This window comes from Solanum stenotomum, chromosome 1 (assembly GCF_019186545.1).
Source record: "Solanum stenotomum isolate F172 chromosome 1, ASM1918654v1, whole genome shotgun sequence".
NCBI lineage: Eukaryota > Viridiplantae > Streptophyta > Magnoliopsida > Solanales > Solanaceae > Solanum > Solanum stenotomum.
Window position 1 is genome coordinate 55,486,572 of NC_064282.1, and position 72,089 is coordinate 55,558,660.

The 72,089-nt window shown below is 37.4% G+C and overlaps 3 protein-coding genes and 1 pseudogene across 3 annotated transcripts; 3 read left to right on the forward strand and 1 right to left on the reverse strand.

Moving 5' to 3' along the window:
* The first annotated feature begins 23,924 nt into the window (after nucleotides 1–23,924).
* On the forward strand, nucleotides 23,925–25,704 carry LOC125853792 (pectinesterase-like). Its single transcript, XM_049533544.1, has one exon. The coding sequence runs from the start codon at nucleotides 24,052–24,054 to the stop codon at nucleotides 25,702–25,704; it is 1,653 nt and encodes a 550-aa protein (XP_049389501.1). The 5' UTR covers nucleotides 23,925–24,051.
* Nucleotides 25,705–26,849: 1,145 nt separating this feature from the next.
* LOC125853790 (pectinesterase-like) lies at nucleotides 26,850–28,574 on the forward strand. The gene has a single exon (XM_049533542.1). The coding sequence runs from the start codon at nucleotides 26,867–26,869 to the stop codon at nucleotides 28,523–28,525; it is 1,659 nt and encodes a 552-aa protein (XP_049389499.1). The 5' UTR covers nucleotides 26,850–26,866; the 3' UTR covers nucleotides 28,526–28,574.
* Nucleotides 28,575–37,758: 9,184 nt separating this feature from the next.
* Nucleotides 37,759–46,102, forward strand: LOC125854485 (uncharacterized; annotated as a pseudogene).
* Nucleotides 46,103–48,254: 2,152 nt separating this feature from the next.
* On the reverse strand, nucleotides 48,255–50,377 carry LOC125853791 (pectinesterase-like). Its single transcript, XM_049533543.1, has 2 exons — nucleotides 49,158–50,377; nucleotides 48,255–49,063 (listed from the first exon to the last, which is right to left on the reverse strand). Exons 1-2 carry the CDS (start codon nucleotides 50,134–50,136, stop codon nucleotides 48,384–48,386), a joined length of 1,659 nt encoding a protein of 552 aa, XP_049389500.1. The 5' UTR covers nucleotides 50,137–50,377; the 3' UTR covers nucleotides 48,255–48,383.
* Nucleotides 50,378–72,089: the final 21,712 nt, after the last annotated feature.

The window sequence follows — 72,089 nt, forward strand, 5'->3', positions numbered from 1 at the left end:
TGTAAGTATAAAGAAAATGTACACATATTTGTAAGGAAAATAAAGGACATGTAGTAACAACGTAAATATTATTTATAAAGTATAAATACAATAAATAATATATGCACAAGTGTAAAGATAATATATAAAAAAGTAGAAACAATATATAAAAATGTAAAAAACTTTTTGGTCAATAAAGTGTATCCCTCTTTAATGAAAAGTTCCCCCTCTTACGTATACAAATGTGTATACGAAATATGTAAAAAATATAATAATATAATATAAATATTTAAGTGGCGTAAAATAAAACATGTGTGTTAAAGTGTTAGGAAGAGATAGGGGTGTACATAGATCGGTTTGGTTTGAGTTTTTATTAAAAAAAACCTAAATCAATTATGTCAGTTTATTAAATCTAAAAACCAAATCAAACCACATAAAGTCGGGTTTTTCCATTTCGGCTTTAGTCAGTTTTTTTCGGTTTTCGGTTTTTTCGGTTTTTCACAACTATACGGTGTTTGAAAACGAGATCAAATATATTTTCACTTACCTGTGTGATAAGCTAAACTTAAAAAATGTTAAACGAATAGAAATCTTCAAAAAGACGATAAAATTCACATGAGTACAAAATATATTTTTTTAAAATATCAACGTTCAATATGTTAAATTAATAAGATCAAAGGCTACAATCAAACTGAATACAAAAAGAAATATTTACAAAGTAAATTGTTAACTACGAATTTGAAAAACTATAATAATATTATTGTAATTTCTGATCTTAGTACAAAATAAAATATTTACCAAGTTTTACAAGCCCAAATTTGAAATAATATATATATCAACATTGAAAACTATAAACTAACTAAAAATATATTAACAGAGTAGATTATAAATAATATATTTTACCTATAAAAATAAAATTATTTATTTATATTATGTTGGTTTGGTTTGGGTTCGATTTGACTTTTTTTCTTTGAATACCAAACCAACCAAATCAAAAGTGGTCGGTTTTTTTTTCCAATGCCAAACCAACCAAACCAAACCACAAATCATTTTTTTCCGGTTTGATTCGGTTCGTCGGTTCGATTTGGCTTGTACACTCTTAGGAAGATGTACGTAAAATGTACAGAAAATATGTGAAGAATGTATACAAAAATGTGAAAAAAATAGACAATATATGAAAAAATGTAGAGAAAAAAATAATATATATATATAAATGTAAAAAGTAAATAAATAAATATAAGGACAATATATATTAATAAATATAAAACCAATGTATGAATGAATGTAAAAAAAACAAGACATAAATAAATATAAACACGATGTATATAAATAAAAGTAAAGGCAATGTATATAAAAACAAATGCATGAGAAATGTAAAGTCATTGTATGAATAAATAAAGGCAAATGTATGAATAATGTAAATAAAAATGTATAAATAAATATGCATAGAGGAAAATGAGGCTAGTCTTGCTAGTCTTTCTATGAAAAGAAAACATATGAGAGTATAGAGAGAAGAAAAGAAATGTATGTGAGGCAGTGTGTAAGTGTCTGCTAAAAATGAAAGACCCCTTTGAATGACTTCTTTGTTGAGCAATAAATGATTAATTACTGTCGAAACTGCAAAATTGAATAACTATATTTAGTTAGATAGGTAAAATGTATAAAATGAGTTACATTTTAATGTTATTAGCTGCAAATATTTTGTCTATAAGGAAGTATTAGTATTAAATATTTGCACATAATAACATTAAGTATTAAGTTTCGTGATATAATATTAGGATAATAAATTGTGATACTCATACCAAATAGTAAAACACTAATGTGAAATATTTAAACAAAAAACTTGATATGATATTTAAAATATTTAAAACTTCTTGTTAAAATTTACATAATGCAAATAATATATGATTATTAAGAATATTATAATCTTAACAATTGTGCATGGAAACAAAAGCCCCCAAACAAAAGAAATTCCAATACATGTGAAATCAAAGTATTGTAATTCTAAATAACCAAATATGCCATGCATACACAAAAAGAATTAATGAGTTCTTTTCAAGTAATATTCGAGTTAAAGTTGAATATTGCAATGATCATAAAAGGTTATAGCCAGTAATGATCAACAGGAAGAGGAGCATCAATCAACACGTTCAAGAGTACTAAAAATTGAATATGACAGCTAAAGAGGAGATGGGAAATTAGTAAACTCCTTTAACCTTTATATAATGTTTTTTCCCAGCCCTTTGAAATTTCCTTTCATTTATTTACTAATGAATTAATTTACTAAGTAATATTCAATTCAACTTTTCAACTTCTTTGTACTTACGGTAGCAATGAAAGGTTGGCCATTGGTTAATGTAACAATTAAATAATTGAACCACCAACGTTTCATATAAAGCTATGGTTATTATAATTATTAAATGCAAACATTTTCTTTTTATTGTATGAAATGTGTGTATTTATATTTTTATGTTATAAACTTTTTGAAATAATAGTTGCTTGAAGTTTAAAATGATGTTTAACGTTTAATAGGTGGATTTGGTAATTCAATTTTTCATTTGGAAGGTTTCTACTTGATATAATATGATAATGATCAACATTTTTGTCACGATCCAGACCGTCGTTATTGACACCACACTAACTCTCCGATGTGAGAACCACTACTACAATCCAAACCAAGCAACTAAACCAAAACCAAGGCATTTAAGTCAAACACTAAGGAAATAAATGGGGAGTTCCCATAAACTCCAATAACCGTCTAAAAATAATAGCTAATAATGCGGAAGAATAACCTAGAACTTGAAAGTCAATGTACCAAAACATTCTAACAATGAGCCACGTCTAAACAAGAAGGGATACAACCCCAACTAATGAACTAATCAACTAGCTAAAACAAATGTCTAAGTCCGAAAATGGTGGACATAGACGAAACAGAATCCCATGGTAGCCCGGAAGCTATTGGCTCACCCTTGAATTCGAATCGACGATCACTGATTTTCAAAGCGAGCTCTATCAATAGCCGATTGAAGATGCTCTGTACTAAAAAAAAATAAGAGCAAGTGCAAAATCAGTACACAACCACAGTGTACTGGTAGGATCATGCAACTATCCCACTAGTGCAACATAAACAAATCAAACAACATTATAATCACATGTGTATCCACATATATAGCATTATCAACATTTACGAAAAATGAACAACTTCACATTTTATGTCAAATCATTGGTCCTCTCATGGAACCCAAACCCAAACAGTTACCATGCCAGAACGTGGCAACTGATCCAAGTTAGTTATGTCGGAACATGGCAACCGATCCCATTCACAGACCACAATCACAATCACAAGTATATCATCAAGATCATACATTTAAGTCATGATTTCATGACATTTCATCAATTATCTATCTCATTTACAACAAGTGTGATCAACATTGTAACATTCATACATATACAAGTATCATAATGAAGCAAGAACAAACATACATCACACAATCATAGAATCACAACAATCACCTACCTCGAAACAAGCTTGAAACCCTAAGAAATTTGATCATTCCCTTTTTGGATTCGTTTCGGTTGTTCTTGGTTTACAAACAATCATAATAGCACGAGAATCAATAAACAATCACTAATTACCCGAATTACTAACAATTCTATGAACTGATCCCAATTATCCAATCTTGGGTTGTTTCCACCATAGAATCTATAACAAAACCTTCCCCCAACAATATTCACCCATTCTATTACGTTCTACGGATCGAAAAATAGATTCGGGGAGTAAAAAACTTACCTTTAGCCTCAAGAATGGTGAAAAATGAGTAGGAGTCGCCTGAGGTTCATTCCTTAGCTCTAAAAGTCGAAAAGTGCATAATGAGGTCGTTTAGGGGTTTATTAATGACTTTAATTCGCATCGAGCCCGCCACAGCGGCCACCACCCCGCCATAGCGGCAAAACCCAACGCCAAAACGGCATTCTCGAGACAGAGAGCTAAGTCAAGATTTCTCATTTCACAACACACCTCTAACCAACGACGCTAAAAAATTACTCTTTACGCCAAGATCAATTTCGGAAGTTCTACTCGCCCGAATTCAATTTCGTAAAGTCGTACGGATTCCTTAACGAGTTATCTATCCCCTCATGAAATCAAAAATATAACTACTTCACCCGATTGCCACCAGATTTCCCTACACCTCAAAGACTCCGATTTTGTTTAAATCTGGACTAGGTTGGGAAATTTCAAGATACTACGAAAAGGTTTTCCGGACCCAAATTTTCCCTCGTTGGATTTTCTATAACAACGGGAACATGTCGTTACAATAGATACCAATTTACCCATCAGTTGTCCCCGAGTGACAAACTTAGGAAAATAAGCTAAGGAAGGAATAAAGTAGTACCTGAATCGACGAACAATTGAGGATACTTGTCTTGCATGTCTCTCTCGGTTTCCCAAGTAGCTTCCTCAATTGGACGATGCTTTCATTGAACTTTCACGGACTTAGTCTCCTTGGTCCTCAACTTACGCACATCACGATCAAGAATTGCAATCGGTTCCTTTTCATATTGGAGGTCCTTGTCTAACACAATTGAGTCCCACTTTATGATATAATCCCTGTCACTATGATATCTCTTCAACATGGACACATGAAATACCGGATGAACTCCTAATAAATTAGAAGGTAAAGCCAATCTATACGCTACCAGCCCTACACATTCAAGAATCTCAAATGGACCAATGTGTCTAGGACTTATCTTACCTTTCTTATCAAATCTCATCACCCCTTTCATGGGTGATACCTTAAGAAGAACGTTCTCACCGGTTTGAAACACCATGTCTCTTACCTCATGATCCGCATACTTTTTTGTCTACTCTGGGCTGCTAGAAGCTTAGCTTGAATACTCCTAACCTTATCTTGGGCATCCTTCACTAAATCAACCCCCAATGGTTTCACATCTCCTGCCTCAAACCATCCTATGAGTGATCTATATCCCTTCCCATATAATGCCTCAAATGGTGCCATATCAATACTGGAGTGATAACTATTATTATAGGAGAACTCACACAAATGTATAAATTTATCCCAATGCCCTCCAAAATCAAGCACGCATGCCCTCAACATGTCTTCTAACACTTGAATAGTCCTTTCTGACTGCCCGTTTGTCTGCGGATGGAAGGCTGTACTAAAAGTGAGTTGTGTGCCCAATTCATCATGCAATTTCCTCCAAAACTTGAATGTGAATTGGGTACCATGCTCTGAAATGATAGAAAACGGCACCCCGTGCAACCTCACTATCTCTTTCACATAAACTTTTGCCAATTGTTCAGCATTATAATCTATTTTTACCGGAATAAAGTGGGCTGACTTAGTCAATCTATCAACCACTACCCAAATAGAATCAAACTTCCCCAAAGTCTTGGGAAGACCAACCACAAAATCCATGGCTATCCTTTCCCACTTCCATTTCGGAATTGGCATTCTTTGAAGCAAGCCCGTAGGCCTTTGATGTTCATATTTCAGTTGTTGACAATTTTGACACTTAGCCACAAACTCTGCTATGTCTTTCTTCATGCCAGACCACCAATAAATTCGCTTCAAATCTCGATACATGTTGGTCACACCCGGATGAATAAAATATCGTGAACCATGAGACTCCGCCAACAATTTCTCAATCAAGTCATTTACTCTAAGGACACATATTCTCCCTTTAAAATTGAGCACACCATCCGTATCAAGAGTGGTCTCTTGCGCCTTACCAATCGCAGTCTTCTTTTTAAGCTCCTCCAAATTCTCATCCTCAAATTGTTTGGCCTTGATCTCCTCAATGAATATGGCCCTTACCTCAATACTAGCTAGCACCCCACCTCTTTCTGAGATGCCTAATTGCATGGACTTAGACTCTAAGGTCTGAATTTCTTTAGCCTAGGGTCGCTTGGCTACACTTAAGCAAGCTAAACTACTCATACTCACCGCTTTTCGACTCAAAGAGTCTGCCACTACATTAGCCTTGCCCGGATGGTATTGAATGGTCACATCATGATCCTTAAGTAACTCCATTTACCTTCGTTGTCTCAAATTCAGATCCTTTAGAGTGAACACATGCTGCAAATTATGATGATCAGTAAACACTTTACACTTAACACCATAGAGGTAATGCCGCCAAATCTTACCGCTCCCAACTCCAAATCATGTGTTGGATAACTCCTCTCATGCACCTTCAGTTGACGCGAGGCATAAGCTATAATATTCTTATTCTGCATCAACATAACACCCAACCCAGAATGAGAAGCATCACAATAAACAATAAAGTCTTTACCTTCAACCGGTAATGCTAGAATAGGTGTGGTGGTCAAAAGAGTTTTGAGCTTTTGAAAGCTGTCCTCATATTTTTTCGTCCATTCAAATGGTATCTCTTTTTTGGTCAAATTAGTCAAGTGCGTGGCGATAGAAGAAAAGTTCTTCACAATCGACAATAATAGCTATCGAGCCCAACAAAACTCCTAACTTCTGTCACAGAGCTAGGCCTAACCCAATTCTTAACCGCCTTAATCGTTTGAGGATCTACCATTACCCCTTCTTTTGAAACTACATGCCCCAAAAATACAATCGATTTCAACCAAAATTCACACTTGGAAAATTTAGCATATAACTTTTGCTTCCCAAGAACACCTAAACCACTACGAAGGTGGTTGACATGCTCTTTCTCTCTTTTCGAATAAACCAAAATATCATCAATAGAAACTATAACGAGCAAATCAAGAAATGGTTTGAACACCCCATTCATCAAACTCATGAAAGCTGCAAGCGCATTGGTCAACCCAAAAGACATAACCAAAAACTCATAGTGCCCATAGTGAGTTCTAGACGCCGTCTTGGGCACATCCTCAGGCCTAATTTTCAATTGATGGTAACCAGATCTTAGATCAATCTTAGAGAAAACTGATGCACCTTGCAATTGGTTAAAAAAATCATCTATTTGAGGCAAGGGATACTTTTTTCGAATAGTGACTCTATTCAATTGCTGATAATCTATACACATTCTCATACTACCATTCTTTTTCTTAACAAACAAAACTGGAGCACCCTATGGGAAAGCACTAGGACGAATAAATCCCTTATCAAGAAGCTCTTGGATTTGAGCCTTAAGTTCTCTTAATTCTGCTGGAGTCATGCGATATGGAGGGATGGAAATGGGACGAGTACCAGACTCTAAATCAATGCAAACATCTATATCTCTATTCGGAGGTATACCAGGCAAATCATTAGGGAACACTTCACTAAATTCAGACACGACATGAATAGACTCAATGGATGGAGCCTCAATCTCAACATCCCTAATATGAGCCAAATAAGCCAAACAACCCTGCTCTCCCAGTTTACTAGCCCGAATGAAGGATATAATCTTAGCTTGCTTAGGCTTCTACACCCCTTCCCACTCTAATTTTTCCCTTCCCGGAATTTCTATAGTTACAGACTTAGTATTACAATTAAGCACAACATAGTAGGGGGACAACCAAGTCATGCCTAAGATTATGTCAAAGTCAATCATATCCAAAATAACTAAATTAGTCCAAGTCTGAAATCTCATAAACAAAATGGGACAAACACAATAAAAATGGGTAACTATGACTGACTCTCCAACTGGGGTAGAAACACAAATAGGGGCATCAAGAATATCACAAATCATATCAAAATCTGAGGCAAATCTCACGAATACATATGAATAAGTAGGACCCGGATCAAACAATACATTAGCCATCCGGTCACAGACAAGAATAGTACCTATGATCATCACATCAGACGCCTCTGCCTCATTCTTGCTCAAAAAAGCATAACACTGACCCCTTTCATCATAACGAGCCACTTCCCTGCCTGGTTGCGTGTTACCCCTACCTCCGTTATCATTACCATTTCCTCTACCTCCACAGCCTCTCTGATTACCTCCTTGTCCACCTTATGGACGCCCTCGACCATTATTACAATTTCTCGTGGGTACCACTGCTCTAGACTGCTGCTGCACGGAATCTAACACACGCGGGTGGGGACAATCTCTCCTCATATTCCCAGGTTCTCCACAGTTGTAACAAGTACGATCAAAAGATGGTCTGCCACCCGTCGAAGGCGCGACTCCCTGGCTATCCTGAAAATTATGAGATGGAGTTTCCGAGTAACTACCTGTAGAGGCGAGCATAGCAGACTGAATTAGCTTGGCTGCAAGCGTTGGTCTTCCGAACCCCTTGGAATAAGAACCTTGAAAGTTACCTGAGTTCTTGTCCCTTTTTGCCCACGCCTTAGCTTGACCGTCACGCCTCACCCCCTCCACTTTCTTAACATAGTCTGTTACCTCATTAAAGCTCCTCCCTGCAGAAGTCATATGAACAGATAATACTTGCAACTCAAAATTTAATCCCCTAATAAATAACCGGATTCTCTCTTCCTCTATAAACACCAATTGAGTAGCATATCTAGACAAAGCATGGAACTTGACCTCATAAGTAGCCACAGTCATACCACCCTGCTCCAAAGCCATGAAATCATCCTTCTTGCGATCCCTCAAAGTCCTAGGCACATACTTCTCTAGAAACAGAGCATGAAATTGGGTCCAAGTAAGTGGAGGTAAAGTAGAATATATGCATTCCATGTAAGCTATCCACCACCGCCTAGCCTCACCTTAAAGTTGAAAGGACACGAACTTAACCCTATGCTGATGGACAATTCCCAACTTATGAAGCCTTTCATAGCTATCTAGAATGAACTCATAAGCATCCTCATTCTCAGAACCAAGAAACACAGGAGGCTTTAGCTTCAGAAACTTAGTCAATATTTCATGCTCATTACCAGTCATAACAGAACCCAACAAAGGACGGAAGAAAGCATCATTACCTCCAGTCCCACCCACCTTGAGCGCAGTGCTAGCAACATGAGAATTAGTAGGAGCTTGAGTTGGTTGAGCAGAAGGAAGCACTCCAGGACCAACCAATCCCTTTAAGAACGACATGATCTGTTGCGCTAACACTGGATCCAAAGGAGGAACACATGTAGTCTCAGCTTGCACCTCTCCTTTTTGTCCCAAATCCTCAACATCGACATCAACATTCTCTTCTATCTCTTTATGATTCATATGAGGGTTCTCATTCATAGGAGCATTCTCAACAAGAGCTCAATTTCCAGCAGGTTCTACCCTTCCACGACCTCTACCTTTAGCTCTTCCTCTACCTCTGCCTTGACCGTGACCTCTCGCTGTAGATTCCTCAACCGAAGCATTGACGGGAGCTACGGGCCTAATGCCGTTGAATCTAGTATTAACCATCTGCGAACAGAAGGGTGAAGAGGTTAGATACCAATTTGAATTGCCAGATACCAATTGGAATCAAGTTATAGCACTAAAGGAGAAAATAGAAAACAAAGAGATTTTCTAAAGTCCTATAGCCTCTCGAAGAAAATTAAAGGCGTCCCCGTACCATTCCGCAAGACTTTACTAGACTCATTTTGATACATCGAAATCAACGAACCTAGGCTCTAATACCAACTTTGTCACGACCCAGACCGTCATGATTGACACCCACACTAACTCTCCGATGGGAGAACCACTACTACAACCCAAACAAAACAACTAAACCAAAACTAAGACATTTAAGTCAAACACTAAGGAAATAAATAGGGAGTTCCCATAAACTCTAACAACCGTCTACCAATAATAACTAACAATGCGGAAGAATAACCTAGAACCTGAAAGTAAATCTACCAAAACATTCTAACAATGAACCACGTCTAAACAAGAAGGGATACAACCCCAACTAATGAACAAATCAACTAGCTAAAACAAATGTCTAAGTCCGAAAATGGTGGACATAGACGAAAGAGAATCCCATGGTAGCACGGAAGAATTGGCTCACCCTTGAATTCGAAGCGATGATCACTGATCTTCTAAGCGAGGTCTATCAATAGCCGCCTTAACATGCCCTGTACTCAACAAAAATAAGAGCAATTGCAGAATCAGTACATAACCATAGTTTACTGGTACGATTACGCAGCTATCCCACTGGTGCAACATAAACAAGTCAAACAACATTATAATCAGATGCATATATATCCACATATACAACATTATCAACATTTACGAACAACGAACAACATCACATTTTATGTCAAATCATTAGTCCTCTTATGGAACCTAAACCCAAACAGTTAGCATGCCGGAACGTGGAAATCGATCTCATATATATGCCGGAACGTGGTAACCGATCCCATAGTTATGCCGAAATGTGGCAACTGATCCAAGTTACTTATGCCAGAACGTGGCAATCGATCCCATTCACACAACACAATCACAATCACAAGTAGATCATCAAGATCATACATTTAAGTCATGACTTCATAACATTCATCAATTATATATCTCATTTACAACAAGTGTGATCAACATTGTAATCATACATATACAAGTATCATAATGAAGCAAGAACAAGCATACATCACACAATCATAGAATCACAACCATTACCTACCTCGAAACAATCTTGAACCCCTATGAAACTTGATCCTTCTCTTTTCGGATTCGTTCCGCTTGTTCTTGATCTACAAACAATCATAATAGCACAAGAATCAATAAACAATCACTAATTACCTGAATTACTAACAATTCTATGAACCTTAGATTATACCCATGATCCCAATTATCCAATTAAGGGTTGTTTACACCATAGAATATATAACAAAACCTTCCCCCATCAATATTCACCCATTCTATTACGTTCTACAGATAAAAAAATGGATTTGGGGAGTGAAAAACTTACCTTTATCCTCAAGAATGGTGAAAAATTAGTAGGAGTCACCTGGGGTCGTTCCTTAGCTCTAAAAGTCAAAAAATGTATAATGAGGTCGTTTAGGGGTTTATTAACGACTTTAATTCGCATCGAGTCCGCCACAACGTCCACCACCTCGCCACAGCAGCCACCACCCTGCCATAGCGTCCCCGCTAGAGCAGCAAAACAGTGCCAAAGTGGCATTCTCGAGACAAAGAGCTAATTCAAGAATTCCAAGATTTCTCATTTCACAACACACCTCTAACCAGCGACCCTCAGAAAATACCCTTTACGCCAAGATCAATTTCGGGAGTTCTGGTCGCCCGAATTCAATTCCGTAAAGTCGTACGGATTCCTTAACGAGTTATCTATCCCCTCATGAAATCAAAACTACAAATGCTTCACCCAATTGTTACCAAATTTCCCTACACCTCAAAGACTCCTATTTCATCAAAATCTGGACTAGGTTGGAAAATTTCAAGATACTACAAAAAAGTTTTTCGGCCCCAAATTTTCCCCCTTTTTGTAACGACGGGAACAGGTCGTTACAATTTTAGTATAAAATGAATAAACCAAAAAATAAGCAGTGAAAGAAAGAAAGATGATTGTCCTCAATTCCTATTAAATCATTGAATTAAGTGTGATAATTAAATTATTATTACTCCACTTTCAAATCATCCGTTCAATTCATGTTATTGAAAACTAATTTAATTGACAATTTTTTTTAATTATGGTGTAAATAAAAGTTTGTTTATAAAAAATGATTTAGTATAAGGGCAAAATGGTAAATTAACTTTGAAGACAAGAGCTTTCCACTTTTAATAATACTAGTTTTCTGACACGTGCATTGCATGAGATTATCAATTTCAAAAATATATGTTATGGTAAATAGTATTGCTTATTTAAGCAAAGATTTGAATAATAAACTTAGCAAACAATAATATTGCAGAATCTTTTGTGAATGTTCAATGTGGATCGTCATATATATCTCTTATTCACGCAAAACTATGAAGATGGTCAATGAAAATTTTTATTAGTTAAATGCAATTATGTATATATTTATTTCAATTTGATTAAGTTGAATCATGTAATTAGTCTTATCTAACTAATATTACCTTATAGACAATATTTGTTTTGTATTTTTCTTGTCATCTAACCAGATGTGCTTTGCATGTACATTTTACGTTAAATTGTTTAGATGTCGTATGAACATGTGAAGAGAACAACTACATTTTATATATTCACATATTTTCACATTTGTTGTGAGTTTTTTTTAAAAAAGAACTCAGAACATTTTAAAATAATATATTTTCAAGTTAGAAGATCTTTTTAACTTGATAATACATTGTGACATATATAATACTTTAATGTAAATACAAATACCTACCCAAATATAAATATATATATTTGTATTACTGAAAATATTTATCTCATAAAATTAGTTATTAAATAAATAATAAAAAATAAACTAATACAAACTTCAATAGGCGTTATTATAAGTCCTATGAATTTTTTCTTCGTCTAAAATACTGAAATATTAAGAAATAGTAAATAAGTAAAACAAAAGGGCAATGTTTGTTTAGTAATAACTATTTTGAAGCAAACTTCCTGAGAGTCTAAATCACATAAGTAACATTGATAAATAAAGTCATTCTTTTGTCTTGAGCATCAAAAACAAATCTTGACAATTCTCTTAATTTTGAAAAAAGATATTCAGAAGCATATATCTACATCACAAGAGAAATTGTTAAAAAAAAAATTACTTTAGACTACATCAGGTTAACTTCATATATTGGAACATTACATACTAATGAGTATATTAAGCAAAAAATAATAATTATTATATCATCAAAATTTTATTATTTTCCTCAAGTACTTGAGGTTATGGAATATACCCTCTTAGGATAGAACGACTTACTTCATCAGAATAGTGGTACCTCATATTCTACTAAACATCGAACTCACTCAGATGACAATAAATTACACAAAGAATTTCAAAATGTAAGAAGAAGAAGAGTAGAAGATTAGAATATTGTGTTTGGACAATGAGAGGATGTCCATCTATTTGTAGTCAACAAACAGTAGTATGAACAAATGTTTTTTGTGTCTTATCTTAAAGATCATGACCTTTCCGAGAAGTCACAAAACTTTGGAAAAGTCACAACTTATTGAAAAAGTCACAACTCTTTAAAAATATCACAACTCTTTGAAAAAGTCACAACTCTTTGGAAAAGTCACAACTTATTGAAACAGTCACAACTCTTTGGAAAAGTCACAACTAATCGAAAAAGCCACAACCTAATTTAGGGATATTATAGTAATTTAACATTCAAGTTAGAAGTTCATGCTTTTAAAGTAATATAGATATGATGAGTAGGGGAAGATCGATCATGGAATTCCGATGGAATTCCGAAAGAGCATAAACTAGGTAGGTATGAAGTGGTTGACTAGGTTGTTGAATGCTATTTTTAAGATTATGAAAATGCCCGACGCATTGAGGTGGAGTATAATGGTTCCTCAATATAATAATAAGGGTAATATTCAAAGCTGTAAGTCTGTAACAATTACATGGTATAAAATTGTTAAGCCACATTGTGAGGGTGTGAGAGAGAATGGTGGAGATGAGAGTGAGGAGTGGAGTGTCCATTTCTGAAAATCAATTTAGATTCACATCGAGGGAATCAACTATTAAAGTTATCCACCTTGTGCGGATACTACTGGAGAAGTATATGAAAATGAAGAGTGATCTACATATGGTGTTCATTGATCTTGAGAAGACATATGACAAAGTACCGATGGATGTCCTTTCGATGTGTTTGAAGGCTAAAGGTATCCTGATGGTTTATATTGCGGTGATAGAAAACATGCATGATGGAGACAAGACTACAATTAGAACAGTGGGAGAAGACTCGAAGCACTTCCCAGTTAAGATGGGGCTACACTTCATATAAAGGATCAATTCTTAGTGCTTTCCTATTTTTCTTGGTGATGGATGCATTGACACGGTCTATTCAGGAAGAGGTTCCTTTGTGTATATTATTTGCAGACGACATAGTACTGATTGATAAGACACCAAATCGAGTTAATGCTAGGTTGAAGATTTGGAAACATACTCTGGAGTTCAAATGGTCTAGGTTGAGCATGACCAAAATGGAATAATTGGAGTGCAGATTTAGTAACATGTCGCATTAAGTGAACGAGGAAGTAAGGCTTGCCACACAAACTATTTCCAAGAGAGAAAGTTTTAAGTATCTTGAGTTCGTAATCCAGGGTAATGGGCACATCAATGATGATGTCACACATCGCACTAGGGCAGCATGGATGAAATTGAGGCTTGCCTCTAAAGTTTTGTATGATAAGCAGGTACCACCTAGACTTAAAGGTAAGTTCTATAGAGTGGTGTTTAGATCGTCCTTGTTGTATAGGGTGGAGTGTTGGCCAGTCAAGCACTCATATGTACAAAAGATGCATGTTGCAGATGTGGATGTTGAGATAAATGTGTGAGCAAACTAGCAGTGATAAGATTACGAATGAGGTTATCTGGGAGAAGATGAGAGTGACCTCTGTAGAGAACAAGATGAGGAAATCGAGACTGAGATGGTTTAGACATGTGCATAGGAGGTGCGCTGATGCCCCAATGAGGAGGCGTGAGAGGCTAGTTGTACGGGATTCATGAAGGGTAGATATAGGCCAAAGAAGTATTGAGAAAAGGTGATTAGACAAGATATGACACAACTTCATGTTATCGAGGACATGACTTTAAATAGAAAGGGGTGTAGATCGCTAATTAAGGTAGATGGATAGAAGGGATGGAGGGTGTGTTGCCTTGCGAAGGTTTAGGCTTGTTTGTGTTTGTCGTAATAATAGTCGTACCCTTGTAGTTCCTGTCATATGTTGTTATTGTGTTTGATTATCAATATTACTGTTGTTAGTGTTTTTTTCGTATAGACTTAGCACTGTTTTTCTTATTAATTAATGACTATACTTCTACATTGTTATTTTCTTATTTAATTACTTAGGTTCGATACACTTGAACCGATGGTCTTTCAGAAGCAGTCTCTCTATCTCCACGAGATAGTAATATGTTCTGCATACACTATACCTTTCTCATACCACCTAATGATATTATAGTGGATTTGCTATTGAATCCGGAACAAGAAATTATGAGTTTGAAATGATTATCTTTATTTCACTAATTAGAGTGCCTTTAATTAGTAGTGTTCTCACTAAAGAAGTGTTCAACAAAAGTCTTGGAAATATCTTTGGACATGTAACTAAGGGGATGTGGTGTATGCTATATTCTAGGTGTTTTGATGATCTTCACAAATACAGGGACCCGGTTCCTCGCAGAGTTCTCTCATCCAGATTCATAATGGTGTACAACTGTAAAGGTGTCTTGTCAGGTTGGTTGGTGAAAAGTGTAGCGTAGTTCACCAATAGGAAGGGCGGGCGAGGTTGCTTGTTTCAGTGGTCAAAACCTGTGTTGGTGACTGACATATACAATAATAAACAAGCAACATGATTTATTCAAAAGAGAGAAAGAGCTAGCAAGTCTTCTCAAGAACTCACAAAGAACACATTGCAAGGGACCTGGTCCCAGCAAGACTGCGTATGTGAAAAGATGACAAGACAACCGTCAGAAAAGCTACCACCTCTGATGTGGTAGGTGCACGTAATTTTAGAGAAGCATGCTCTCAGCCAATGGGGTTGTCTCAAGAGGTTTGTGTCCATTTAATATAGTCTCTTCCCAAAAACACAAACTCAAGATTTGGCAAATAAACTTCACAAGCTTAAAAAGAGAAGGCCATCTTCGAGGAAGAACTCAAGCACAATAAAACACATACAACAAGGGACCTGATCGACTGAAGAATTATTTTCCAGACCTATTGTTGTTGCTGTAGATTGCTTGTATTGTGCTAAACTTGTAAGATTTGTTTCACTCTTATAAGAAACGTCTCGTACCTTTGTTTGAGTTAGTGTAAGAACATCGTTAGAGTTAACTTTGTGTCTTACGGTTTAAAGTCTATATTAATTAGTGATAGTTAATATAGTGGGCAATGGATGCATTACTTTGGCTTAGTAAGTAATAAGAGTATTACTTAGTGTGGGACTAAGCGTTTGGTCTCATTTTTGTCGTTGTAGTCTGTGTTTCACTTTTGCTGAGAGATTAGTGAAAATAGTTGAAAATCTTATGTGACAGGTTGTGGTTTTACTCCCTTGAGCAAGAAGGTTTCCACGTAAAACTCTTGTGCCTGTTTTACATTATGCTATTTATTTTCTACACTTTTATTCTGTTGATGGACTTAGTCATGTGATCACTGGTGGATGCATACATTCCAACAATTGGTATCAAATCATGGATTCTCTATCTAGTTAACACTAAGAGAGAGGTTCCTGCGAGGAATGACGACACCACTGAACCTGCAAAGAAGTCAGTCCCCCATAAGACCACCTCTTTTTTATGGTTAATTTTATAGATGGTGGAAGATTCGAATGAGTGACTATCTTATGGCTAAGGACATTGAGGTATGGAACATTATTTGTGAAGGTCCTTATGTGCCAACTATGGAGGTTAAAGATGGAGAGGTCACAATAGTCATTCCCAAAACTCAACAACATTATAATAAATCTAACAAAGGATCAGTCGAGAAAAACTACAAAGCTAGGAAACTACTGATGTGTGGCATTGGTGTAAATAAATACGATATGATCTCATCTTGTGAATCAGCCAAGGAAATCTGGGACCGGTTGAGAACAACATATGAGGATACTGAGAAAACAAAGAAATCTAAGCTAGATCTCTTTACTACTCAGTTTGAAAGTTTCACCATAAAAAAAGGTGAATCTATTCATGAAATATGTGCCAGATTCTCTACCTTAACCAATAAGCTTATGTTCCTTGAAGAACCTGTCCTTGTGTGCAAGCAAGTCTCTAAGATACTGGAAATTCTTCCCAGAACTTAGACAAATGAATTTGTGTTTGGCGATGAGACAAGGGATCCTGAAGTGGTGACTCTGAATGCATTATTTGAACATCTTCAAGTTCATGAGATGTACAGAAAAAGAGAGGGTCTCATTCTCAAGGGCAAAGACAAGGGGACAGATCTGATTGATAAGGCTAATCAGAAGAAAAATGCAAAAAGAGACGAATCACTTGCTTCCAAGGTGTCACAAAATGAAACCCCTGAAATAGATGAGAACATGGGTTATTTCACTCAAAGATTTCAAAAAATTGTGAGAGAACGTGGAGGTTTCATGAAGAAAGAAAATCATGACACTGCTATAAGCTCTAGTAATGTGTGTTACAAGTGTGATCAACCATGTTACTCTATTAGAGACTGTCCTATGCACAAAGCTGACCACATGGAATATGTCAAGACTGGAGAAGGTAAAGACAAAGAGGGGGACCAGGTCCGTGACAAGTCAAAAAGAAGAGAAGCTGAGGTGAAAAAGGATCTGACTGCATGGAAAAATTCCTCAAGTGATTTAGATGATTCTGAACACTCTGATGATGCTTTCATGGAAAAGTCGGATGAGGAAAATGCTGATGAAAAGGTAATCCTATCATATTTCAAGCAAAACTTGAAAACCTTTTCTACTAGTAAATTGAGAAAGCTAGTTGTTGTACTACTTGATTTGAGAAGTGAGCTAACAACTGAGAATGATCTCGTGAACAATAGCCTAGACATCTCTTAAGATGTAAAAATTGCTTTAGTTGCCCAAATATATGATATTGAAAATCAAATGGTTGTTCTAGAAGTTGAAAATCTAGAACTGAAAGGAAAAGATAAAAGGGGTGACTACTACATTTTTTAAAGGAAAGAACGAGGCCAGCAGCTTGCAATTGGAGCTTGAAAATAAGCTGCACACTACTGAAATGAAGATGAAATTGGCTCTAGAAAGAAATCTTGTATTGGAAAGGGACTTGGTCCGTGTAAAAGAGGAACTGGACAAATCCCTCAAATGGACCACTTCCTCTAAGATTCTTACAAATCTAATTGGTCAAGGTAACAATAGTAGAAGAGGGATGGGCTGTCAGAAGATAGATCCCCATACAATCCTCACAACAAAAATGTTTATGATGCTGATAATTTGCTATGTGTGCATTGTGGTCGAGAAGGATATCTTAAGAAAAATTGTCCTGTTTTGAAAAAATATGAAGGAAGTTCTTCAAACTATTCCAAACAGAGAAATAGACTGAAGAAAGGACCTGGTCCTAAGTTGAAGAAAACTAGTTTGCCTCACTGAACAAAATTTTTAATTATCACTTTGTTATCTACTTACTAGGAACTCTGTGGTTCCCAAGGCTAACAAGTGATTTGCTATGCAAGTGAGAGGAGGTAATATCAGTCAGTGTTGGTTCATGAATAGTGGATTCTCAAAGCGCATAACTAAGACAACTAAAAACTTCCTCTCTCTCAAGGCACTTCAAGGTGAAGGTGTCTCTTTTGGCAATGGCATGAAATGGTATATTCTTGGTGTAGGCAGGACTTGAAAGTCTGTGGAACACTCTTTTGAAGTTGTGTACTATGTCAATGAGTTGAAGTACAATATTCTTAATGCTTCACGAATCTGTGATAAAGGAAATTGAGTTAAGTTCTTATCAGATAAATGGGTGGTCACAACTAAATCTCTCGAGTGGTGATCTTGACAGAAAAGAGATGCAAGAACATGTATATTGCTGATCTGAACACTACTCATAGTAACAGTCTTACTTGCCTTAGTGGTCAAGGTGAGAATACTGATCAATGACTCAGGAGACTTGGCCATGTGAGGTGTCCTTTGTTGAACAAGCTTGTGTCAAGGAACCTGGTCCGTGGTCTGCTCAAAATAAAATTTGCAGATGACAAAGTTCATGACGCTTGTGTTAAAGAGAAGCAGATCAGACTATCCTTCAAGTAGAATAAGCAGGCTTTTAATCTTACAAAGAATTTTCGGGCTGAAGTGATGAATACTACATGTTCTTTGACCAAAATGATGATATTGAGAAGCTTAATCTCAATGATGTTGAATGAGTATTTGTGGGATATTCTTCCCCCAGCAAGGCTTATCGGGTGAATAAAAACAAAAATTATGCATTGAAGAAAGTGTTCATCTGATTTTTGATGAGTCTTGAAGAATTGAGAAGTTTCAAAACAAAGAAGATTCTGAGATGGAAGAGCTGCTTCAGATTCAGAGAGATGGTCTAAACAATGAACTTTATGAAGAATATCCTCTTCATAAATCCAGCAATCCCAATGAAGCTGGTGCAGATGATGAACCTGATGAAGGACCCGGTCCGGTAGACAATGCTGAACAAAGATGATGCAGTTTAAACTGATAATGTGAATTCTGAAGATGAGAATGAAGAAGCTGATCAAACTCAGTTTGAAAGAAGCAATGTATGACACTCGGTTCCCCGACCAGCTGACAGGTTGTCCAATTTTCACTTCACCAATGGTTTTTAAAAAAGGTAAAATTGATAAAAATCCTCCTTTTGAAATCACAAGGAAAGAAATTGTTGATTATTCAAGTATATATCGATGATATCATCTTTGGAGCAACCTTTGAGGTGTTGTGTGAAGAGTTTGCCGCACTCATGGGTAGTGAGTTTTAAATAAGCATGATGGGAGAATTCTTCATAGAGCTATAGATCAAGCAACATCTGAAGGTACCTTTGTTTGTCAAGAAAAGTTCATCAAGGAGCTGCTCAAAAGGCTTAACATACATGAAGTCAAGACAATGTTAAAAATGGGCAATGTCATCATGAAGTTTTGCAAAATGGAAGATCAAGTGGTTGACATCTTCACCAAAGCTCTAAGAAAGTCCTAGTTGGTCAAGAACAGGACCTGGTTCCAGCTCAGAGAAGCCAAGACAATTGAAACTCCCATGGGATCAACTCGAAGCTGGATGCTGATGGATCTTCTCTAGATGTAAATGATGCAAAGTGTGAGGATTTATGCAAGATTCCAAGATTGTTCAACGGAATCACATTTGAAGGCTGCTAAGAGAATCCTAAGACATTTGAAGAAGACATGGACCTGTATCTATTTTGTCAATCAGGAGATATTTTGATTTGGAGAAATATGGTGATGTTGATTATGCTGGGTATCAAGTTGATAAAAAGAGTACCTCAGGAATGACATATGTTCTAGGCTGATCTCTCACTCATGGGGAACTAAAAGGCAAGATTCAGTTGTTCAAAGAACAACTGAGGAAGAGTATGTAACAAATGCAACTTGATGTGCTCAAATCTTGCGGATCAAACAACAACTTGAAGCTCTTAGAAGACTTGACCAAGCTAATCAAACTGAAGTTGGGGATGCTGAAACCTGATTGGATGGATCCTGCCTAAAGCAATTAACCCTCTCTTGACTATGCAAAGGGAGTAGGTATCCTTGTTTTTAAGTTATGTATGTTTTAGCAAGTTCAGTCTCATACCTTTTGTAGGTATACACACATGGCAAAAGGGCTGAAGGAAAATGAAGGTCAGGACAGATCTAGGCAATCACATTCAAACTACAGATAGGGACCCGATCCATTCTCGAAGGTTAGCACTCTTAACATTGCATTTTTAATTATGCATGAGAATTGTTGCTATTGTCATATGTTTGTCATTCAGACTCCATATTTCTTTTCATCTCTCCAGAAAAATCAAATCCCCTTCCAAAAATTAGAGTTTTTCAAAACCCTCTTTTCTCCTTTCTCAAAAACCTTTCAAATGTTTAAACCCTTTCTTCCTACTGGAGAATTGTCGGATGGAGAAATTTTTGAGTGTGAAGAGGGACCTGGTCCAACAAGCAAAAAGAAAAAGGCGGAAAAGATGATGTTCAAAAAGGAAAAAAGGTTGATATCTGAGTACTCAAAGTATTCTGAATAGGAGGGTGTCTGAAAAACAAAAAAAAAAGGGAAAGATGAAAAAAAGGAAAGGAAAGATAAATAATATATATATAAAAAAACTGAAATGGTTCCTTAGTTATTGATCTATTCATGTCGGATGCCTTGAGCAAGTTTGATTTTATCAATCTTTCTATCATGAGAAACTCAGACTTGAGTTGGAAGGTGTGACAGTTGCTCTTGCTAACAATGATACTGAAATAGTTTGTTTGACGGCTCAAATTCTAAAACAACACAATCAGAGCGACCTTGAGTAGAGAACATGAAGCCCGGGCAGCAAAGCCTGCTAAACTTTAAGATACGTTTCTGAAAAACCATGTTAAGGGATTTGCTCTACTAATTCTATTCTTTCAATCTCTTGCTCCTAAGCCATCCCCCCTCTTCCTAAATTCCCGTGTGATTCCTCATTCCTTTTTTTCTATTGAAACTGATTGGGTACTGTCTCGGTTCTCATTCGTAATAATATTTTAAATGCCTTAATCGCTAATCTTTTATTTATGAATGAAAAATGCCTTGTTTCTATTGACTTGTCTCATTACCTTATGCATTTTTACTCATGCTTAGTGTTGCCCAAGTGGCCATGAATTTGCTTGAACTGCGTTTCTGTCAACTTGGTTTACTGCTTTAACCCTTTTTTATGATGTAAAAAGGGGGAAGATTGTTAAGGGTATGAGATCAATGATGTTAGCAATGATGTTAGCTACTTGAAGAGGACATGGTCAGGCCGATAGGGGGAATCAATGAAGGACATGGTCATGCCGATAGAGGGAACCAATGAAGGACATGGTCATGCCGATAAGGGGAATCAATGAAGGACATGGTCATCCCGATAGGGGAAGAAGTTGAACAAGTTTTTCATCATCAAAAAGGGGGGAAATACTATTTTATTGCTGGTGTGAAGTTTTGATGATTTGACAAACTTCGAGAATGATGCAAAAAGGGGACCAATCCAGTTACCTGAAGAGTCTTGTTGATAGGGGAAACTGGTGATTAAGTCTGTTATCATGAAAAAGGGGAAAACTATTATTTTGGAGCTGAAGTTAAGTTTTGATGATTTAATAGACTTAGGGATCTAACAAGGGACCAAATCCTTGTTATCAGGACTGACGACAAGGCAAATGAATGAATAAACTCAGTGTGAGGAATATTTGTGTGTCATCATAAAAAATGGGGGAAATGTTATATTCTAGGTGTTTTGATGATCCTCACAAATATAGGGACCCGGTCCCTCGCAGAGTTCTCTTAACCAGATTCATAATGGTGTACAACTGTAAAGTTGTCTTGTCAGGTTAGTTGGTGAAAAGTGCAGCGTACCTCATCGATAGGAAGGGTGGACGAGGTTGCTTGTTTCAGTGGTCAAAACCCGTGTTGGTGACTGATATATACAACAATAAACAAGCAGCATTATTCATTCAAAAAGAGAGAGAGCTAGCAAGTCTTCTCAAGAACTCACAAAGAACATATTGCAAGGGACTTGGTCCCTACAAGACTACGTATGTGAAAAGATGACAAGGCAACTGTCAGAAAAGCTGCCACCTCTGATGTGGTAGGTGCACGTCTTTTTAGAGAAGCAGGCTCTCAACCAATGGGGTCGTCTCATAAGGTTTGTGTCCATTTAATATAGTGTCTTCCCAAAAATACCAACTCAAGATTTGGCAAACAAAATTCACAAGCTTACAAAGAGAAGACCATCTTCAAGGAAGAATTCAATCACAATAGAACACATACAACAAGGGACCTGATCAACTGAAGAATTGTTTTCCATACATGTTGTTGTTGTTGTTGTTTGCTTATATTGTGATAAACTTATAAGATTCGTTTCACTCTTATAAGAAACGTTTCGAACCTTTGTATAAGTTAGTGTAAGAACATTGTTAGAGTTAACTTTGCGTCTTACGGTTTGAAGTCTATATTAATTACTGATAGTTAATATAGTGGGCATTGGATGCATTACTTTGGCTCAGTAAGTAATATGAGTATTACTTAGTGTGGGACTAAGAGTTTGGTCTCATTGTTGTGGTTGTAGTCTGTGTTTCACTTTTGCTTGGAGATTAGTGATAATAGTTGAAAATCCTGTGTGACAGGTCGTGGTTTTACTCCCTTGAGCAAGGAGGTTTCCACATAAAACTCTTGTGCTTGTTTTACGTTGTGCTATTTATTTTCTGCACTTTTGTTCTGTCGGGGGACTTGGTCCTGTGATCACTGGTGGACGCACACATTCCAACAATGTAGCCCTCCTCTCATGTATAATTTGAAGTTCTATTAGCAAAGTAGGGATCAATGTCAAACCCTCCGATGATTACAGACAATACAAGGTCTGTGGAATTGGCTTGAATAAAAAAAAATATTATCTTTATTTTACAAATGCTAAGTAAACTAATTTGTCTTTTGGGCAAATCTAGGCTTGTCAGGATAACTTACAAATTTTTCATATTCTTTCATAGTTATCAAATAATACATATTCATTTTTATGCGTTCGAGCTAATCGCTTAGTTCAAAATTTTGATTCGGATAAATTGTTAAATTAGAATTATTTTTGAAACTTCGACATTTGAATTATTCCATTACTTGAAATAGTATGAATGTTTAAGTATCAAATAATTTATGTTCATTTTTAAATAAGATTTTTTCACAAGTAATTCTTTAAGATTTTCATTATTAACATATTTAATCCATTCGTCAACCACATGTAACTTTTCTTAGAGGATCGCTTGAACCCTTACCTAAACTTAAATTTAATTAAAGGTTTTCAAAATTATCTTTTAAAATGGTTTTCTTAATTTCCTAAAAATTAGGTGACAACTCACTTATTATTTTTCAAAAATAAATTAAATTTTCGCGAAGGCATGAAGTTTTTGAACTTAGTTTTGAAAATGGCGTTAACAAATTACCTTCAGTTCTTTATGAAAAATTTATGCTATGATTATTTCTCCTAGTTTTGTATATCTTTTAGAAGCTGTATTTGTAACTTACAATTAATTAACAAAGTACTATTAAAAAGGGAAGTCCAATGGAAATGAAAATTTAACAAAAATAAAGTTTTAGTGGTTTTTTGTTAAGGAAGGAATGAGAAGTCGTACTATTTTTTAGGGGAACTAAAGGATGGGAACAAAATTTAATAGTATTGACAAAGTAAAATCATACCTTTAGAATAGAGAGAATAACACTATTCCAAGGAAAAATTTAAGGTAATCCACACAAACTTGTTGCTCCTCCATACTATAAATAAGACAGAAATCAGATAGGAAAATCATCAACAGGAAATAAACACAACCTTCAATAAAACCCCTCTGAGTTCTTCACTTACAAGAAGAACCATAGGGGTTGTTTCATAGGGAAACCCCCAAAAAAAAAATACAAAAAAAAAAAAAAAAGAAACAAGAAAAACCAAAAAAATGGCAAAAAAGGTGGTAATTGGTGGAATAGCTTCTGTTCTTGTGGTGGCTTGTGTGGTGGCAGCCTGTGTCACCCTGACTAAACATGACTCTGATACTTCATCAAATGAAGTTGCAACTTCAACAAAGTCAGTTGAATCTATGTGCCAACCCACACCATACAAACAAACTTGTGAAAAGACCCTCTCCACCGCCAATAATGTGTCTGATCCAAAGGACTACATCAAGGTTGCATTCGAAGCCACTGTGACAGATATCAAGAATGCCATCATGAACATTGAGCCAATCAAGAAAGCTGCCAGTGATCCTTACACAAAAGATGCTCTCCATGCTTGTGAAGAGTTGTTTGATCTAGCCATTGAGGATCTAAGGGGCTCTGTCGCTAAGATTGAGAACTTCGATTTCTCTAAGATCAAGGATGTGGTGGATGACCTCAAGACATGGCTTAGCGCTGTGGTTGCTTATGAAGAAACTTGTTTAGATGGTTTTACCAAATCAGAATACAGTGCAACCCGTGACGAAATGGTGAAGCTAATGAACACCACCCGGGAGCTGAGTATCAATGCTCTTTCCATGGTCAACAGCTTCGGTGAAATGATCACACAAACCACAGGACTTACCCGCAAATTGTTATCAAACAGTGACTCGTTTGTCGAAGCCAGTAACCGTAAGCTCCTTCAAATTTCTGCCGCTAAGCCTAATGCTGTGGTTTCTGCCAGTGGAGATGGACAATACAAGACCATTCAGGAAGCAGTTAACGCTGTCCCCAAGAACAATCCAACTCCTTTCATTATCCTGATCAAGGCCGGTACATACAAGGAACACATTGAAATCGAAAAGAGCAAGCCAAATGTTGTGTTTATTGGTGAAGGCGCGACCAAGACCATAATCACTGGTGACAGGGGAGTAAAGAATGGTGGCGGTTATGCAACATGGCATACATGTGCCCTTGGTGTTGCTGGTGAAGGTTTTGTTATCAGGGACATCGGTCTTGAAAACACAGCAGGACCCGAAAAAGAACAAGCTGTTGCATTGAGGATTAATGCTGATAAAGCAATTGTCTACAACTGCAAAATCGATGGTTTCCAAGACACCCTATACGCTCACTCATTCAGACAATTCTACCGTGACTGTATCATTACAGGCACCATTGATTTCATGTTTGGTGATGCAAGTGCTGTTTTCCAAAACTGCCAAATAATTGTGAGGAAACCAGGTAATACACAAGCTTGCATGGTCACTGCTCAAGGAAGGACAGTACCAACTAGTGTTGGTGGATTCGTTATCCAGAATTGTGACATCAAGCCTGAGCCAGGATTCCCTACCGCTACTAAAGCCTATCTTGGACGTCCATGGAAGGAGTTTTCCAAGACCATCATAATGCAATCAAACATCGATGCATTCATTGATCCATCAGGATGGGCACCATGGAATACAACTGATTTTGGAATACACACATGTTTCTATGCAGAGTATCAGAACAGAGGTCCAGGTGCCGCACTTGACAAAAGAGTCTCAACATGGAGAGGTTACCAAAGAGGAATTTCAGGAGACGCTATTAACCAATTCACTGCCGGCAAATTCATTAACACCGAATCACCCTGGCTACCCAAGGGTGATATTCCCTATGATGCTGGCATGATGAAGGTGTAATTACATATACCATTCATTGTGTAACTTCCTAAAATTATCCAAACTTTTATTTCCTTTTCCTCTTCGTGTCTCCGTCCTACAAGGACTATTTTGTTTTAGATAATTAATCTATTTTTGCTCCTTTGTTTAGACAATAAAAACTTATCTTATATTCATCCATTTTGTTTACACAATCATTAAGATGATAATAATAATATGTTTTTTTTTCTATCCACCTATATATGATTCCGTACTTTGTCTTTTTTTACTGTCCAATAATACAACAACAACAACAACAATATATACGACTATTTTTCTTCATCTCAAGTCAACATTATACGAAATAAAATCAAAAAGCAGTAAAAGTATTAAGATCAGACCAGGTTATGAAGTTTTTTAACTTAAGTATCGAAAACGGTCCTAATAATTGTTATTGGTGATTCTTCCCTATTTTTGGCTTGAAAAGAATTCAAGATTCATCATTGTTATTGGTGATTCTTTTCTAAAAATCAAATTCAAATTCAAATTCAATATTCAATATCAATAAGCCTCATATTGAGAAGCACTGAAATTTCTTGTTCACTTCATTATGAATGAATTTATCCTATGATTATTTTACTCATAGTTTAGAATATTATCTTTTAGAAGTTGTAATTGAAACTTGAAACTTTCAATTAATTAACAACCTTTTTTGTAACATTCTGAATACATAAGTATTAAAGAAGGGAAGTCCAATGAAAATGAAGATTCAACAAATATAACTTGTTGTATTATAATATTTCTCAGAATTGTTTGTGTTTTTTTGTCAAGGAAGGTGTGTGCTTGTGTGTGCGCGCGTGTGTGTGAGAGAGAGGGAGAGGTAAGTCTATTTTTGTGGGAAACTAATGGAAGGGAGCAAATTTAGTAGTATTAACAAAGTAAAATTATACCTTTAGAATTGAGAGGATGACACTATTCCAAAGAGAAATTTAAGGTAATCCAAACAAAACTTGTTGCTCCTCCATACTATAAATAATAGAGAAATAAGATAGGAAAAATCATCAAACATGAATTAAATATATACATCCTTCAAAAAATCCCTCTTGAGTTCTTCACTTATTAGAAGAACCATAGGGGTTGTTTCATAGGGAATCCCCCCAAAATCCAAAAAAATAAATATTAAAGAAAAAAAAAAACAAAAAAAATGTCAAACAAGGTGTTCATTGGTGGAATAGCTTCTGTTCTTGTGGTGGCTTGTGTGGTGGCAGCCTGTGTCACCCTGACTAAACATGACTCAGATACTTCATCAAATGGAGTTGCAACTTCAACAAAGTCAGTTGAATCTATGTGTCAACCCACACCATACAAACAAACTTGTGAAAAGACTCTCTCCGCGGCAAAGAATGTGTCCGATCCAAAGGACTACATCAAGGTTGCATTCGAAGCCACTGTGGCAGACATCAAGAATGCCCTCAAGAACACTGAGCCAATTAAGAAAGCTGCCAGTGATCCTTACACCAAAGATGCTCTCCTTGCTTGTGAAGAGTTGTTTGATCTAGCCGTTGAGGATCTAAGGGGCTCTGTCGCAAAAATAGAGAACTTTGATTTCTCTAAGATAAAGGATATAGTGGATGACCTCAAGTCATGGCTTAGCGCTGTGGTTGCTTATGAAGAGACTTGTTTAGATGGTTTTACCAAATCAGAATACAGTGCAACCCGCGACCAAATGGTGAAGCTAATGAACACCACCCGGGAGCTGAGTATCAATGCTCTTTCCATGGTCAACAGCTTCGGTGAAATGATCACAGAAACCACAGGACTTACCCGCAAATTGTTATCAGACAGTGACTCCTTTGTCGAAGCCAGTAACCGTAAACTTGTTCAAATTTCTGCCTCCAAGCCTAATGCTGTGGTTTCTGCCAGTGGAGGCGGACAATACAAAACCATTCAGGAAGCAGTTAACGCTGTCCCTAAGAACAATCCAACTCCTTTCGTTATCTTGATCAAGGCCGGTACATACAAGGAACACATTGAAATCGATAAGAACAAGCCAAATGTTGTGTTTATTGGTGAAGGCCCAACCAAGACCATAATCACCGGTGACAGGGGAGTAAAGCATGACGGTTATGCAACATGGCATACATGCGCCCTTGGTGTTGCTGGTGAAGGTTTCGTTATCAAGGACATCGGTATTGAAAACACAGCAGGACCTGCAAAAGAACAAGCTGTTGCATTGAGAATTAATGCTGATAAGGCTGTTGTCCACAACTGCAAAATCGATGGTTATCAAGACACATTATACGCTCACTCATTCAGACAATTCTATCGTGATTGTACCATTACAGGCACCGTTGATTTCATCTTTGGTGATGCAAGTGCTGTTTTCCAAAATTGCAAATTGATGGTAAGGAAACCAGGTAATGCACAAGCTTGCATGATCACTGCTCAAGGAAGGACAGTACCAACTTCGTTTGGTGGATTCGTTATCCAGAATTGTGACATCAAGGCTGATCCATCATTCACTAGCACCACTCCACCAATCAAAGCCTATCTTGGACGTCCATGGAAGGAGTATTCCAAGACCATCATAATGCAATCGAACATCGATGCATTCATCGATCCCGCAGGATGGGCACCATGGAACTCAACTGATTTTGGACTACACACATGTTTTTATGCAGAGTATCAGAACAGAGGACCAGGTGCTGCACTTGGCAAAAGAGTCTCAACATGGAGAGGTTACCAAAAGGGAATTTCAGGAGACGCTATTAACAAATACACTGCCGGTAAATTCATTAACACACAACAGCCCTGGCTACCAAAGTTTGATATTCCCTATGACGCAGGCATGATGAAGGTGTAATTACATATACCATTCATTCTGTAACTTTTTCAAAATTCTATATCATATTCCTTTGTCCTACAAGGACTATTTTGTTTCGATCCAGCTGCTCTCCATTTCTCGAACTCCTTGCTTCATGATATACGTTAAAACTAATGGGTATGATTTGATTCACCAAAATTAAGACCCTAACCAAGATAGTTAGTAAGTTATCAATTTTTTTTTAAAAATCCCAACCTCTTTGGAAGGAGCTCCAAAAAAGATTTGGCTTCAGAGCGGGAATCTTCCTACAAGTGAGCACCAAGTCAAATGTATTCTATATACTAGTATCTGGACACGTGCTTTGCACGTGTATTCCATGTTAATTTGTTCAAACTTTTTTATTGAGATGGGGAGTATATAATAGTTAAATATATTGGTTTTAAAAAATGTAGGCTTATTCTTACTAAAATAAAGAAATTAAAACACATGTCAATTCTATCTTTATATATACAGTAGAAACAACTACTAAAAGTATAACAATAATATTTGAATGCTAAAATTAAAATATTCCATTTCGGAATAATAATATATGTTACTAAAGTTTCATATACAATGACACATAAACATTGTGCATTACAATAAATTTGTGTTGAACTTTGTTTAGTGAAGTTAATGTTACTAACTAATTGAACTCTAGACGTCAATAGCTCTAGGTACTTCCCATCCTCTCAAATTGTTGCTTTCTCTTCAAGAACAAAAAAGAAGATGAAATTAATTAATAAATTAAATTATGCAAGAGCCTATAAAATTGGTGAGTAAGAATTCAAGAATCCTTTCTTGGCTTTTTATAGCTATTTCAATTTGCATTCCTTGAACCTTTTCTTTCATTAGTCTACATTTAATTATTCAATGCGACTCTTCCTATCCTCCAAACTATTTGTTTCTCCTAATTAATTAATATACATTTAATTATTCAATGCAACTCTTCATATTCTCCAAACTATTTAGCAATTAATAACGCACACTTAAATTGGACTTTTGAATATCTGCAGATTTACAAATCTCATGTAAATTTAAATACAATTACTACTATTTCAATTAGATTAGGTATTTTATTTTAATTAAATATAAGAGAAAATTGCAATCTAACTTTAAACACTCGTTTTATTTCTCTCCATTTTTATTCATGTGGATACATTCACCTCAGACTAATATTCTACTTTGAACAGAAACAACACAAAATTAAACTATATATACAAAGATACATATTCCAAGCCATAATAAATATCATTATTTTTTATTATGGATACATTTACCTCAGTTCTCACCCCATGAATTTTCGTAATATTTCATTAATTTGACTGGAAACATAATAAGCATCATTCTTTTAGTTGGAATATGAATGTCAAAGAGTGCCTTCTCTTTTTTTTTGTGTGGATAATTTAGTGATTTTACATTTATGTATATTAATTTTGAAGAGATAATACATTTTTATTAATATTTAATTAGATTAGATGTTGTATTTATTACATTTTGATTAACTATAAGGGTAAAATTGTAATCTAACTTTGAAAATAGGTGCTTCCCACTTTTAGAATATATGATGATATGATATGATATGATGATTAACTAGAGGGTAAAATTGTAATATAACTTTGAAGATATGTGCTTCCCACTTTTAGTAATATATGATATGATAATATATATATATATATATATATTGGCTAAAAACATCCTTAAACTATACTCTCAATTTAAAATACATCCATAAATTATCTTTCTTAACAAAAAACATCCTCGAAGTATTTAAAACATAACAACTTCCACCCCTCTATTAAAATTTGTCAAAAAATTAATAAATTCCACACAAAAACATATGCAATTCATACTATTCTCATAAAAAATATCTATAATTTTATTACTTGTTGGAAAAAGCTTCCAAAAATTAATATTTTTTTTGAGACCCTTGTTTGATGTTAAAAAAAAAACAATGTTAGGACAGTGTGAGTCTTTGCTCTTCTCCTTTACCAACTGAATGGAGTTGAAGCTTAATTTTACACCATCTTCACCTTTCAAAGTCAAAATGTCGTTAGATCAATAATTTTGGGGGTAAACTGATAGTTGAGGTAATCAAGATTTAGCTAATTTTGATCTCTAGTACTCGAGTTTCGTTTTCCATTATTAGAAGTAAAAGTCTCCGATCGACACCACAGGTTTGGTTCAACTCCCGAAGCTTTTGGATGAGTTTCATGTCCTTACTTGAAAATTTGGAGATTCTTAAGTTAAAGTTAACTTTGGTCAACGTCAGGTTAAGGTGACCTTTTTTGGGTGTTTTGATGATTTCATTAACTTCGAAATATCATTTTTAAGCTAGTAGCATATCTGGTTTGTGTTCAGGAGTTTCTGAATGAGGTTTGAATGTTTTAAGCTTTTTTGGTACTTTGGCGTTGTTTCAACAATTTATGTCAACTATAAATTATAGGAATAATATATAAAGTTTGGTTCATTTTTGCTAAGTCGAGATTGGACTTTTATCGTGATTATGAAATAATTGTTTACCGAGCAGAAATGATATTTGACTAGGCAAATGAGAACACAATTGAGTTTCAATTGTAATAGCACATCTGTATCATCATTTAAGACATTTAGGAAAAAGAATTGGGTCATTTCGCTACCGTATGAGGAATTTATGGTCTTTTTAGTGAAGTAAAAGTTGCTGGTTTGTTGGTGTAACTACTGCTATTCAGCTATTTAAAATTTCAGACTGTGTTCATTTGGTATTTTTAGCATGTTGGGAGTTCTAGAACTCAGAATAAAGTGATTCTTGCGACATTCTTCTTGATTTAATATGGGGGTTAGTATCCAATCCTCCTTTCAATGTTTTCTCATGAATTCTTCTTCTGATTTTCTTTCCTTATCCGGGTAATTCTTGGGGGAAATTAGGGTTTTATCAATTTAAACTCGGATTTTGATGAAAAAATATATATTTAGGATCCTTATGTTATGGGTAAACTGATTTTGACATAAACTTGTTGATTCATTAATTATTTTCATCATACTAACCATGTATAAGTATGAGAATTTGAGTTTTTCCCGGGTAAAGTTAAAGTTTGATAAATTGAGGATTTCAAGGCCAATTTTAACTTCATTTTTGATGAAATTTCATATTTGAAACTTCCCTAAGCATGAGTAAGATCTTTTTTAAGAAACATTTCAGATTCGAGTTGGGGTTTCGAATATGAGAATTGAGGGTTTTTTCTCATGAGTTTGTGTTTTAAGTAAATTAGAGTTTTGAGCATGTTTTCAACTCATTTTTCAATGAGATTTTAATTATGGAGTTTCAAAACCTTTGGGTAATATATTTTAATACAGATTTCCAAAAATATCCCTCATTTTCGGAAATGGGTTTTTCAGCCAATTTGGCTCAGTTCTTAAAATCATTGATATGGGTGCTGTTAGTTCTGAAATCTTATTGTGAATCCTTATTTGATTAGATTGCTTTGATTTGGATGTCGTACGAAGAGGGAAGACTCAAGTTACAGAGTGATTGTGTGCTTGAATTGAGATAAGTGATCTCCTACACCATGTATCTAGTAGAATTCGTGTATTATCCTTTGTTGCTTATGTGTTGGGAGTAATGGAAATGAGGCGAAGGGTTAATTTTCCACTTGGTTAATTTTAATGAATAAAAAGGGGGAGAATTTGAAAAGACTATTTGATGATCAAGATGTTTGTGAATTGCCTTGTTGTAACCATTGTTGATTGATTGATAAAATGCTCGATAGCATGAAAATGGACTTGAATGGTATATATATTATTGTATCTTCCGTGTAGTGCGATATTATTTGTGTGCATTGATTTGAAACACCGTGATGAGGCATGTGATAACTTGTGATGCCGAGGTCATTTTTGACAAGTGTTATAAAGCCGAGGTCATTTTCGACAAGTGTTATAAAGCTGAGGTCATTTCCAACTAGTGATTGATATGAGCCAAGGTCATTTCCGATAGTGATTGATATGAGCCGAGGTCATTACCGGCTAGCGATCGATATGAGCCGTTGTCAATTCCGGCTAGTGATATGATATAAAGCCAATGGAAAATGGTTCCGGCTAGTGATATAAGGCCAATGGGAAATAGTTCCGGCTAGTGATATAAAGTCGATGAGAAATGTTTCGGCTAGTGATATGATATAAAGCTGATAAGAAAGGGTTCCGGGTAGTGACATGATATAAAGTCCATGCGAAATAGTTCCGGCTAGTGATTGATTAGTGATTTGATGCATTATGATGCTTATGTTTGATTTACTTGTTAATTGTTATTGACACACTTGTTACTGGTGATTGATCTAATTGACACTGAGATTGACTTGCTTGATATGTGTTGGTTGTTGAATTGTAACTATTGAGTTGTGATTAATGAGTCTTATGAATAGTGTATTGTAGAACTATTAAGTTGGGCTGATTTCTCTATAGGTTGTAGTTTGAGAAGGTTCAGATGGGATGAGAGGAGTATTCGATTTATAGCTAGTTGCCTTGTTTATTAGGTTGCTTGTTGGGTACCGTGTTATTGGTACCGACTCTTTGCTTCACACTTGTGTAGGGTTTGAGTGCTCTTTCTCTCCCATCTTTGAGACTTGTCAAAGAATTGTTGAGAGCTAGTTGCTTGTCATCCCGACAGACCCTCTAGTTCTTCTTTTTATGTTTTGTTCTATTTGAGAAACAGAAACTTGAGACTTGTGCTTAATTATTTCTTAATTTTGCACTTTACGTATTAGTGGATTGTATTTATGACACCAGGTTTTGGGGTATTAATAGAATGAATAAGTTTTTTGCTTTTATCTTGTTCTTACTTTATCTTTCCGCTTTTCTTTCGTTTCGTTGGGTTGAGGCTTACTTGTCTTGGTGAGAATAGACAAATGTCATCACGTCCATTTTTGGGTCATGACATGTTTTTCCTATCGAGTAAGATATGATTCCGTATCTAGTCTATTTTTACTGTCCAATAATAAAATTCTCCAAAAATAAAAGATATTTTCTAAAAAGGTTAAATATTGTGTTTGGTACAAAGGAAAATATTTTCCTACAAGATGTTTTCATGGAAACTAAGTTGGTTTCTAACTTATTTTCTCATGTTTGATTAGTGAGTGAAAAATATTTTCTAGTTTATGATTGGTGAATGAAAAATAGTTTTTTGAAAATATCTTTTATTTTTGTCTTAAGAGTAAAATCTATTTTCCAACTCCGATAATCAATCCGACACCCAACACCCTATCCGAGACCTGACCCCTACTCGCAATAAGGGACCCGACATACAAACTAGGACCAGACCCTGACCATGACCCGAATTCAGACACAATCCCAAGACCCAACCAAGACCTAACCCCGACTCAAGACCCAACATTTGAATTGGAATATGATCTCGACACCCCCAACCTAACCCTTACCTAAAAGATGATCCCGACCCGACACTGATTCTTGATCCCAACATCTGATTTAGGATCCAATTTTTGAATGGGGATCCGACCCCAACCCTAGACCTGACGTTGATGCCTAACCTTAACCAGAGAGTTGACCCCGACCTGAGACCTGACTCCAACCCCGACACTTGACCTCAACCCCAACCTCAAAAATAACACTCAACACTGACCCCGACGTTAACACCCAATCCGACCCTGACTTGAAACTCGAGACCTAACCTGACCCCACTCGAGACTTAAAACCCGACCCAAGAACTAGTCATAACACCTGAACCTGTCCTTGGCACCCGATCTTGACTTCAAGACCAACACCCGACACCTGACCCCAGCCTCGACTTGAGACCCCAACCCTGACCCCACCCAAAGACTTGACCCTGACTCTAACACTCGACTTGAGACCCAACCTCAACCTTGAACTTGATCCGAGACTTGAGAATCGACTTCGACCCTAACCCTAACTCAAGACCTATCCCTAATCTCAATACGAGACCTCAACCAGAGACCCGACCCTAAACTTGACCCCCACTCCGACCTCAACCTGAGACCTCAACATGAGATCTGACCCTGACTTGATCATGACTTGAGGCCAGACTTGACCCTAACCTTTTTTTAAAACCTGACCGTAACACTTGACCCCAACATTGACTTGGTCCAACTTTTGAATCGAGATCTGCCACGAGACTTGACCCCGACACCCGACTCAAAACCCCATCCCAACACCTAAGTTGGGATCCAACCCCGATACTTGACCCAAAATTCAACCTCTAATCCTAACTCAAGATCCGACCCTGGTAAAATCTGAAACATGGGAGTTGAGTCTCAACTTGAAGTCGAGAGTCAGGTTTCGAATTGAGAATTAGGAGTCGGGTCTAGCATTAGTATTGAAAATTGATATTCGAAACTTAAGTTAGGATGAAAAGTTGAGATGTGAGGTTCAAAATGATTTTGAAAAATGTTTTCCTTACTTTTTTTAAAGGAAGTCATTTTCCTTAAATTCGAGGAAATAAGTTGATTTGGAAAATATTTTCCAAAACATTTAAGCCAACCAAACATGACAAAATTGGAAAATATTTTCCTTTCTACAAAACCGCATTGACGACTTTACCCTTTACCAAAGGTCCTGAATTCGAGCCGGTATATGGAGAAAATTTTGTTGGGAGCGCCAACACCAAATGGGTCTTGAAGTGAGTGATTCAAATTTATTCGGTGCTCCAATGCACACACTAGGTTGAAAACCAAAAAAAAATACAAACCACATTTATCGGTGATTTTATCTACTAAATACAATTCCCATAATTACATGTGAAAATAATTCTTTTATATTCACTTTTACTTGTCATGTTTCGATACTTGAGAGTCAAATTGTACGGACTTTGACCGACATTTCAAGATATATTTTTTTCATCATATTAATATGAGAATAATGCAACTTTTAGTATTTTTCATATAGTTTCAAACATTTAAATTTAAAATATCGAAGCAGCCTAATTCAATCTAACTTTGAAGATTCTTTAAAGACCCCTCATAAAGAGAAACATAATGTAACAACCTATTCCGGTTTTATTCAAAGGGCACCTCGTGCAAAATCTCAAGAATTTCTTATAGACAACGTCAATTTAAAACTGGGCTGACGTCATCCCGCCAAAGCGGCGCTGTTATAGTTGTGTGTCAACCGTTATAGCGTGGTTAGCTAGGCAGAAACTCAGAAACATAATTTTTTCTAATTATTCTCCTCCGCTTCAGTGGTAAAAACAGATGAGGGTCCAAAACCCTCCAAAAGCTTCTCTAATCTTGGAGACTAAGGAGAAGAGGAATTCTAGCACAAGAAGGGTCAAACCCATGGATTTCCGTTCTACGTCCATCAGGATTCATCCTCAAGGAGCTAGAAGTTCATGTTAAGATTTCTTTAGCAGTTTTTTGGCGTCCAAGTAGACTAAGCCTAATTGAGTAGTTAAACCTATCTTTACTTACATAATACCTTGTGAATTGTTGGTAATTTAGATGTACAAGCCTTCAGGCGCAGAGTTTGGGCAGACAATTGTGTGGATCACAGTTGTTTAGGGTGGTAAGGTACTTAACTTGCTAATGTGGATAGGTATTATTCTAGGGGTGGTAACCGGTGAGTTATGGCTTATAAACAGTAAAAACTGTCTAGAGAGAGACGTTCTATGTGATGGTTGTTGTTTTCCATGTTATGTAATGTGTGCATGTTAACGGTCTCTATTATAAAACTTGTACAATACATGTTGGTAAAAACATAAGGGTTGAATGTGAAATGATGAATTGTTGATAATCTCATATAATAAATGTGTTTTGCATACTTGTATTTACAAGTGTGATTGTATTTCATTATTTGTGATTGTGCTTGTGTGACTATCGGTTGGTTCGGGTACCGCGACTAGTGTAAGGTATACCTTGATTGGCTTGGGTACCACACTAGGTACAAATTATCGATTGGCTTAGGTACCATTCCTGATACTGGATACTATTGATTGACTCGAGTACCACGCTGGTACATGTTTGATTATTCTCTTATATGTTAGTTCACTACCATGAGTGAATTGGGTGTACTTCTTTGAAATGTGATTGTTACATGTTGGTCCGTGAGTATCGAGAATTGTGTTGAAATGTTTGGAGGGTTCTTGTATAGGTCGGAAGGGCATGTTAAACATTATAGATAATGTTTGGGGATCCTTGGTGGTCCGGGTTACTTGAAAGGTGCAACTAATAGGGTTTGGGTGATTTTTTATGATTTTTGACATGTCTTGGATGGTTGTTAAGTCAAGATGTTGACTGAGAGCTTTGCCTATTCACTAGCTCATGTGGTAGTGTTAGTTCGGCTGGTCTAGGACATATTTGATAGGGGGGATTGGGTTAAGGTATTTTGGTAGGAGTCTCGTATGTGGTTTGCTAATTTGGTCAAGGTCCATGGTATTGGCGTGAGAGCTTTAGGGAGATTAGTAGTCCAGTTAGCAGAGTTGTAGTGGATAGGAATCAGGAAAGGGAACAACAGAGGAATTCTGGTGTTGGTAGAATGTGCGGTTTTGAAAAGTCTCTATGTGATAGATGGGTTAGATTGTGATCGAATGTGGGGTGAAATGGCTTAGATGGTGGAGTTGGCAGCGTAAGGAGGTCAAGTGACTTGAGATAGGGTGTATGAGTACCATGGTAGCATAATTTGACAATAAAGGGAGTGCTGCTAAGGATCGGGGTCATGAATATATCTCCAAGTTCCATGTTTCTTGATTAATTGCAGGATATTATGTTGTAATGACCCTCCAGGTCATTTTGTGTCTTGCCTTCTATGTGTCGTTTATAGCGTTCTTGTAGCAACCCCAAGTCATTTATGACTTGCTGGGACTGACAGTTCGGTCACCTGGTCGTTCGTTTGGTCTTGGTGCGAGTTTTTGTGTTTTGGAGCTTATGAACCTTGAACGATCATTTTCGATCAAAAGTTCAAGAAGATGACATCAGAATCCAATTCTGACGATTCCATCAGCTCCGAAAGGGTCATTTTAGGCTAATAGCATGGCCGACTTGACTCCCGAGGGTTTTAGCGTGTGTCGGTGCAATTAGGCGTTTTAACTTTAAGTTTAAGCCTAAGTTTGACTTTGGTCAACATTCTGAGTAAACGCGCTTGGATGAGAATTCCGTCAGTGCGATTAGCTCCGAAATGTCGAGTATGGTCTAGATTGACCCTTCTTTTGTGTCCCGAAGTTTTTGATATCTTTCCAAGCCCTTTTGTGGGTTTTGACTTAAAATGACCTTTGGAAGTGGGATCCACTTTTTATCGAGATGACCTTTGATGGAAATTTTGACAGCGTCGTTGAGTCTGGATTATCAAATTTGGTATGGTTGCATATCTCGTTTCCGTGCACGGGGTTCCGAAGGAGATCGGAGCACCCCGTCAGAGTTTTTAGTTGTTGGAAAAATTGTCGATATAGCAGATTTTCAGTAACATTTCCCAAAAACTTAAACCCTCATAACGCTCTCATCTTTTGCCCGATTTAGGCGATTCAAAGTGCAGGAGCTTCGTATTTTCGGTGGCTTCGCTGTAGGGTGTTCAAAAGATGTTGGGTGCGCGTAATGCGAGGTAATTTCGCGATAAAACCTAACTGCAGTACCTTTTTCGAGCCTTTCTTTTTGGGTATTATTGTTTTGGTCATATCTCACTCATTTTAGCTCGGTTTTCGGTGATTAAAAGTCCCACATGTTGAAAATTATTGAGACTTCATCGTAGAGTGTTCAAAGAGTGTTGGGCACCTTTCGATTTTTGTTTATTTCAAGTTTGGACTGCTGCTGCTTTCTTTTTTTTTAGTTGATTAAAGTGTGGTTTCTTGCTTGTTGGTTTTTGCTATGTTTTGAGCCTCGAATTGTGTTCCATTTTGGGAAATAAGTTTGGGGTGCTGTTTAGGGTCTCTTGATGGAGTCAAATTTGGACAGTTCAGTGTGGGTCCCACGATTCCCGTTTTGACTCCAAAATTGACCTATTTCCGTTTGTTGTGAGTTTGGTTTCTAAACGACCGTACTAATGTTGTGACCCTATATTTGATAGAGTGACAACGTTCAAAGGTCGTTCAGGAAGGAAAAACTCCAGTAAAGTGATTAGGAGAGCGAGCGATCGGCCTTAAAGTAGGCTACGACTTCCTTTCTTTTAGATTGAGCTTAATTGTGTAAAAGCATGTCGATTGGAGTGAATTGGGAGTGGGTACCAGTTTACTACCTTAGTTTGATTAGATACCTTATGTTAGGATCAATTGGCCACATTTCGGGTATAGTATCATGTTGACCGGTTTAGTAGAGTTGCATGCTTATGTGCTAAATGTTATTGTATGCTTGTATGCTATGTATTGCATGCCTTGTTTATCCTTAACCGTAAGCATGATGTCCTTAGTTTAGGTTAGGCTAGCATTGCCTTAGCCTTATGACCGTGTGGGCTGGATAGCCTTGACTTGCTGCCGACGTCGTTCGGATGACTTAGCTCCTTGTAGACAGGAATAGCAGACTTGAGTCTGATAGTTTGAGCCTTAGATTAGGCGTTATCGCTACTTGCTGCACTTATGTATCTTCTCCCTCTTATTCTGCGGTTCCGACGCATTCTCGAAGGTTTGGTGCATCACTCGAGGCATGGGATTGAGATAGTATAGGCTTGGAGCCTTTTCTGTGATGTCTTAGAGTGGACGGCGTTCCACGGTGGTTGTTGTTGGATTGAATTCTATTGGAGATACTATCACCCCCGGGGTCGTTCTTTCTAGCTGGGCTGGGAACATATCGCTGGCTGGGTAGACTCGGTGATATCGGTGATCACCCCCGGGCCTCTCTTTCTAGTTGTGCTGGGAGTGTACTGTTGGCTTGGTGTCCCCGGGTCGCTCTTTTTAGCTGGGCTGGGAGCTGACTACATAGTAGTACAACTCGCGATATCTACCTCACTCACAAGTCCCTCTTTCTAGCTGGGCTGAGAGTGGACTGTTTGGTTGGGTGCCCCCTAGGTCACTCTTTCTAGCTGGGCTGGGAGTGCACTGCTGGCTGGGTGGAGTCTGATGGAATATCTTAGTTACTTTGGGCTAGGAGCCCGATTTCTTCTTTCTCAGTAGACTTAGCTTTTTTGTGTACCTGTCAGGCTTATGGGGGTTCGTTCAGGTTTTATTTGAGCCTGTGTTTTCTTTTCTTATCCGTTTGACCTCTCTGTGTCTAGATTCTATCCTTTCTTATTGTGTTTACCCTTTTTGCTCAGTCGGCCTATGATGCCTACTGAGTACCTGTTATGTTGGTACTTATGCTACGCTCTGCATTAATTTCGTGATGCAGGTCCCAGTACCAGTTACCAGCGGTGATTAGTTCCAGCCTATTTTTGCAGTTGTGATTCGGAGACGAGGGCGAGCACTTGGCGTTTTGGGGTTTGTTCTATCTCCTTCCTTTGTTTTAGCTAGTCTTGTTGCCTTTGAGACACACTCTGTTGTGGTCCACTTTTGGGACTTGTACTCTATATTGGATGGCTCTGTACTAGTGACTTCCAGGTTCTGGGAGGGATTTCTGTATATATTTATTTTGGGTTGCTTCCGCCTTGTTATTCTTGTTTAGATTATTGTTTTCGCTAGTTTCTGCCCTTTCGCTCATTGCTTGATGTTCTAGGTTAGGAGTTGGCTTACCTACTGGTAGGGTAAGTAGGTGCCATCGTGACTCAAGAAATCGGGTCTTAACAAGTTGGTATCAGAGCCTCAGGTTCATCGGTCTCACTTGTACAGAGCTAACATCTAGTAGAGTCTTGCGGATCTGTGCGGAGACATCCGTAACTTATCTTTGGGAGGATACATAATGTTCTTAGAAAGTTTTCCTCTTTTCTTTCACTTTCGTGCAGAATGTGTCTTATTGGTTCCTTAAGATCTCACTTGTTGCACTCTTTCGCAGGATGGCTCGCTCGCAAGGTGGCACGGCTAGGGGTGATGCACTTAGGCCTGCAGACAGAGCCCCAGCTTGGGGTAGACGCCGACCCTGAGGTCGATAGAGGGCCGCAGCATCAGTCCAGGAGAGAGATGAGGATCCAGAGCCAGTAGCAGACCCTTCAGCACTTCATATACCAGATCAGCCGGTGGGGCTGGAGCCAGCCCAGCTGCCACCCGGACTAGTTTTGACTCCAGATCTTCAGGCCGCTATTGCTCAGTTCTTATGTGTGCTTGGGGGGATGCAACAACCACCCGCCCCAGCTACACCAGCACTAGTACCGCAAGATCAGCCTACAATGAGGGCACCTCAGGTCCAGGTACCACCTGAGGGAGTACAACCCTTAGCAACGGACAGACCTACGTCGCTTGAGGACCATAAGATGCTTGGTGTGTTTCTCAGGTTGACACCACTGAGGTTTTCTAGGGCAGTGGGTGAGGATGCCCACGAGTTTCTTACTACTTACCGTGAGAGGCTCCGCACTTTGGGCCTTGTGGAGTCTAGAGGGGTCGACTTCATTACTTACGAGCTAAATGGGCCAGCCAAGCAGTGGTGGCGCACATTCATTCAGACCAGGCCAGTTGGATCTCCACCGGTATCATGGGATGAATTTTTTGAGGCCTTCTTGGCCAAGTTAATTCCTCGTAGCGTTAGAGACCGCCTCAGGGATCAGTTCTGCAGGTTAGAGCAGGGCTCCATGTCGGTGGCGGAGTACGAGACTAGGTTCCATGAGCTCTCCCGTTATGTCGAGATGATATTACCTACAGAGGAGGAGAAATTTAGGTATTTTGTTCGTGGGTTGAGATTGCAGCTTCGGCTTGAGACCCAGTCCTTAGTTTTCTGCGGGTCGATCTTTTTTAGACGTAGTTGACCATGCTAGTACTATGGAGCATCTTCATCGCGAGGCCCAAGGGGGCAGCGAAAAGAGGGCTAGACATAAGGGCAGCTACAATGACTCTCGCCCCAGGTCTAGAGATTATCATGATAGGGCCGGAGGACGATTTCGACAGGGTCAGTCTAGCAAACCTACACAGGCCTCTCTTCAGGCATCAGATGGTGGTCGGAGTGAGGCTAGTTCGAGTCAGGGCCGCGAGGTGTTTCTGTCCGGTTCTTCAGGCCATGATAGTTGTTCTTCTGGGAGTCGCCCTCGACAGGGTTGCTATGAGTGTGGTGAGATGGGTCATTGGGCCAGGATTTGCCCTCAACATGGTCGGATTGCTCCCGCCCCTCATGCAGCTCCCCCAACTTTACCAGCACCTCCAGTTAGAGGCCGTGGTCAGGGTCAGGACCGTAGAGGTGGTCAGCAGGGTATACGGGGTGGTCCCTGAGGAGACAGGTCAGGTGGTAGGTCTGATGGTCAGGGCAGAGGCAGACATAGCCACTTCTATGCAGCTCCAGCGAGGGCAGAGGCTGAGGCATCAGACGATGTGATCACAGGTACGATTTTTTTATGCCAGCAGCCCTCCTTGGCTTTATTTGATCCGGGCTCCACTTTTTTGTACGTTTCTGTTTACTATGCCTCTCGATTGAGTATGATGACTGAGCCTCTGGTAGCGCCGTTGCGTGTGTCGACCCCCGTGGGTGAGTCTTTAGTAGTGGATCAGGTATTTTGATATTGCTTAGTTAATATCCAAGGGCGTGACACCCGGTCTTACCTTATATTGCTTGACATGGTTGATTTCGATGTGATTCTGGGCATGGACTGGTTATCCCCTTATCGCGTTGTTTTAGATTGCTTCTCTAAGACCGTTACCTTAGCCATTCCGGGTATTTCTCCGGTGGTGTGGCAGAGATCTCGTGGTAGCACACCAGTTGGGGTTATCTCTTTTATTCGGGCTAGGAGGCTAGTGGCTAGTGGATGCTTATCATATTTGGCCTATGTATGTGATGTGAGTAGGGAGGTTCCTCCGGTTGAGTCAATTCCTGTTGTTCGTGACTTCTTAGATGTATTTCTTACTGGCCTACCCCCAGAGCGTGATATTAATTTTCCAATTGAGCTTGAGCCAGGTACTCGGCCTATTTATATTCTGCCATATTGGATGGCTCCTGCAGAGCTCAAGGAGCTCAGTGTTCAGCTTCAGGATCTCTTGGATAAGGGATTTATCAGACCTAGTGTATCACCTTGGGGTGCTCCCATTTTTTTTGTTAAGAAGGACGGTACTATGCGCATGTGCATTGACTATAGACAGTTGAATAAGGTGACAGTGAAGAATCGATATCCTCTACATAGGATTGATGACCTATTTGACCAGCTACAAGGAGCTTCAGTGTTCTCTAAGATTGATTTGAGGTCCGGTTACCACCAATTGAGGATTAGGGCAGCAGACATCCCTAAGACTGCATTTAGGACCCGTTATGGCCATTATGAGTTCATGGTGATGTCATTTGGGTTGACTAATGCCCCTGCTGCCTTTATGGACTTGATGACACACGTGTTCAGGCCTTATCTTGATTCCTTCGTCATAGTCTTCATTAATGACATTTTGATATACTCGCGGAGTATGGGTGATCATGAGCAACATTTGAGAGTTGTGCTCCAGACTTTGAGAGATCAGCGGCTTTATGTCAAGTTCTCAAAGTGCAAGTTTTGGTTAGACTCTGTGGCGTTCTTGGGGCATGTTATATCTAAGAAGGGCATTATGGTAGATCCGGCGAAGATTGAGGCAATTCGTGATTAGGCTAGGCCCACTTCAGTTACTGAGATTCGGAGCTTCGTCGGATTAGCAGGCTACTACAGATGATTTGTGGAGGGTTTCTCTACCTTGGCAGCACCTCTATGTTCCCTTTGTTTGGTCAGAGGAGTGTGAGGCGAGCTTTTTGAGGCTTAAGGAATTATTGACCACCACTCCTATATTGACTCTTCCAGTTGAGGGCGAGGGCTTCACGGTTTATTGTGACGCATTCGGCGTTATTTTGGGTTGTGTATTGATGCAGCAGGGCCGGGTTATTGCTTATGCGTCGAGGCAGCTTAAGATTCACGAGCGCAACTACCCCACCCATGACTTAGAGTTGGCGGTGGTAGTTTTCGCACTTAAGATTTGGAGGCACTACTTGTATGGAGTTCGATGTGAGATTTATACCGATCACAGAAATCTTCAATACATCATGAGCTAGAGGGACCTTAATTCGAGGCAGCGTCATTGGATTGAGCTCCTGAAGGATTATGACCTCTCTATTCTCTATCATCCGGGCAAGACAAATGTGGTAGCGGACGCCTTGAGCCGAAAGGCGGTGAGTATGGGTAGTCTAGCCTTCTTATCTGTTGAGGAGCTACCCTTGGCTATAGACATTCAGTTCTTAGCCAATAGCATGGTTTGGTTGGATATCTCAGATTCTAAACGTGTCTTGGCCCATATGGGAGTTCAGTCTTCCTTGCTTGATAGAATCCATGGTTGTCAGTTTGAGGATGAGGCCTTGGTTGCCCTTGGAGATCGAGTGTTAGCGGGTGATGGTGGTCAGGCTACCTTAGATCCTGATGGAGTGTTGAGATTCGTCGGCCGCATCTGTGTTTTGAAAGTTGGGGATTCGATACAGTTGATACTTTCTGAGGGCCATGAGTCTAGATACTCTATCCATCCGGGCACTGCGAAGATGTATTGTGATTTGAGGCAGCATTACTGGTGGAGTGGCATGAAGAGAGATATTGCTGACTTTGTTTCCCGTTGCTTATGCTGCCAGCAGGTAAAGGCCGAGCATTTGAGGCCTGGTGGTGAGTTTCAGAGATTACCCATTCTGGAGTGGAAGTGGGAGTGTATCACTATGGACTTCATAGTGGGGTTACCTCGGACTTCTAGAGGTGTGGAAAGCATTTGGGTCATCATTGATCGATTGACCAACTCAACGCATTTCCTTCCTATTTAGTCTTCATTTAGCGCCGAGAGGTTGGCTCGTATCTACATTCGGGAGATGGTTCGACTTCATGGAGTGTCAGTTTCTATTATATCATATAGGGGCTCTCAGTTCACATCCAGCTTTTGGAGGACCTTTCAGGATGAGTTGGGCACTCGGGTTGACCTTAGCACAACTTTCCACTCGCAGACGGATGGCCAGTCGGAGCATACTATTCAGGTCTTTGAGGATATGTTGCGGGCCTTTGTTATGGATTTTGGAGGTTAGTGGGACCAGTTTTTACCTTTGGCGGAGTTTGCGTACAACAACAGCTACCATTCTAGTATTCAGATGGCTCCATTCGAGGCATTATATGGTAGGCGGTGTCGCTCTCCAGTTGGTTGGTTTGAGTCTACAGAGCCTAGGCCGTGTGGTACAAATTTGCTTCAGGAGGCCCTGGATCAGGTGAGGGTGATTCAGGATAGACTCAGGATGTCTCAGAGTAGGCACCAGAGTTATGCGGATCGGAGGCGCCGACCTTTGAGATTCTCTGTTGGTGATCGGGTATTCCTCCGTGTCTCGATGTTGCGGCGGTATGTTCCTGATGAGTCCCATGTGCTCCAGTATGATGCAGTCGAGTTGGATGATCGTTTGACATTTGTAGACAAACCAGTTGCCATTCTAGCCAGAGATGTGAGGAGATTGCGCTTGAGAGCCATTCCTGTTGTTAAGGTCCATTGAAGGCATCGTCCAGTCGAGGAGGCTACCTGGGAGACCGAGCAGGAGATGCGAGAGCAGTTTCCCAGCTTGTTTGAGCCTTCAGGTACTTATTGACCCTTATTTTCGCAGACGAAAGTCCTTTTTAGTAGTGGATATTGTAATGACCCTCCAGGTCATTTCTGTGTCTTGCCTTCTGTGTGTCGTTTAGAACGTTCCTGTAGTGATCCCAAGTCATTTATGACTTGCTGGGACTGATAGTTCGGTCACCTGGTCGTTCGTTTGGTCTTGGTGCGAGTTTTTGTGTTTTGGAGCTTATGAACCTTGAACGATCATTTTCGATCAAAAGTTCAAGAAGATGACATCAGAATCTAATTTTGACGATTCCATCAGCTCCAGAAGGGTCATTTTAGGCTAGTAGCATGGCCGACTTGACTCCCGAGGGTTTCAGTGTGAGTCGGTGCAATTAGGCGTTTTAACTTTAAGTTTAAGCCTAAGTTTGACTTTGGTCAACATTCTGAGTAAACGCGCTCGGATGAGAATTCCGTCAGTGCGGTTAGCTCCGAAATGTCGAGTTTGGTCTAGATGTGCTAAATGTTATTGTATGCTTGTATGCTATGTATTGCATGCCTTGTTCATCCTTAACCGTAAGCATAATGTCCTTATTCTAGGTTAGGCTAGCATTGTCTTAGACTTATGACCGTGTGGGTTGGATAGCCTTGACTTGTTGCCGACGTCGTTCGGATGACTTAGCTCCTTGTAGACTGGAATAGCAGCTTGAGTCTGATAGTTTGAGCCTTAGATTAGGCGTTATCGCTACTTGCTGCACTTATGTATCTTCTCCCTCTTATTCTGCGGTTTCGACGTATTCTCGAAGGTTTGGTGCATCACTCGAGGCGTGGGATTCAAATAGTATAGGCTTGGAGCCTTTTCTGTGATGTCTTAGAGTGGACGGCGTTCCACGGTGGTTGTTGTTGGATTGAATCCTATTGTAGATACCATCACCCCCGGGGTCGTTCTTTCTAGCTGGGCTGGGAACGTATCGCTGGCTGGGTAGACTCGGTGATATCGGCGATCGCTCCCGGCCTCTCTTTCTAGCTGGGCTGGGAGTGTGCTGCTGGCTGGGTGTCCCCGAGTCGCTCTTTCTAGCTAGGCTGGGAGCTGACTACATGGTAGGAAGACTCGCGATATCTACCTCACTCACAGGTCCCTCTTTCTAGCTGGGCTGGGAGTGGATTGTTTGGTTGGGTGCCCCCTAGGGTCACTCTTTCTAGCTGGGCTGGGAGTGCATTGCTGATTGGGTGGAGTCTGATGGATTATCTTAGTTACTTTGGGCTAGGAGCCCGATTTTCTTCTTTCTCAGTAGACTTAGCTTTTCTGTGTACCTGTCAGGTTTATGGGGGTTCGTTCAGGTTTTATTTGAGCCTGTGCTTTCTTTTCTTATCCGATTGACCTCTCTGTGTCTAGATTCTATCCTTTCTTATTGTTTTTACCATTTTTGCTCAGTCGGCATATGATGCCTACTGAGTACCTGTTGTGTTGGTACTTATGCTACGCTCTGTATCTATTTTGTGATGCAGGTCCCAGTACCAGTTACCAGCGGTGATTAGTTCCAGCCTTCTTTTGCAGTTGTGATTCGGAGACGAGGGCGAGCACTTGGCGTTTTGGGGTTTGTTCTATCTCCTTCCTTTGTTTTAGCTAGTCTTATTGCCTTTGAGACACACTCTGTTGTGGTCCACTTTTGGGACTTGTACTCTTTATTAGATGGCTCTGTACTAGTAACTTCCAGGTTCTGGGAGGGATTTCTGTATATATTTATTTTGGGTTGCTTCCGCCTTGTTATTCTTGTTTAGATTATTGTTTTCGCTAGTTTCTGCCCTTTCGCTCATTGCTTGATGTTCTAGGTTACAGGTTGGCTTACCTACTGGTAGGGTATAGTAGGTGCCATCATGACTCGAGAAATCGGGTCGTGACATATGTGGTGGATTCGAATCGACCAATGATGCCTACCAGTATGTGTTGTTTGTACTGATACTACTCTTATTATGCCACTTGGCATAGTTTGGTTGCAGGATTGGTAATGTTTCTTAGGTGAAGACGAAGATGATCTCCGACAACTTCTAACTTTCTTTCCTTATGGTGAGAATTGTGTCTTATTATTTTGAATCTTGTGATCTCTTAGAAGCTCTAGTACCTGTTTAGACTAGTTCGTTAGGAGAGTTCAGTGTAATTCTTGACAAAAGTACTATATTTTAACTGAGTTGAGTAATTATGTACTTACAAGAGGGTGTTAGCTTATATTTTGTTCACTTCCGCTTTTCATGTTCCAGTTAGGGGTTAGGGTTCTCCTATCTAGATATTGGAGTAGATGCCTACACGGCCCGATGGATTGAGTTATGATACATGACAAGTAAAAGTGTATAATACTCAACTTTTTCTACTCTAATTGTCTTGCTAACTTCTATAATTACTTAGATATTGCATTCAATGTCTTGCTAACTTCTATAATTACTTAGATATTGCATTCAATGTCTTGCTAACTTCTATAATTACTCATTCACTTTTTTTTTAGATTATTTAAAAAAGAATATTACTTTTCTATTTATTAGAAACAACTTTAATTTGTAGTTCTCTTTTTGTTCTTAATGAAATAATTTATAATCATAATTATGACTAATATTTGTTTTAGATCTTCTCCTCCAAATTTTTCTTTTCTTTTTGTTAAAAATTTTTAAACTCGATGCCGAGTTTCTCTTGCGCTTTATTATATTATCTAAATCAATTGAATGCATATGAAAAAAAGAAATAGTTTAGATTATGATAATTTAAATCTTATCGAGAATTAAAATTACAAAATAAAATGCATGTTGCATTAAAGGATGGCATGAAAAATTATATTGAAATCTCATATGATTTTGTTGGTCTTTAAAGATTTTTATTGTTACTAAAATTATGCATGTGAAAAAAATTCACCAAGTGCAATTATAGAGGATATTATTGAAAGTTTTTTCTTGCGCCAAGTTGTCATATTTATTTGTCTTTATAAACTGAAAAGATAAATAGTCGAACAACAGCCCCAAGTTGCTATTTACAAGGGCAAAATAGGTTAAATATTTGATCAATTTAACGAATACGACTATTTAAAGGTGTTATGGCACCCACAACTTCTGAATCCTGGATCGGCCCCTGTATTCAGTGGTGCTAGAACTTGCATTCAGTGTAATTCTATATGACATAGAATTTTGGTAGATATAATGCAAATTAGAGGGGAAAATAAGAATAAAACAAGCTGAAAGCCAAGTCGAATGAATAAACTAAAACTAATTAAGTATTACATTACATAGCTAGAAAAGCAACTAAATAAACATAAGTTTGATAAAAACAATTTTGAACAATAGAAGATTAGATTCATAATTAAAGTTGTTACAGATTCATCAATAGGAAATGCCAGTCTTCTTAATCCAGCTATCTTGATCAATGAAGATATTAGGAGCATATTTTTCAGCTTCCTGTGGTGAAATGTTTCTCTTATAACCAGCCCATTTAACCCTTTTGTCAGTATTTGCTCCTGGTCCCCTGTTCTGATACTCTGCATAGTACAGAGTGTTTAGAGCAAAGTTACCATTCCATGGAGCCCATCCTTCAGGATCAATGAACGCGTCTATCTGAGTTTGCATTATAATTGTCCTGGAATACTCCTTCCATGGTCGTCCAAGATAGGCTTTGATTGGTGGCTGAGTGCTAGTGAATGCTGGCTCAGCCCTGATTTCACAGTTCCTCAAAACGATTGCACCGACCCCACGATGGTCTTTTCTACCTTGAGCAGTGACCATACAAGCTTGGTTGTTACCTGGTTTCCTTACAATCATCTTACAGTTTTGGAACACGGCAGATGCATCGCCAAAGATGAAGTCGATGGTTCCTGAGATGGAACAATCTTTGTAGAATTGTCTGTAGGAATGTGTGTATAGAGTGTCTTGGTATCCATCAATGTTGCAGTTGTAGAAAACTGCCTTGTCTGCTGATACACGGAGTGCAACGGCTTGGTGCTTCATTGCTCCTGCTGTGTTCTCAAACCCGATATCCCTTGCTACGAAACCATCTCCGTTCACGGCTGCATTGACATTTTAAGAGAAACATTTTAACTTTTGTACACGTTAGACGTCATTTAAACTCATTAATTCACGAAATTGAATGATCTGACTTACCAACGGTGGCGGTATGGAAAGTGGCAGTGCCATCAGCATAGTTCTTGTTGCCAGTAATCTTGGTCTTGGTTGGGCCTTCGCCAATAAACACAACGTTTGTCACCCCTCTTGGGACATCGACAATCTCCTTATATTCACCTGCCTTGATTAAGATGACATAGGGTTGAATGTTCTTTGGGGGCACACCTTTAAGGGCTTCTTTGATGGTCTTGAATTGTCCACTACCATCTAGAGCAACCACAGCATTAGGCTTGGTACTTGAAACTTGAAGAAGCCTACGTGAACCGTCTTCAACGAATGATGTGTAGTCATTTGCCAATAATCGGCGGCTAATACCAGGGATGTTCATGCTAGTAAGCATGTCACCAAAGCTAGTAATCATAGCAAGACCATTGCTAGTAAGCTCCCCTGCAGTTTTTAACAATTTCTTCATTTTCTCACCAGTGTCACCACTTGTGTTCTGAAAAGCATCTAAGCAAGTTTCTTGATAAGTAATCGAAGCACTGATCCATGTTTTTAGATCATCGGTATAATCCTTGATCTTGTTGATATCAAAGGTGCCAACTTTATCGAACGATCTTCTTAGATCATCAATAGACACATCAAGAAGACCTTCACAAGTATGTAGAGCCTCTTTGGTTCTAGGATCTTTGGCTGCATCCTTGATCAAGTCAGTATTTTTTATGGCATTTTTTATGTCAGTTATGGTTGATTCAAATGCAACTTTTATAAGTTCCTTTGGGTCACTAGTGTTCTTGGCTGATGCAAGACTCTTCTCACAAGTTTCTTTGTAATCAGTAGGTTGACATATTGCTTTAACAGATTTTGTAGAGGTTGAAACACCACCATTGCTAGCACCATCACCACCACCACTTGATGGATCGCTCGCGTTCTTTTTGGTAATGGTGACACATGCTGCAACAACACAAGCCACCACAAGAATTGAGGCAATGCTACCAATGACTAATTTTTTAGCCATAATATTTTGATTTTAAAAAAAATAATTTTATGTATTTTTCCCAAAGTAAAAAAAATGTTTTTGTATATTTAAATTGATAGAGAGCTTTTGGGGATTTCTTATTAGAGAGGGTACATGCCCCTTGGCTCTGAAAGATGTATTTCCTAAAAAATGGAGAAACTATTTATAGTGTTTGTTTCTGTTGAATATGTGAGGATATGAAATGGTCTAAGAAAAAGAGGAGGCTGTTAGTGTTTCCCTTTTTTAACTTTGTTTTGTCCTACAATTAAGGTTTGCTAAATATAATTTTAATGTTCAATTCAATTCCTGTCTGTTTCAAACTAGTGAATAATATGGACTGATTTATCTTTTCAATATCAGAATTTATAATTACTCTAATTTAAAAAATAAGTATTGGATACATCATCAATGGGAATATCTTGTTAACTCTAGGAACAATAACTGACATAAGTACTAGACGACAAGTTTTCGATCTTAATGCAGGTAAGGCATATCTAAATCATCTTTTTTTAATTACTATATCACGTATAAGGGGAATCAACCCCCTCTACAGTTAGCGGCAGTTGTATAATATACTATTTCGATCTAACAACTTCAAAGAAGTAAGTTTTGGCTTGCCCTCTCCTTACCGTCAAGTGGTTGAATGTCTCCTTTTTCTTATTAGTTAGATAGGTTTGAAAGTCTCTCCTTATTTGATATATAATAAGGTAAGCTTCTGAAGATCTTAGCTTTAGTTTGTGCGTCGGAGCACACTTTCATTTTTCCCTTTAACCTTAATTACATGGAACTTTCATGAATAGGGATTTGCTGTCAGCAATCTTTTATTTTTTATCACCTCAGTTCATTCTAAAAATCTAATCTCACTGAGCCACACGAAGGGGAAGGAAGAGGTGGATGGTCCGGGAACAATAATGAGAGAGGGCTCGTAGCCCCCTCTAACTCTTTTCCACGCTTATTTGTTCACCCGAAATGCACAACTCTTTTTTTAATGAACTAGTTTTTTGACACGTGTGTTGCACGTGATTACCAATTTCAAAAATATATGTTATAGTAAATAGTATTGCTTATTTAAGCGAAGACTTGAATAATAAGCTTAGCAAAAAATAATATTGCAAATTCTTCTGTGAATGTTCAATGTGGATCGTCATATATATTTCTTATTCACGCAAACCTATGAAGATGGTCAATGAAAATTTTTATTAGTTAAATGCAATAATGTATATATTTATTTCAATTTGATGAGGTTAATCATGTAATTAGTCTTATCTCACTAAGATTACCTTATAGACAATATTTGCTTTGTATTTTTCTTGTCATCTAACCAGATGTGCTTTGCATGTGTATTCCACGTTAAATTGTTTAGATGTCATATGAACATGGTGAAGAGAACAACTACATTTTATATATTCACATATTGTCACATTGGTTGTGAGTTTTTTTTTTAAAAAAAAACTCAGAACATTTTACAATAATATATTTTGAAGTTAGAAGATCTTGTTAACTTGATAATACATTTGTGACATTTATAACACTTTAATTTAAATAGAAATACCTACCCAAATATAAATATATATTTGCATTAATGAAAATATTTATCTCATAAAATTAACTATTAAATAAATAATAAAAATTAAAATAATACAAATTTCAACTGACGTTATTACAAGTTATATGAACTTTTCTTCGTCTAAAATACTGAAATATTAAGAAATAGTAAATAAGAAAAACAAAAGGGAAATGTTTATATAGTAATTACTATTTTGAAGCAAACTTCATGAGAGTCTAAATCACATAAGTAGCATTGATAAATAAAGTCATTCTTTTGTCTTGAGGATCAAAAACAAATCGTGACAATTCTCTAAATGTTGGAAAAGATACTCAGAAGCATACATCTACATCAGAAGAGAAATTGTTGACAAAAATAAATGAATTTAGACTACATCATGTTAACTTCATATATTGAAACATTACCTACTAATGTATATATTAAGCAAAAAAATTATTATTATATCATCAAAATTATTTTTCTCAAGTACTCGAAGTTATGGAATATACCCTCTTAGGATAGAACAACTTACTTCATCAGAATAGTGGTACCTCATATTCCGCTAAACTTCGAACTTGCTCAACGACAATAAATCACACAAAAAAATTTTAAAATGCAAGAAGAAGATGAGTAGAAGATTAAAACAATTGTGGTTGAAAAATGAGAGGAAGCCCCTCTATTTATAGTCAACAAAGGGTAGTATGAACAAATGTTTTTTGTGTCTTATATGAAAAGTCATGACCTTTTCGAGAAGTCACAACCCTTTGGAAAAGTCACAACTCTTTGGAAAAGTCACAACTTATTGAAAAAGGCATAACTCTTTGGAAAAGTCACAACTCATAGAAAAATCACAACCCTTCGAAAAAAGTCACAACTTATCGAAAAAGTCACAACTCATCGAAAAAGTCACAACTTAAGTTAGGGATATTATAGTAATTTAACATTCATGTTAGGAGTTCATGCTTTTAAAGTAACATGGATATGGATGGATGGATAGATAGAGCCATGATACATTTTGACATATTGTAAAGGTAGATAGACTATTTTCGTCCTCTTTTCAGTGAATGACTGAGTACCTATGTTAATGTTTTGGAAAGTGGATGTCCGTCTTATGCAATAAATAAATAAACTCATGATATTGACTAATATTTATTCTTACCCATAAACATAAGTAAGATTTTATTCATAGTTGGTTAATCCCCCAAGATAGGGTTTCTCGTTTTCATGAATGTGTGAGGAAACCCCAATACTGTTACTATAGGGTTTGTTTGGTAAGATGCATTTGAAAAACAATGCATGCATTAACTCTGCGTACTATAATACTTTGTATGGTACACTTTTTAAACCTAATATACACTCTATTTGGTATTATGTTATGCATAATCATCATCATTATATTATAAGTGGAAATGTGCTTAGTCTAAAGTTGGATTACGAAAATGCCCTTCAACTTTTTAATTATCATTATATTATTGTATTATTATCATTATTATTATTATTAATAATTATTATTATTCTATAAGTGTCAAGCCATTAAAGTTGATTGACTTTTTAACTCTTCAAGAAATCACCATTAAAGTTGAACAACTTTTTAACTCTTCAAGAAATCGCCATTAAAATTGAATGATTTTTTAACTCTTGAAGAAATCATTATACCTATAAGTCTCTTACACACATTGTCTTCTAATGACAATACTGTACATTTGAATTTGGTTTAGAGAGCATAAAGTTCTTATCGTATGTTCTTTCAAGCATTTCTTTATAGTTAGTTTTTTTATTTTTTGCTATCATTGAAATTATATTCTTAAATTAATGTTTAAGTGTTTGATCTCTCACATAAAAATATACCGCTAAAATTTTGTTTTATGAACTTATGATGTAATTTTTTAATCTCAGGTATAAATCAGAGGTGATGTTTTTGCAGACCGTTGAATAGAAGTTTTAGTAATTGCGCCAATACAAATGAGGTATGCGACATGTCTCTCCAACAATTTTTCAATTTTTTGCATGAGTAATTTTTAATAAATTTGATTAACATTTGATTATTTTATTTTTAATTAGATTTTAATAACTTAATGCATGTGTATTTTACAAAGTAGAGCCTCCTTTAGTTTGACAATGACTTATTGAAATTATATTTTGATTTAGTCTCCTAGCTTTCAAGGTAAAAAGGATAAATAATGCTTCTCCCTCAACAATATCGAGGAATAGAAATCGAGAAAATCTCTAAATAAGACATATTCTAACAAATGAGGTAATTTAATTTAATCTTAAGGAGTACTTAAAAGTCAAATATGAACAACATTAAAATTTATCTTTCTAAGAAAAATGAATAACAATCTTAAAGAGAAAAACATCTAATAGAAATTGATTTCGAATATAACATATAAGCAGTAAAAGAGATTATTAGTTAGTGGTTAACAATTTTCACTCCTGACATGTTACCAATTCTCGAAAAAAGAAAAAAACTTACTCCTGACTCCACCAATATTTTCATTTTATAACTCAAAATTATTATCGATAAATTTTTTATTATCATAATAATAAAGAACAAACGTGCAATGCACATTACCAAAAACTAGTATGTTATTATCAATGCAAAGGGCTTTAACAAATGCATTAACATGGTTAAAAATATAATTGTCCCTCAAAACCTTTTCCACCATATTTCTGGAGGGTATATTTGTGAACAAATATTTTTTTTAGAAGTTATGCAATATATGTTGTTTTAAATAGATCAAACCAAATATTGTACAAGAAACACTCTCAGCATAACTAATGCAAACATAATTAAACACTAACATTACTAACACATCATATTCAACATTATTCATATATACCCTTAATACTTTATTTGATACATTTTTTCAACCTACACATTAATTATACTCTCTTATTTGATATTATCATATATATAACTAATACGTGAAAAATCATGGTATTAGCATGCAAGGAGTTTATGTATATATTAGCAATATTAATAAGAGCAACTTACAAAATTGATTAGTTTTAGGGTTATTAGATTAGAATAGCTATAAATATTATATTTACCCAAATCAAATAGCTATAGTTTCTGTCTAAAACTCATTGTATATAAAATATTTATAGTGTTTTTTAAACTTTTTTTACAATGATACAGTTTTAAATATAATGCATTAAATAAGGGGTTCTATGTTATTATAAGTATACACTAAAATAGGAAAAGTAACAAATAATCACTTACTTGGACTTGACTGGATACAACAAAACTCCAACGACTCTGTTTTTCAAAATTATGCCGAGTAACCTCTTTTCTAAAATAAGTGAGAATTTTAAATAAATATTTTTGTAGATATTATGCACTAAAATAAGAAAAATAATTAATATTAGGATTTGATTGGATATGACAAAATTCCAACCGACACCTCTCTGTATTTCAAAATTATATCTAGTAACTTCTTTTATAGAATAACTGATGATAATAAAATCAGAGTATTCCATTATTAAAATATTATTTGAAATTTCGAAACGGAAATTGATGAAAATAAAAGGATTAATATTTACAGAATCTATTGCAGAGAAGCTACATTTTTGGTAACTCCATAATTTTTGTTCCATATTATATACATGACTTCAAATTAGTGAAAAGGACCCCAAAGCGAGTTTGTTGTGGTATTGAAGTGGCTATCTTGTGTGTTCCAAGAATTAGACTGTAATTGACCAGGAGCTCCATCTTCATTTTCTTTTCTACTGTTCAAACTTTTCGATGTAATCGCTTCATTCGAATAGCCATACCCTTGCATAGATTCATTGAAATTTTGTGGTATGTTGAACATCGACTCTGAACTGTTTTGACCAACCCTGAAAAATATTATTAACAAAATGAGATGAGTTATTTTCACAAGCATTACTAATTAATGTATTGATGATAATTTGGAGAATAAATTAAAGAGAGAAAACAATCGAACATGCCTATATGATCCTTGATTATTGTTTGGATGGATTGTTTCTTTCCCAAATGGTTGGTATCTTGTGCTTGTCCTAGTAGGTGACCTTCTTATAGGACTTCCATTTCTAATGCTAAACCAAAATGACAACAACAAAGTTTACTTACATCTAAGAATTGATTAAAGAAAAGTTTGAAAATTATATCTAAATAAAAACAAAACATATATATTTTTGAAAAAAAAAAATAAGAGGGAAAGGAAAATAAACCTTGTACTTTGTGGGAATTCATTATCCAAGGAACTCAAAATGCCATTTTCTTGACCAACCATCAACTTAGACTTGATGAAGTGACTTTCTAATTTCTCCAAAGTTAGAATATGTGACATATCATTAGTCTTTGGTTCTCTTCTTCTTTCCAAGAATCAGTTGAAGTTCTCAAAGGTTGATCAATGCAGAACTTTGATGTCAATGACGCTTCTCTCTCGAATTTCTCCAAAATTGAGATTTTTGGCAGAGTTTGTTGGAGGATCATGTCATTTTTAGTTTCACCTTGTTTCTCCATAACAATAGGCACAAGGATAAAGGTTTTAGGATTTTCTTGATTTATCACATTAGTACTTGTTCCTCCGTCTTCTTTCAACATGGAAACATTTTTCGATCCCATGGAATATATGTACGATAATGAATAGTCATCATCGTCATCAAGGATAATAGGATAAGTTATCCTCAAAGAATTCTTATCCGATGATGAATTACTAGAGATGTTGGTAGTGGTCATAGGCTTCTTCTCCTTAGGAACAACATTAGGTAATTCTGAAATAATGGTGGTGTTCACATGATCCTCTTGAGTCATATCAAATATTTTTGACAAGTCTACTTCTTCACCAAAATCAAATTCATTGGCCCATGGTATAGTAGACAAATAAAGATCTTGATCATCAATAATATTCATGTAATTATTTGGAGCTTCATCCATGTTTACCAGTCTATATAAAATTTTCCACTGCGGACTTACTTATATAATGAGACACTAGTCATTTTAATTTATGTACATTCCATATTTGGATGAATTTTAAAATTAACATATCTAGATGGGATCGTTGACTGGATTGAATTTTGTTGATATTAAAACCAAAATAGGAAAAGTAACTAATAATTACAAAATAGGACTTGATTGCATATGAAAAAACTCCAATCGGTACTTCCTGTATTTCAAAATTATGCCGAGTAATTACTTCTTTACTCAAATAAGTGATGATTTCTAAATGATTTTTCTGTAGATATTATTTACTAAAATAGGAAAAATAATTATTAATCACTTAGTAGGATTTGACTGGATATGACAAACCTCCAATAGACACCTTTCTGTATTTCAAAATTATGTCGAGTATCCTCTTTTATCGAATAACTGATGAAACTAAAATCTGAATATTCAATTAAAATATTACTATTTGAAATTTATACAGATTTGGAAAAAATCTGAATACTATATTAAATTTATTATTTAAACTTTTATATAGATTATGGTAGAAATATTGATTTATCAATGAAAAATTATGTGCTCGAGAAAAAATGCAACATAAATGTGATTTTTTATGTCATGTGTATTGCCAAATTGATCTGATAATAACAACATATTTAACTCAATTGTGTAATAAATGGATATCAACAAGAAAGAACTATTTTAATTTTTCACACTCAATAAAACATATTACTATTCGGGAATCTTAGTTGCCTAGTTGGCTTACTAATTGAACTTTCACCTTGGTGAGATTTCGATTCCCCACTTTATAATTCCCTTCCTCATTTTTCCTTTCCTACTCCCAATTCTTTTAATTAAAAAAACAAGATAATAGTATTATTCCTCTAAAAAATAGAAAGGAAGGTAAGTGCGGATTAGCATAATTGGAGACCTAAAGCGTAATTTTAATTAGAGGCCTAAAATCTAACAAACTTGGTATATATGTTATTTGAAATCTTATTAATAAGTTTAGTTTAGTAAAATACATCTTTAATTAAAACTTCCCAGTATATAAGTAAGCTATTATCTCTCAATTTAGTATATCAGACTTGTGAAGAGTTATGTATTAGAATTACCAAAAACCATATATCTCAGAGATGTTCCTTTTAAATTATTTCTGCTTCTGTAATTTCATAAATACTACACACATCAAGAAATGATGACTTGCATTCTATAATTCAATATGCTACAGCGCGAACTTGGGTAGCCGAGTGTTGAAAGAGCATCTTCCATGCTAATTCTTGCATCAGGTGTCACTACAGTGCAACTCAAAGCTATTTTCATGATAGATGACAAACACTGCATCTTTGCATCGTATATTCAATTCTCCTGTAAATATTTCATCACTTGGTTTCCTTCTTGTGAACGTCTCCATAATCATGATGCAAAAACTATAAACATCACATCTTGTGGATACTATTCCATCTTGTCCATATTCTGCAATCATGGTAAAAGAAAATAAAAATAACCTTCCTAGTTACCGAGGAACATACTAATATTGAGTATCAATCTATAATTGTCTTGGGCAAAGAAGCTATAGAAGTTACAATAGCTGGAGCAATATATCCAATGGTTGTTGTTGTCCTTGTTTGAACAAAATCCTGCCCTGCAACTAACAATTTTGCAATTCCAAAATCGCAGACATGACCAACCATGCCGTGATCTAGCAAGACATTGCTTGTCTTCAAGTCACAATGCACCACAGGAGTTGAATTGCCATAGCCTCTAATTGCCATTGAATATCTTTGCTGCCAAAAGAGTATCATCCTTAAGCTAAAAATTCCTTTGAAGACCTTGATGAAACTCCTGTTACCAAGCAAGTTACTTTCACTGAATCTTTCTGTTGCTTCTTCAAGTTCATAGTAAGAAATTCTTTCATGTTTCCCTTTTACTGGATTGACATCTTCTTAACCTGCACGCTACGTTCTCTTTCTCAATCTCAAAGTTATGGCTAATGCAAGAAATAGCCTACCTACTCCCAAAAGGACGTACAAAACCAAGATTGCCTTGTTTCTCTTCAAGTACTCTGAGTCTTGAAGAATTTGAGATAGAAGCATGGACAAAACCACTCAAACTATTTTGATAATTATAGAACGGGAATTCCACGACCTAAATCTGAAGGTAGAGTACCTGAAAGTCTATTTTTTGATATTCCTAGGATCTGCAATGCTGACATGTTAAAATGCTTGCGGGGATGGAACCAGTAAGCTTACAGTCGGATAATGACAGAAGCTGTAATTTCTTAAGATTACCTAGCTCCACCGGTATCTTTCCTGTCAAGTGGGGAAATATATATTATATATGAGTACCAAATTGGTGGAAGAGTGAAAAAGAAGAAAATTCAAAATTTCTTGCTAAGAGATGCAATACTACCTCCCAAGTGAGAGCTAATTCTATAATATCTGTTATGTTGCCTAACTTTCTTGGTATAGTCCAAGTGAACTCATCGATAGACAATGACTAAGTTTTGAGCTTTTTGAAATTTTCCAGACAACATTACGGGTTTACCTCGTACTCGCAGAAAGCATGACTCAATTTGGGTGATAGTGGACAGACTAGTTAGCTCACTTCTTGGCTGTCAAGACTACAGATTTAGCGAAGGACTACGCCAGACTCTACATCAGCAAGAAAGTCAGGTTGCATGGGGTTCCCTTGTCTATCATCTCAGATAGAGGTCCTCGGTTTACATCTCATTTCTGGAAGTCATTTTAGAAAGGTCTTGGTATTCAGGTAAATCTCAATACCACATTTCATCCACAAACGGATGGTCAGGCAGAGCGTACCATTCAGACCTTAGAGGATATGTTGAGAGCTTGCATAATCGATTTCAAGGGTAGTTGGGATGATCACCTACCTCTCATAGAGTTCGCTTATAATAACAACTTCCATTCCAGTATTCAGATGGCCCCTTATGAGGCACTGTATGGGCATAGATGCAGGTCTCTGGTTGGTTTGTTCAAAGTAGGTGAAATAGCCTTGATCGGGCCAGATTCGGTTCATGAGGCTGTGGAGAAAGTTCAACTCATCAGAGATAGACTAAAGACACCTCCGAGTCGTCAGAAGTCCTATGCATATGTGAGGAGAAGGGACTTAGAGTTTGAAATTGATGATTGGGTTTTCCTGAAGGTGTCGCCCATAAAAGGGGTGATGTGTCACACCCCGAACGTGGCTGGCACTCGAGAACCATTGTTGGCCCCAAGCGAACCCTTGACCAGACTTACTTACTCAGTGGAAGACTCTAAGCATTATTACAATGATCAAATGCACTTACTCTATGGTTTAATAAAATAACTTAGAATGTTTAAAAGTCAACATTCAACTTGGCCAAAATGGAAACTCAAGTCTTAACATATGAAATGATAATGTAAAGACAACTGACTACTAACTGTCTAACTGTCTATGAAGCCTCTAAAACAAAGAGGGATGTCGGGACAAGACCCCTGATCATCCTAACAATGAAATATCGAAAGCAAAGTAAAAGGAATCCTCCGGAATGCAAGAGGCTCACCAATTGACTCTGAGTGCTCAACTGGATCAACGAGGCGCTGGGTGATGATCCTGGTTACCTGCGTCTGCATCATAATAAGATGCAGGCCAACTGGCATCAGTACAATGAATGTACGAGTATGCGAGTTGGAATGCTAAACATAACTTAAGCTTAAAAAGAATCTGAAAGAAACACTTACCTTGGCTTTACTCAACTCCTGAATAACTTAACTCAATATAAAGCAATAAAACACATGCAATATATAGAAAGCCTTTAAAACAGTAGAAAACAACTTAGTTCGTTAAAGAAAATGCAATAACAAACTCAACTTTACTCATATAATAAAGTAATGTAGTTTATGTGGGAGATTCTCTAACTGACAACCACCACTCTGAGCCTAAGTGATGATACAACGCCTTTCCCACGCTGCTAGAACTATCATATACTTTGTCGTCATATAGAATGCCTTAACTAAGTGGATCAACTAGTCTATGCTAAAAGCATCTTAAGGAGTCATCTAAAAAGTATGATCCTTTACTACCCATGATGGCTACATGGTTTATGGAGACTTGAGTTAATATGAACTCGCATCCTCATATAGGTGCTCAATACTACTCCCGAAATATACTTAGCTCATATGATTTAAATCAAAACTTCTTTCTTTTGTTTGAGATAATTACTCAAAACTTTAGCTTGAAAGCTCTCTTGGAAATCAGTATTTCTCTTTCTTGTTCAAATGTGAAAACATTTTAAACTATTGGGAATACTTACTTCCTTTATAGCTTTTGGAGAAATGAACTCAACTCTTTACTCTTTACTTAACTTGAAACTTAAGTCTTAAAACAAAGTTAAAATGTTTGTGAAAGACTTTTGAAAACTTTATAAACTTCTTTTTGACTTGCTTCTTGACTTCTAAACTTGACTCTTAACTTTCCTTGAATTGAAGTATGGATTCAAGGTTCATGATCTCATGATTATGGATGATTTCATGATGTTTAGATGTACCTAAGAGTGTTGGAATCAACTAAGAAACAAGGAACAAGTATGAAAAGATGGAGGACGAATGGGGAGAACTGGCGCTCTGAGGGGCGCGGGGCACCAGCCCTCAAAATTCAGAGACTGGTCTGGGCGTGTTGTCTGGCGCGGCACCCCAACGGTGAAAATTCAGAAACCCTTTTGGGGTGCGCTGGTTGGTGCGACGCCCCACCCTTTTCCCTAGGTGTTTGACAACTTTTCTTGCTCGTTTTTCATCTCTAAATCCTCTAAACTTCAATGGTTCTTTCCCCAAACATTTAGAATCGACTAAACCATCCAAATACATCATATTCTACTCGAAATCACAACTAATTACATGAATTAGGATCAAACAACTCCTCAACAATTTCAACGAATCAAGAATTCAAAGGTACTTCAACAAACCCATCAAGAATTCAATTTCTAAACTTTCAAAGACTTAAATCACTGAAATAAAACATGATTTGGTGTGTGGGTGAACTAACCCAACGCTATGTGATCTCACATACCTCATACGAATCACCCCTTGACGAAATCCACAAGCTAAACTCGAACGATCTTGACTATTCTTGATTTCTCTTCTCCTTTCTCCTCTTTTCTCTTTTCTCCAAGTCCTAGCGTGAACTCCAACTGTTCTAAATTGACTAAAATATGAATTTACCCCAAATAAACTCCTAAAACGAATTAAAACAATTGGTAAGGAAAAGACTAAAGCGCCCTTCCAAAATCCGGTTTAGACTTTCCTTATTCGAACAGCCTAACTTCCAAATGGCATATCTCACTCGTACGAACTCGGAATCACGCAAACTCGGCGGCGTTGGAAAATATTATTCCAAGATATTTCCTACCATATCTGGAAGTACACCTAACACATTCTTATCTAGGAGTTATGGTCATTTGAAGTTGACCAAAACTCAACTTATTCTAACTTAACAAAATTTCCAGATTTTCATTCTTTCCAAAAATGACTATTTCCAATTATTAACTCCTTCCTAGTTATTTCAATTTGCGAGATGTTACATGATGAGATTTGGCAAGAAAGGGAAGATCAGTCCTAGGTATGTAGGTCCTTACAGAATCCTGAAAAGAGTTGGTAATGTGGCTTATGAGTTAGAGTTGCCAGTAAAACTAGCAACGGTTCATCGAGTCTTTCACATTTCCTTGTTGAAGTAGTGTGTGGTTGATCCAGTATAGATAGTAACATTAGAGAGTGTGGCGATGAAGGATAGCCTCACCTGTAAGGACTTTCCAGTTGAGATTTTTGACCGTCAGGTTCGTAGGTTGAGAAATAAGGAGATCGCTTCAGTAAAGGTTTTGTGGAGGAATCAGTTTGTAGAGGGAGCTACTTGGGAAGTTGAAGCATCCATGATGGCCAAGTATCCTCACCCTTTTCCTTTCGATTCAATTTCAGCTTGAGGTAATAGTCCCTCTCCAGTCTCTCAGTTAATCTTGCGTAATTTAGTCTCAGCATATTGTTCCCTCAGTTATCCTTGCATTTCAGCATATTTGCATGTCCATAGGACTCAGTTAGATATCAATTTCTAGTACTCAGTTGGTAGGGATTGCCGCTTTTTCCCTTAAAATTCATCTTGTAGCACCTCGAACTTCAAGAAAGGGCTAGAAAAGACAAACATGCAAGTCCACAAACCCAAAATTGACCATGGACCCTTCACAGTACCCTAGACAGGCCGTTTAGGGGTCCACAACCCGTTAAGGGCATAGTGAGACCATCCAGGACTGCACCTAGGCAGGAGTCACCTAGGACGGCAGCTTAGACGACCCATGGTAGCTTGAAAGGCCCGTATAGAGGTCTGTACAATTTACCCAGATAGTGAGGTTGCACCCCAAGGCCACTGTGAAGGACCACAACGCTTACATGTTATGTGAAGCTTCACACAGACCGTGAACTCATCTGTGAAAGGGACTTCTTAGGTTTTGAGTTTTGGGTCAATTTCAAATGATCATATATTTCAGCACAAAATGAATTAAGTGGCCCATTACCTATCAAATTAAAGATCTTTGAGTCCTCTTTCCAACCCCACCAAGTTTGCCTAATTTTGTGCCCAAAGTAAAAAGTTGTGCCCATTGTGAAACCCTATCGGGCAGGGCAACATCACGACCCACTAGACAGGAAATGATGCTTTAAACGGCCCATAAAACCCCTCTTGAAAGAACCTCCTCTGTTTTAAGTGAGGGTCGCATTGGTCTTTTCCCCTATGCGTGTAGTACTTAATCCACATCATGTGGTACTTAAACTACGCCGTTTTACTTTGTCTCCTAAAATCACCAGACTTAGCAAGAAAAGAAGAGAAAGAGGCGATAATTTTCTCTCAAGAACAAGCAGAGTTCTCCTGTGTTCCCTTCAAGTATCTCAGTATTCACTTGGCTACCTTCAAGTGTGATTCCTTTGGTGTTGTTTGAAACCTGGCACACATCCCTACACTGAAGACTATGTTTGTCCTGTTTGCAGTGAGATAGAGAAGTGACCCAATGATTCCCTTATACATGGTCTGATTCACATCAATCCCTTCTTCATCCCTATCAAGTTTGACACTTATGCTCATGGGGTGTCAAGAACTTTTGCCTCAAGCATGCTGAATTTCTTGAGCAATTATTTTATGTACTTCTCTTGGCATATTGATGTACCCTGAGGGGATTGTTTGATTTCCAACCCCAAGAAAAATGTAAACTCCCCATCATGCTCATTTTGAATTCCCTTCTCATCAACTCTGCAAATTTTTTGCATAGTGAATCTAAAGTAGCTCCAAATATAATGTAATCTACATATACCTGCACAATCAGCAACTCTTTACTTCTGGACTTGAAGAACAAAGTATTATCAATTTTACCTCTCTTGAACCCGTTTGCCAGAAGGAATTTTGACAGGCGCTCATACCAAGCTCTGGGAGCTTGCTTTAGACCATATAGGGCTTTGTCCAGCTTTAAGCACATGGTTTGGCATATCAGCATCTTCAAAACCTGGAGGTTGCTTAACATACACCTCCTTCTTCAGATACCCATTCAGGAAGGCACTTTTAACGTCCATTTGAAATAGTTTTAACTCCATGTAGGCAACAAAGGCTACTAAAATTCTGATGGCTTCCATTTTGGCTACAGGAGCAAAGGTCTCATCATAGTCAATCCCTTCCTCTTGATTAAAACCTTGTACCACTAGTCTTGACTTGTTTCTGGTGATGATTCCATGCTCATCAAGTTCGTTTTTGAACACCCATCTAGTCCCGATAATGGTCCTATTGAGAGGTCTGGGGACCAGGCGCCACACCTTGCTTCTCTCAAACTGATGAAGTTCTTACTGCATTGATGTTACCCAATCAGTATCCTTTAAATCTTCCTTGATGTTTTTGGGTTCAATGGTGGATATGAAGGCTGAATATGCAACTAGATTTCTTGTTTTGGATCTAGTTTGTTTTCCGGAGTCAATTGGAGAAACAAAATTATCCAGAGAATAAGAAGATTGATGTTTCCATCCAAAGTTTCTAGTTATCTCCTTTTCAAGGTCAGGAGCACATTCATCTTCTTCAGGCTCTTTGTTCTGAGAGTCTCCTTCCTGAGCTACATCGGAGGAACTAGGTTCCTTTGTGAGTTCTGCACCTTTTCCATCATTTGGAATTTGTTCACTTCTAGGAGTTTGGATTACCTTGTCTTGCTGACCCCTCATCAGTTCCTCCAATTCAGTGTCTTCATTATGTTCATCTTTGTTCTTATCATCAGATTCATCAAAAATCACATGCATACTTTCTTCAACACACAAAGTTCTTTTATTGAAAACCCTATATGCCTTGCTAGTAGAGGAATACCCAACAAACACCCATTTATCACTTTTGGCATCAAACTTGCCAAGATCATACTTTACATTGTTTAATACAAAGCATTTGCAACCGAAGGGCTTCAGATGAGCAATTGAAGGTTTCCTTTCATTTAGCAACTCATACGGGGTTTTCTTGATCAATGACCTGATGAGACGTCTATTTGTAACATAGCAAGTTGTGTTGACTGCTTCTGCCTAAAAGTTCATTGCAAGTCCTGAGTCAATCAACATGATTCTAGCAATATCCACCAAGGTCCTGTTCTTTCTCTCCACAACCCCATTTTGCTGAGGAGTTGTTAGTGTAGAGAAATTGTGATGAATTCCATTTTCAACAGAAAAGCCTTCAATTTGAGTATTTTTTGAAACTCTGTACCATGGTCTAATCTGATGTTTGCAATATTGTAGTTGATCTTCAGTTGAATAGCTTTGGTAAAAGTGACCAGTAATCCAACCGTTTCGTCCTTGGTATGCAAAAGCATATTCGTGGTGTACCTTGAGAAATCATCAACAATTACCAGAATGTACTTCTTGCCTCCTCTGCTCTGAATTCTGACAGGTCCACATAGATCCATGTGGAGAAGTTCTAGTGGTCTGGTTGTGATTACACCTTTATTGGGATTGAAAGATGATCTTGTTTGTTTCCCCCTTACACATGCCTCACAGACTTTGTTGTCAGAAAACTTCAGCTTAGGCAGTCCGCGGACCAGATCCCCTGTAACAAGCTTGTTCAACAAGGACGAGCTCACATGTCCCAATCGTCTATGCCATAGATTTGCATTGTCAGTTTGAGCGCTTAGACATGTGAGGTTGTCCCTTTATATTGAGTCAAGATTTGTAACATACATATTTCTGACTCTTTTGGCAGACATAACAACTTTATTAGTTACACAGTTAGTAACTAGGAACCTGTCAGACAAGAATTTAACTTCATTTCCCTTATCGCAGATTTGAGACACACTTAACAGATTGTATTTCAAACCATTCACATAATCAACATTGTGTATGGAATGTTCTGATGATCTTGCTATTTTCCCAATTCCGAGAATGGAACCCTTTTTCCCATTACCAAACGACACACCACCGCCCTAGTGTGCTTCCAAAGAGAGGAAGTTTTGAGTGTCTCCAGTCATATGCATTGAGCATCCATTGTCCATATACCACTGCTTCCTCTCTTCTGCACAAGAATCACTTATTAGACTTATGAACCCACTTGAGATGGAGTTCTCAAAAACTGTTAAAAAGGTTTAATAAGAAACCTTCTTGTCCATGGGGGCAAAGTATTCTTGCTAAAATGGTAGCTGGGACTAGGTGCCTTCTTCTTTTCTATATTTCTTTCTCTCGACTTGAAAAAGTTCTCCTGGCTTTGTTTTGCACTCTTTAGAGACTCACAGTTTTTCTTCAGATGACCATTTCTCCCACAATGGGTACACAGAAGATTGTCAGAGACAAAGACATATTTACTGTGAGGGTTGTAGGGAGGTTCTATCTGTCTACAACCTAAGCCCTTCTTGCTGTCAAACTTCTGATTAGCTAAGCTTGAAAGAATCTTAGACGAATCAGTCCATTTCAGGGAATGGTTCAGCTCTTCTTTGATCTTACTAAGGTCCTTCATTAATTGAGAATTCTTTTCAAGAGAAGCAACTAATTTATACTCATATCCCTTTAAATTCTCTTCTAATTTGACCTCAAAGCTACTGAGTTTTCGTTTCCCACCCTCAGAGGTGTTCCTCGTTGGGTTGCATACTCTCAGTTTCTATAATACTTATCCTAACACTCATTTAAGACATTTGAGAGTTAAGGGCTGCGTTTTCATCCTCACATTGACTTAGCTTTTCACTTATCATCATATTCTCAGTGGTTAATTCATCTACTGAGTCAATTAGTACTGCAACAAGTTTTCCTAATCTTTTAATGGATAAATTATCTAGATCAATTTTGAGATCAAAGAGGGTTACCTCATCCTGATTCTTCTCGTCATCTGGTTTTTCCATCAGTGATAAAATAGAGTTGAACTCAGTTTCATCATCTTTGACAGCCATCATTGAGACATCTTCATGACTGTCTTATTTTTCCTCAGATTCAGTGGAGCCATTTCCCCGAACTGCAAAGGCTTTCTTCACTACTTGATCAGCATGAGCCTTTCTTTTGGCATGATCTGAGACCTGGTCCCTTCTACGAGGTTTGAAATCATATGTTTCTTGCTTCTAGATTTGACAGTCCCTCATGAAATAAATAGGCTTCCCACATTTGTGGCAAAGATCATTTGCATTTGCTACTCTGCTGGTAGACCTTTTTTTTTGGAACCCTCCATGCTTCTTGATTATCTTCTGGAACCTTCTAGTGAGGTATGACATCTCATTCTCCTCTTCTGACCCATCATTCAGAGACATCTTCAAGGCCACTGATTTCTCAATTTTTTCTTCCTTAAAGGTTGACCCATGTTGCTTGTTCAGCTCGTAGGTTTGAAGGTTTCTAATTAAATCATCCATGGTGAGTACCCTCACATCTCTTATTTCGGTGATAGCATTCACTTTGCTTTCCCATGATTTGGGAAGCACCCTGAGAATTTTTTGAACTTGTTTGCTTGGGTGAATAGGCTCACCAAGACATCTTAGTTAGTTAGTAATGGACGTGAACCTTGTATGCATCTTGTGAATGGTTTCACCTTCCTTCATGCTAAAATTCTCATATTGAGTCGTTAGCATATCTATCTTAGACAGCTTTACTTGTGTCATGCCCTCATGAGCTATTTTAAGATAGTCCCATATTTCTTTAGCCGTCTCACACGCAGAGATTCTGTTGGACTCATCTGGACTAATCCCACATACTAGCATCTTCTTTGCTTTATAGTTCTTTTCTATCTTTTTCCTGTCAGCTTCATTATATTCCCTTCTGGTTTTGGGAATCACCTTGGTGAGTTCTCCATCCACTACATCTTTGGTGGGTATATATGGCCATCAAGAATCACATCCCACAACTCGGTATCTTCAGCATTGATGTAGTCATGGATGCGTGTCTTCCACCATCCATAAAATTGCCCATTGAAACATAGTGGTCTAGCGGTGGACTGACTTTCTTCTAGGCTCGGTGGAGCAGCCATTTGTTCAGGATCTTTTCTTTTCTTGGTGTTACCCAATAGAAAAGTCAACCTCTGATACCACTTGTTGGAATGTATGCGTCCACTAGCTACGATAGGACCAGATCCTTAACACAGTTATGATAAACAAAGGGAAGATACTGAAAGTAAAGACAACACACACAATTTTACGTGGAAACCTCCTTGCTCAAGGGAGTAAAACCACGACCTGTATCACAGGATTTTCAAACTATTTTTACTAATCTTTACAAGCAAAAGTAAAACACAGTTTACAACCACACAAGAGATTAACCTCCTAACCTCTATTCTGAGTAATACAACAACTACTCAACGAGCCAAAGTAATGCCTGCATTGCCCACTATACTAACCCACACTAATTAATATAGAATTTTATCGTAAGACACAAAGTTGCCCTCAACTAAGTTCCTACAGTGATTCACCCAAGTTTTGAAACATTTCTAACACAAGTGAAACGAATCGTACAATGTATGCACAATTACAAGTAATCAAAGTAACATCAGGTTCAGGAAACAAATTGTCAGTCTATGAAGTCCCTTGCTATTTTGTTGAAGCTTGAATGTTCTCTCTTTGAATGAATGAGTGATTTGTTGTTTGTGATGTTGAATATATCAATCATAAAGAAGTATTAACCGCTGGACAAACAACCTCATCCATTATGATTAGTGTGGTACACTGATGACCTCACCAACCTCTGACACGACAACTTTCCAGTTGTATAGCATATAGACTTGGACGAGCACACTCTGCAAAGGACTGAGGCCCTGTATTTGTAAGGAGATCATCAAAACATCTGGGAGAATTAAGACTTATCAATTACCAACAATCATATATCTCAGAGATGTTCCTTTTAAATTATTTTTCCATATGTAACTTCATATTAATTTCATATATACTACACATATCAAGAAATGATGACTTGCATTCGATAATCCAATATGCTACAACTCGAACTTCGGAACCCGAGTGTTGAAAGAGAATCTTCCATGCTAATACTTGCATCATGTGTCACTACAGTGCAACTCAAACCTAATTTCATGATAGATGACAAACATTGCAACTTTGCATCGTACATTCATTTCTCCTTTAAATATTTCATCACTTAGTTTCCTTCCTGTGAACGTCTCCATAATCACGATGCAAAAACTATAAACATCACAACTTGTAGATACTATTCCATCTTGTCCATATTCTGCAATCATGGTAAAAGGAAATAAAAAAAACTTCTTAGTCACCAAGGAACATACTAATACTCAGTACCAATCTATAATTGTTTTGGGCATTCTACGGATACATCCAATGGTTGTTGTTGTCCTTGCTTGAATAAAATCCTCCCCTGCACCTAACAATTTTGCAATGCCAAAATCGCTGGCATGAACAACCATTCCGTGATCTAACAAGACATTGCTTGGCTTCAAGTCACAATGCACCTATTGGTTACATAACATGCTGTGTTCACCGCCTCTGCCCAGAAGCTCTTTGCCAGATTTGAATCAATTAGTATGGTCCTTGCAATGTCCACCAGGGTTCTATTCTTCCTCTTAACTACCCCATTCTGCTAAGGGGTTCTAGGAGTAGAAAAGCTGTGACTGATGTCATGCTCAGCACAAAAACCTTCAACTTGAGCATTTTCAAACTCCATACCATGGTCTGACCTGCTCCAACAATTTTACAATCAAGCTTTGTTTGAATCCTTTTTGCAAAAATGATCAACACCTTAGTTGTTTCATCCTTGGTTCGTAAGAACGTGGTTCATGTGAACCTTGAAAAATCATCAACTATCACAATAATGTACTTCTTTCCTCCCCTACTCTGAATTTTCACAGGACCATCCTATACCTTGCCGTGATATAGGACCTTACTTTTTCTTAGTGGATCCACTAGCCTAATCTTACGTGATCATCTAAAAAGAATGATACGTCAAGTCCCATATTGGCGCATGGTTCTTATGGAGAGTTGAGTTCATATGAACTCGTGTCCCCAATTCAGTGCTTAATACTACTCCCAACAATACTTTGGCTCATAAATGTCTTTAAACACATCTTTCTTTAATTGAGATAATCACTCAAAACTTAGCCCAAAGGCTCTTTTGGAAAATATGGTTCCCCGCTTACTCAATTGTAAAACATTTACAAACCTCTTTGGGAATACTTAGTTCCCTAATAGCTTTTGAGAAATGGACTCAACTTTATGCTCTTGACTTAACTTGAAACTCGAGACTCTTTACTTAACTTGGAACTCTATACTCTTGCTCGACTTGAAACTTGAAACGAAGTTAAAACGTTCAATAACGACTCTTGAAAAGCTTGGAGGAATTGCTTGGACTTACTACTTACTTTACTTGACGTGACTCTAACTTCACTTTGACTTCGATCCTAACTTGCCTTGACTTGAACTATGGATTCAAGGTATATGATCACATGTTTATGGATGAATTCGGGATGTCTAAATGTACCTTAGAGTGTTGGAAACAACTAGGAAACATAGGTACAATACCTAGGAACATGCATGAGAAAGTGGGGGAGGAATGGGGGAACTTGGCGTCCTTGGCGCTCTGCAAGGCGCGGAGCGCCAGCCCTTGGAGCTCAGAGGATCTGCCGGGGCGCACTGCTAGGCGCGGCGCCCCATAGGGGAAACTTCAGAGCCCCTGCTGGGGCGCGCTGGCTGGCGCGACGCCCCAGCCCCTTTTTCCCCGAAATTCGGCTTTCCTCTCTTGTTTCTCCAACTCTAACCCACCCTAACCTCAAGGGTTTCAACTCCAAACACTAAGAATCATAAAATCCCTCAACATACAAGAGATTCAACTCAAAAACACAATCAAATCATGTACTAAACCAATAAGAGCTTCCAACAACACAACCAACAACTTCAACAACATGAACCAACAACTTCAACAACATGACCAACCTTTTCTCGAAAATAAAATGAGTTGGGTGTGTGGGGGAAAGGATCAATCCAACACTAAGAACTCACATACCTAGTAGGGATCACCCCTGACGATATCCACGACGGAAACTTGCTTGATATCCTCTTTCTCCTCTTCTTCTCCTCTTCTTCTCTTCTTCTTCTCTTCACTCTCAAGCCCTAGCTCTCACTCTTTAAAATGGGACAAAAATGATCCAAAAATCAGCTTAACACACAATATAACCCCAAAAGAAATAGCTAGGGAAAAGACCAAAATGCCCTTTAAAATTTCCACACGGATTCCCTGCCAACTGCCCAACTTTCAAAGGGCATAACTCGCTCATACAAACTCGGAATCGAAAAACTCGGTGGCGTTGGAAAGATTATTCCACAAGCTTCGCAATCATAACTGGAACTACTCCTAAATCATCCTGAGTTAGGAGTTATGACTGCTCAAAGTTGGCCAAAACTCACTGATTTCTACACTTGGCCAAATTTCCAGATTTTGAATTTTTTTTTCCAAAAATGACTATTTTCGATTTTTAAGCCTCTTCATAGTTATTTCAACTTACCGGATGTTACACCTCCTCACCGTGTTTCTGGGAAAGGTGATGTGTATTCCCAGGTATTAGGAAATGAAAGAAGTGGGTATGTTCGTGGTTTAGGACTTGGTCCAACTCCTTCTGCTCTATGGGGTAGTAGCTCTTTCTTAGAGAACATTGATGAAGAGGATTCATCTAATGAAATTGTACAAAGGTTAGAACAAGAGATAAATGAATTGAAGGCAAAACAAAATAAAGAAATTAATATGATGAAACGAAATCAGGATAATATGCAATTAGAATTACTCCAAATGCGACAATTCATGCGCAAACATGCTCCTAATGAATCCATGCCTCAAAATATCAATGGCACCTCAAGTGGATAGGTAACTTGATTCCATTAAGTTTTAGACATTATTTTTTAATAAAATTTAATCATATAAAAGTACTTTTAACTATTGTGTTAATATTTATCAGGTCCACGAGGATAACAGCAAGAGGGATACCTATTGTTGCTGAAAATACTCCAACTTCTCATGGTATTACTCATCTTTATCCTTCGATGCG

Coding starts and splice junctions, on each gene's coding strand:
- LOC125853792 (XM_049533544.1), top strand. CDS start 24,052: ATGGCAAAAAAGGTGGTAATTGGTGGAATAGCTTCTGTTCTTGTGGTG.
- LOC125853790 (XM_049533542.1), top strand. CDS start 26,867: ATGTCAAACAAGGTGTTCATTGGTGGAATAGCTTCTGTTCTTGTGGTG.
- LOC125853791 (XM_049533543.1), bottom strand. CDS start 50,136: ATGGCTAAAAAATTAGTCATTGGTAGCATTGCCTCAATTCTTGTGGTG. Junction 49,064..49,157: donor TTTCCATACCGCCACCGTTG/GTAAGTCAGATC, acceptor ATGTCAATGCAG/CCGTGAACGGAGATGGTTTC.